Source organism: Phaeoacremonium minimum (genome assembly GCF_000392275.1).
Source record: "Phaeoacremonium minimum UCRPA7 unplaced genomic scaffold PA7_03_scaffold_534, whole genome shotgun sequence".
In the NCBI taxonomy this organism is placed as follows: Eukaryota; Fungi; Ascomycota; class Sordariomycetes; order Togniniales; family Togniniaceae; genus Phaeoacremonium; species Phaeoacremonium minimum.
In genome coordinates this window covers 55,604-121,135 of record NW_006921436.1, presented here as the reverse complement: position 1 = coordinate 121,135, position 65,532 = coordinate 55,604, and the positions used below count along the sequence as shown (strand labels likewise).

Sequence of the window (65,532 nt, the reverse complement as noted above, 5' to 3'; positions counted from 1 at the left end):
AAAAAGATTATATATAAAATCGTCTTAATAAAGTAAAAGATCTAAAACCTTTAGATAGTAAATAAAGTATTAAATAAATATTAGAAAGTTAAAAAAATTTATTTTTAATAAAAAAAATCATTATTATAACAAAAGATAGAGTAGATATAAAAAGAAAAAGACTTTATAACTAAAGATAATATAAATATAAATATAGAAGAAGGTTATATAAAAGGAGACTAACAATATATTCGATACTATAATAATTATGGAAAGTCTAGCTATAATATATAAACATATCAATTAGATATAAAGATATTTAAAGATAAAGATTCTAAATAGTTTTAATTGATTTAAAGTATTATGGTTGAAATAACTTATATAAAGGTAATATAATATATAAATAGTATACTGCTTGCTATATAAGTATATTATAAATTATTTATATTATTTTTATCTAAGTTAGATAGATACTAAATAATCTAATTAAAGTAACTTTTTAAACAACTTTAATTAAAAATAGAATCTTCTATTATTAGAATAGTTTTTTAATATATATTTATAATAAGATTAATATTTTTATAAAAGATATAAAGAAGATTATATATAAAATAACCTTAATAAAGTAAGAGATCTAAGACCTTTAGATGATAAATAAAGTATTAAATAAACGTTAAAAAGCTAAAAAAATATATCTTTAATAAAGAAAATCGTTATTATAATAAAAAATAAAGTAAATATAGAAAGAAAAAAGCTTTATAACTAAAGATAATATAAATATAAATATAAAAAAAGTTATATAAAGAGAAACTAATATTATATTTGATATTATAATAATTATAGAAAGTCTAACTATAATATATAAATATATTAATTAGATATAAAGATATTTAAAGATAAAGATTCTAAATAGTTTTAATTAATTTAAGTTATTATAATAAAAATAACTTATATAAAGATAGTAAAATTTCTATATCACTCCATTCGTTAGAATATTAACCTACGCTTTACTCTAAAGACTTACCCTCCTCCCTTTAACTCTTAGAAATTTTCCCTATGATAGGCTTAATACCTTAGGTTATAAATAATTCATTTGATAGCTAGAAAGCAAAGTAATAGAATATTAGTATCTATCTGTTAGCTAATATTCAATAGTTAAATATATTCTTAGCTTTTAAACGGCTAAAGATTCTTATATTATATGAAAATTAGCATAAAAATCTTATATTAAATATACTAATTATTATATAATATCTTTATATTTTAATAAAAGGTTAATTTAGATAGAATTCTTTATAAATTATTAGCTTTATATAATTATAGTTTTATATTTATATAATTAAATTACTTTACTAACTTAATATTAATAAATCTATTAACTTAATAATTATCTTTTCTTTTATTTTACTAATATTATTAAATATATATAATAACTATTATAACTATCTTTTTATCTACTTTTTATAATCTATTATTTTTATTTATATTATCTTAATAAAAAAATTATAATAAATATAATTTTATTTAAAAAATAAGTTAAATATTAATCTCTTTAGCTTTAATATTTAAAAGATAATTATATATAATAATTTTATTATAAACTTTTATTTTAATATATTATAGACAATTTTAAAGAATATAACTTTTTATAATTTATAGATAATAATTATATAATATTATTAAAAGAAACTATATATAATTATATATCTTACTTTTAATAATAAAGTTTTATTATATTTATAAGATAAATACTATCATTTAATCTATCTTATTTTATAATTTATATTCTTTCTTTATCCTATCTGAAGGACAATATTATAGCCAAACTCGAGAAAATTATAGTATATAATCGTACGCTTTAAACTAGTAAAAGCTTTAAAAATCATTCTCTACTATAACTGGCTCGCTTCCCCTCATTATTATAACCACTTTAAAAATATATCATATTTCTATAACCTATTCTATTATCATATAAACAATAACCTTATTATCTATATTATAATCAGTCAACTATTTACTTTCCTATCTTTTCTTTTTTACCTTCTTATAGTCTTATTATCTTTATTCTACCGTCTTTACTATCTTCCTTTTATATTATTATCTATCATTATCTATCGTTATAATATTATAGAAGTATATAGATTATAGTATCAAACAATCGATAGACTAGTTTGTTAACTTATATAATATAATAAAATCTATTATATAATATCTTACTTATAGAAAGAGATAGAAGAATTAGGTAAGAAGAAGGCCTTTCTAAATCATTTATCGCTTTTTCTTATACTTTAAATAAACATTTTATTCTATTATAAATATTGTAAGAATATATACTATCATAAGGATAGAAAGTATAATATTGTTAGAAAATGCTAACACTATCCTTCTATAATAAAATCTTACCTATAGTATCTTTAGCGACTAATATTATATTAATGATAGAGTTGATAATAACCTTCTAGCCCTTATAATAGCCTGACTATAGTAAGCTAAAATATAAAGAGACTATTGTTATTAACATTATAAAGGTTAGAATCCTTTATAAACATCTAAGTTAAATTCTTTAGTTGATTGTTAGATTATATAAGATGATAGAATCGATAAGAATCATACTATTAAGCTAGAATATATTGATAATCTGATGATAGCTTTAGAAAAGATAAAAACTTTATATCAAAAGTATAGCTAACCTTAGATATATCCTTTCCTAAAGCTAATAGACGAAAATATACTATTATCTAAGAAAGGTAGACTATATATATACTCTCTCTTTAATCTAAATATTCTTTCATACTTATAAGGATACTCTTACAAAAAGCTAGCTTCTTCTTACTTTTATAATAGATTACTTAAGCTAAGATATACTATTAAATATCTATAAAAAGATTAGCTAGTTTAAGATTTTAATAAGCTATCGTCTACCTTTGATGATAATCTTTAAGTATCTTTCCTAACATCAGATAATATAACTATCAAATATAAGTTTGATTTAGAATTAGCAAAGGAGTAGATATAATAGTATCTACACTATAATCGACGATAGTTTAATATTAAGCTTTTGGCTGATAGAATTTATAAACATTATTATTATAAAGATAATAAAAAATAATCTAATAAGCCTTTCTTTTATTCTACTATTAACTATCTTAACTTTGATAATATATCTAACTTCTTACCTACTCTTAAGCTTATAAAGAAGATAGTTATTATAAAAGTTTATATCTTTATAAATATATTTATAATAAGCTTATTTTATTATCATTTTCCTTATTATTTATATATTTAGCTAACCTAATCTATCTTCTTTTAGATTTATAGCCAACAGTATAAATACTATAGTTATATTATTTACTTTCTTTATAATATAGATAAGATATATGAAAAGCTCTTCTTACTATCAAAAGACTTAGATATTATCATCCTTTATCTTAAGAACTTTATTTAAAATTTAACTATAAACTGCCAGTTTTATAAACAGTTTTATATCAGACGGTAGATAATCTCTATATAGCTTATATTCTTAGCTAATAACTATCTAGATTATAAAGACTTTATATTAGTTAAAGATAATCTAAACTAGCTACCAAAAGATAGTAGTATCTTTGATAAGCTAACTATCTATAAAGTTAAAAGCCTTAATAAACTATAAGTTGACTAAGAACTTATAAAAGAAGATATATTAAATAAAGATAATTAAATATATGATAAGATAATAGTCTTAAATATTCTTATAAAGGACTTAAAGGTTATTATATTATAAGGTAGGCTTGATAATAAGGATATAGAAAATAACAAATAGTTATTACTAAAGCTTTAATATCTAGAGAATATCTACCATCTTCTAATATCAAGCATATATTATATATTAGTATAAAATCTAACATTTAAGAAGATTGATTAAGGTAAAGATAATGATAACCTTCTAAATATTATTCTAAATAATATAAAAATCATCTAAAAATAACTATCCTAAATCATCAACTATTGCTAACGTTACTATTACTTAACAACCTACTATCTATAAATAAATAAAAAGACTATCGACTAAGCCAAACAAATAGATAAAGAATTACCATAGCTAACATATTGTTTCCTATTCTTTCATCCCTATTATAAGAAGATAAAGATAATTAAATATTCTAGAAAGATATAATAATCTTTTAAAGCTATATAAAATAACATCTACTTAAACCAGTTTAACCTACTGATAGCCTTTTACTAGCTTATAAACATTGACTTCTTCCTATATATTAAAAAGAAAGCTATTATCAATTATACTATCAAATATTATAGTAAGATTAAGATATAAACCAATATATATATATATAGATTGTTAGATTTATCCTCCTTTATATTTTAGATAGAAACCTAATACTATCTTTTATATTAAAGATAATAAACAAACTTATTAATAAAAAAGACTATTTAATATAAAAGATATATTATATCCTTCTAAAGCTTTCATTATATAAGGATAGTTATATAGTCTTAAGTATAGACTATCAGCTATTAGATAGATATAATCATATGCTAGAGTTTTCTAAGGTAGATAAGGTTATATAAGAGAAGAAGATATTATATAAAAAATATCTAAACTAACCTAAAGATATAAAGGATATTATTTACTTTTAGTTTCTTAAGTAATAGAATTATAAGTTTCCTTATAAAAGCAACTAAAAAGAGTAGTAGGCTTTAATAAGGCTAAAGATACTATACTACTTCTTATAATATAAGCTGATTTCAAACTATATATAGTTTTTAAACTTTTATTATATTAAGCTTTTTCTTAATCATCTTTACTATAATAATGATAGATTTCTTAATATCGATAATATATAATTTAATAACTATATTATCATCTATAATCACTATAAGGAAAATCATAGCTATAAGAACGATTATTATAGTAAAGTTAAGGTATCTAACTTAGAGGCTAACAAGGATAAGTTCTATTTAAAGTTATTTAAAAAAGATATTAGCTTAGAAGATTAACAAAAGATTGTCAAAATAGTTTCTAAACTTTAGCTAAAGAAGAAGATAATAAACCTACTTAATCGCTAGAATATAGATATTAATTATGACTAAATACTATATATAGTAAAATATTAATATAAGGAATTTGACAATAGAAAGTATTAAAACTATCTTAAAGAAAACTAGCTAAAGACAAACAATATTAAGGATATACTATTAAAAGCTTAAGATATATTAAATATAAAGTAGTAGCTAATATATAATATCTTTATAAGTTATCGATAGTAGCCAAAAGCTAATTTAATCTTTCTTTAAGTCGATAATAATAATAGTATAAGTAAATCATATATAATCAGTATACTCTCTTTCTATCTTTAATAAGCTTACCTAGACAAAAAGTCTCTAATCTTCTATATAGCTTCTACTAATATAGCTAACAACTAAATCAATAGCTAGACTTTATACTCTTTATTCTATCTTCCTATCGATAGAAATTATCATTCTTTAATAAAAAGACCTAATATATTAGACTTACTATAATATATATTTATAAAAATTAAATATCTTATTATCGATAAAAAGAGTATATTAAGTCTAAAGACCTTAAGATAAATCAACTAATAATTAAGAAAGATTTTTTTAGAATATAATAATAAATTCTTTGATAATATTAGCATACTTTTAATAAACTACTTCTTTTAACTTTCTTTAGTTTTAAACAAACCAATTTATATAAAGTATAATATATTTATAAAAGATAATAAGATTGTTAGATATAATATATACTATACTTTCGACTAGTCTATCTTCCTAAAGATAATCTAACGCTAATAAGGTAAAGATTAGACAATATTCTATTAGACTCTCCTTAAACTATAATAAGTATAATTATCTATTATATTATAAAAGCTACTATCGTCTAAATATATAGTTAACCTAACTATTAAAAAATAAAAGACTTTCAAAAATATAATCTATATCTATTTTATAAAAAAGAAAGTTAATATCTATAACTATAACTATATAATCTTACTTAATAACTTAACTATCTATATTTAAGCTATCAACTAAGGCGAAAATATAGATAAGATAGACTTAAAAAATGCTAAAAACCTTTCTAAAAGCTTTCTAATATATATTAAAGTATAGATAATACTTATTTATAATCTTTAGAATATAGTTAGTCTAGTAAATAGAGTATAAAATATAGTCTATAATATTAACTAGACTATAAATATAAACTCTCTAAAAAATCTACTATAAATATTTATAATTATCTTCGATAAATATACTAAATTATTATATATTATAGAAAAAGAGTATAAGTTATAAAATAAAATAGATTAAATGATAATATCTATCTTATAAATATAATAAGACTTTATCATTAAAAGTAAGATATATAGTTATATATAGTTTCCTTTGATAGTATTATATATAATTATTATCTATAAGTTATAGAGAATTATATTCTTTAAAGTTGTTTATAATATATTAAAATAAGAGTTTATAATAAGATTATTATATATAACTATCTTCTAAATATTAAAGCTAAAAAGACTAATATTTAACCTATCCTTCAAATAAGGTTATATTTACTATAATCTTCCTACTAAGATAATATAAGCAAAAATAATAGATTATAAAAAGTAGATAAAGAAGAGGCTATAGTAGCCACTATATATATCTAATGATATTAATAAGGTAGAAGAAAGAACGATTATCAAATTAATAAATCTATTAACATTAAGTTAGTAAAGTAATTTAATCATATAAATATAAAGCTATAATTATATAAAGCTAATAATTTATAAAGAATCTTATCTAAATCAACCTTTTATTAAGATATAAAAATATTATATAATAATTAGTATATCTAATATAAGATTCTTACGTTGATTCCCATATAATATAAGAATCCCCAGCTATATAAAAGCCAAAGATATAGTTAGCTACTAAATATTAGCCGACAGATAGATATTAACACTTTATTCCTTTGCTCTCTAACTATCGAATGAATTACTTACAACCTAGGGTACCAAGCCTACCGTAGGGAAAATTTCCAGGAGTCGAAGGGAGGAGGGTAAGTCCCTAGAGTGAAGCATAGGTCAATATCCCAACGAACGAAGCGACACAGAAATTTTAATAAAAAGTTGATTTAAATAAGATTCTTTATAAATCATTAGCTTTATATAATTATAACTTTATATTTATATAATTAAATTATTTTATTAACTTAATATTAATAAATCTATTAACTTAATAGTCGTTTTTTCTCTTACTTTATTAATATTATCAAATATATATAATAGCTATTATAGTTACTTTCTTATCTACTTTTTATAATCTATTATCTTTACTTATATAATCTTAATAAAAAGATTATAATATATATAATCTTACTTAAAAAGTAAGTTAAATATTAATTTTTTTAGTTTTAATATTTAAAAGATAGTTATATATAATAATTTTATTATAAACTTTTATTTTAATATATTATAGACAATTTTAAAGAGTATAATTTTTTATAACTTATAAACGATGATTATATATAATATAATTAATAAAAACTATATATAATTATATATTTTACTTTTGATAGTAAAGTCTTATTATATTTATAAAATAAATATTATTATTTGATTTATCTTATTTTATAATTTTTTTTTTATAATATATAATAATTTAATATATTTATTAAAAATAATTATAAATACTTATAATATATCTTTTAAAAAGTTTATATTTATAATCTAGCTAATATTATAGACTATACTTTATACTCTATTTACTAAACTAACTATATTTTAAAAATTATAAATAAGTATTATCTATACTCTAATATATATTAAAAAGCTTTTAAAAAAGTTTTTAATATTCTTTAAGTTTACTTTATCTATACTTTTACTTTAGTTGATAGCTTAAATATAGATAGTTAGATTATTAAATAAGATTATATAATTATAATTATAAATATTAACCTTTTTTTTTATAAGATAGATATAAATTATATTTATAAAAATCTTCTACTTTTTAATAGTTAGATTAACTATATATTAGATAATAATAACTTTTATAATATAATAAATACTTATACTTACTATAGCTTAAAGAAAGTCTAATAAAATATTATTTAGTTTTTATTTTATTAATATTAAATTATCTTTAAGAAGATAAACTAATCGAAAGTATAGTATATATTATATTTGACAATCTTACTATCTTTTATAAATATATTATATTTTATATAAATTAGCTTATTTAAAACTAAAAGAAGTTAAAAAAAGTTATTTATTAAAAGTATACTAATATTATTAAAGAACTTATTATTATATTTTAAAAAGATCTTTTTTAGTTATTAATTAATCTACTTTAAGGTTTTTAAGTTTAGTATATTCTTTTTATTAATAATAAAATATTTAATTTCTATAAATATATATTATAGTAAGTTTAATATATTAAACCTTTTTATTAAAGAATAATAGTTTTTATTAATAAAAAGATAAAGTAGAAAGTATAAGGTTTAGCTATTAATTTGATTATTAACTATATTAATAAAAGCTATATAAAGAATTAAAGACTTTTTACTTAAGTAAGCTTACTAAAGGTAAGAAAAGAATATACTGATTATATATAATTTATCTATATTATTATTATTATCAATTTAAAGAAAGATTAAATTAGCTTTTAATTATTATCGATAGCTTATAAAAATATTATATACTAGCTACTACTTTTTATTTAATATATTTTAAACTTTAAAAAGTATATTCTTAATATTATTTATCTTTAGCTAATTATTTTTTAGCCTATCTTAATATTTACTAATACTAAATTCTTTATATAAATACTTTATAATATATAATATCTAATTATAGTTAATATTTATATTTTATTATTTTAATAAGTTTACTATTTTTTCTTTTAGTTAAAGTTTAAAGACTATTTTAATAATTTTTTATTAATTTTTTAAGCTAATATTTTTATTAAAAAGCTTTATATAAAACTTATCTTTATTAACCTTTAGATTAAATACTTTAATATCTTTATAATAATCATTTTTATAATTATATTACTTTTTATAGTATTTATAGATAATAATATAGTTATTAAAGTATATATTATCGATATTAAGGAATTTATTATAATTATAGTAAAGATAGTTAAGAAGGAATTTAACTTAATAAAAATCTAAAAACTATATATAATCTTAGATTATTTTATATTATAGAAAGTAATATAGTATCTTTAGTCTTACTAAAGTTTATTATTTTTTTTAATTATTTTTATTAGAAAACTTATAATTCTATTACTTAAAAGATTGAAAGTAGATAATGTTTTTTATATCTTTAGATTGATTTAAATACTTTTTATATAATATCTTCTTTTCTTATATAACCTTATCTATCTTAAAGAACTTTAATATATAGTTATTTTTATTTAATAGATGATAGTCTATACTTAAGATTATATAGCTATCTTTATAAAATGATAACTTTAAAAGAATATAATATATCTTTTATATTAAATAGTCTCTTTTACTAATAAGCTTATTCATTATCTTTAATATAAAAAATAATATTAAATTTCTATCTAAAATATAGAAAAAAATAAATCTAATAATTTATATATATATATTAATTTATATTTTAATCTTACTATAGTATTTAATAGTATAATTGATAATAACTTTCTTTCTAATATATAGAAAGAAGTTAGTATTTATAAGCTAATAGAAGACTATCAATAAGTTAAACTAGTTTAAATAGATATTATTTTATATAGTTTTAAAAGATTATTATATCTTTTTAAGATACTTAATTATCTTTACCTTTTTATAGTAAAGATAAAAGAATAGAAAATAATATATTAGCTTTAATGATTCTTTATCTATCTATTTAATTTAGGCGATAGCTTTTTTATTTATTTATAGATAATAAGTCGATAAATAATAATAATATTGATAATAATTGATAATCTAAAATAACTACTTTTAAATAATCTTTATATTATTTAAGATAATATTTAAAAGATTATTACTATCTTTATTTTAACTAATCTTTTTAAATGTTAGATTTTATACTGATATATAATAACTTTAAATATATATAAACTCTTTCTATTATTTGATAGTCTCTATATTAATTATTAAGCTAGCCTTAAATTAATAAAGATTATAATTATAACTATTATTTTATCTTTATTATTTATATTAATACTGATAATTTGAAAAATTAAACTTTTAGATTAAAACTATCTTTTAAAATATATAAAACTAAATATAAAAATATTATAATATAATATATAAATTTTTTTTAAATAATTATCGAAAGAAAGTTATATATACTAACTTATTTATAGTCTACTATTATTCGAACTTTAGTATATACTAATATAAGCTTTATTAATATAAGTTAATTATATTTAATATAATAAAAATATTAAAAACGTTAAGATAGTATATAAAAGACTTATATTCTTACTATCAATAATACTAATAAAGCTAGATTCTCTTGATTATATTAACAAAGTAGAAGATTTAGTTTAAGATAGTCTATATCTTAAGATATTTAAGATCTTTTAATATTTTCTATAGATTTGTTTTAGTTAATATAGTCTATTATTACTTATTGATAAAATATCTATTATAACTATATACTTACTAATATATTAATATATTTAATATAATATAATAGAATATATAATAATATATAAAGCAACTATCTTTCTACTTTATTATATACTTTAGATAATCTTAATATAATATATCTTATTATCTTAATTAAATAAAGTTAGTTAAACTTTTGGAAAATAAGCTAGAATAAGCGAAAGATAAAAGAGTTTATAATTGGTTAAATTTATTTAAAGGTATATATTATATACTTAATATCGAAAGATAATAAGCGTTTTATAGATATTAAAGCTTTAATAATAACTACTTATCACTCTTTATATTTTTATTATCAAGCTTATCTTATAATATAATGATTTTTAAGTCTTTTATAAAAATGTTTAAGACTATAGCTTTATTATATACTTGATTATCTTTATTTAATATATCTTTCTTTATAAATTCTTAATTTATCTATAGTTTATCAAAGCTTTTAACTTTATAAATAGTTAGCTTATTAAAGATATTATCATCTTTTAATAGTTAGCTTAGATTATCTTTAACTAATATAAAGTTTTTATAATTTAGATAGTTATTAGTTAAGAATATAAGCTATATAAAGACTATCTACTATTTAATATAAAAATAAAAATAAAATTGACAGTTTATAGCTAGATTATTAGTAAAGTCTTTAAGATAGAAGATGATAATATTTAAGTCTTTTGATAATAAAAGAAACTTTTTATAAACTTTGCTAATATTATAAAGAAAGTAGACTATATAGCTATAATATTTATACTATTGATTATAAACCTAAAAATAGAAAAATAAAATAGTTAGTTAAATATATGTAGATAAAAAAATAAAAAAATAAAAAAATAAAAATTAGAAAGATATTATTATAAATATGTTTATAAAGATATAGACTCTTATAATAACTATCTTCTTAGCAAATTTAAAGATAAATAAAAAGTTAAATATATTATTAAAGTTAAAATAGTTAACAATAAAGTAATAAAATAGCTTATTAAATTATTTTTTATTATTTTTAAAATAATAATACTTATATATACTATCTATCAAAAGCTTAATATTAAATTATTATTAATTATAATATAAATACTATTATATTTATTCTTTTGCTAACTTTAAATCAAACTTATATTTAATAATTATATTATCTAACGTTAGAGAGAATACTTAAAGACTATCATTAAAGATAGACGATAGCTTATTAAAGTTCTATATAAGCTAATCTTTTCATAGGTAGCTGATAGTATATCTTAGCTTAAATAGTCTATTATAAAGGCGAAAGAATGATTATAAAGGTAGAGAAACGTTAGAGTCTTTATAAGGATATTCTTATAGATATAAAGAAACATTTAGGTTAGAAAGAAAGTATATATAAAGCTTACCTTTCTTTTAAGATAGTGTTTTTACTATTGCTAACGTTATTATTATATTCTTAAGATAACGTACTTATATAGCGAGTGGGCCAGTAGACCGGAATAGGCTACTTTCGTATACTATACCACTTTTGTATAAGTTATTTCTATTATAATAACTTAAATCAATTAAAACTATTTAGAATCTTTATTTTTAGATATTTTTATATTTAATTGATACGTTTGTATATTATAGCTAGGCTTTCTATAATTGCTATAGTATCAAATGTATCGTTGGTCCTCCTTTATATAACCTTCTCTTTTACTTATTTTTATATTATTTTCAATTATAAAGCTTCTTTCTTTCTATATTTGCTTTATCTTTTATTATAATAGTGATTCTTTTTATTAGAGATATATTTTTTTAGCTTTTTAACGTTTATTTAGTATTTTATTTACTATCTAAAGGTTTTAAATCTTCTACTTTATTAAGGCGATTTTATATATAATCTTCTTTATATCTTATATAAGAGTATTAATCTTATTATAAATATATTCTAGAAAGTTATTTTGATGATAGAAGATCTTATTTTTAATTAAAGTTGTCTAAAAAGTTGTTTTATTTAGATTATTTAATATTTATCTAATCTAAGTAAAAGTAATATTAGATTATAAAATCTAAAGTATAATTAGATAAGATAGACTTTCTAGCTAAAATATTATTTTGTCTAGATTAAATAAAATAAATTTAATTATATAGAATCTAGCTTTAACGTTTGTTAAGATTATAATAGTATTATATATATCTTAAAATATAAAAAAAAAATTGTTTTTTATAATATAGATAATTTATATTTATATTATCTACTTAATTGTTTGATTATATAAGTTTTTTAATATACTAAAGTATCTAACGTTAAGTAGCTAAAGTTTATAAGAAGAATAAGAAAGTATATAAAGTATAATAATATTATTCTTTTTATAATATAGTTGTATAACAAGCGGCGCATCATAGCAAGCGACATACCATTCGTACATTATATCACCTTTATATAAGTTATTTTAACCATAATACCTTAAATCAATTAAAACTATTTAGAATCCTTATCTTTAGACATCTCTATATCTAATTGACACATTTATATATTATAGCCAGACTTTCTATAATTATTATAGTATCGAATATATTGTTAGTTCCCCTTTATATAATCCTCTTTTATACTTATATTTATATCATCTTTAGCTATAAGGCCTCTTTCTTCCTATATTTACTCTACCTTTTGTTATGATAATGATCCTTTTTGTCGAAAATATATTTTTTTAGCTCTTTAACGTTTACTTAGTACTTTATTTACCGTCTAAAGGTCTTAGATCTTCTACTTTATTAAGGCGATTTTATATATAATCTTCTTTATATCTTATATAAAAGTATCAATCTTACTATAAATATATATTAAAGAGTTATTCTGATGATAGAAGATTCTATTTTTAATTAAAGTTGTTTAAAAAGTTGCTTTAATTAGGTTATTTAGTATCTATCTAATCTAAGTAAAGATAATACTAGACTATAAACCCTAAGATATAACTAGTTAAGATAGACTTTCTAGCTAAGATAATATCTTATCTAGATTAAATAGAATAAGGCTAGTTACTTAAAAGCTAGCTTTAACGTTTGTTAAGGTTATAGTATTATTATATATGTCTTAAAATATAGAAAAAAAGTCATTCTTAATAATATAGATAATCTATAGCTATATTATCTGCTTAATTATTTGATTATATAAGTTTTTTAATATACTAAAGTATTTAATATTAAATAACTAAAGCTTATAAAAGAAATAAAAAGATATATAAAGTATAATAATATTATTTTCCTTATAATATTCTTTAAAATCTATCGAATGATAGCTTTTATAATCATTAAGGATAAGGAGACAATATCTACCTTTTATATATATTTTAATATACTTATTAAAGTATTATAGTTATTTTAGACTAATTTTATCTATTATCTAGCTATTATTATTTATATAAACTTTTTAATCTTTTAGAAAGTTATTATTAATATATCAATTAAGAAGATAATATTAACTCTTTATAATCAAGAATAATAGTATTATTTAGCTAGTTATATTAACTATAATAATTATAAAAATATATTCTTAATTATTAGATTATTTATATAAAATTATTTATATTTTTCTAAGATTATAATAACTTTAATATATAAAAATATGTTTATTAAAAATCTAATCTTATTAAAGTTATAGATATTATTATTAAAGATTTTATATTTATTTTTTATATTTTATATAAATATAAACTATCCTTTAATTATATTTAAATCTTTATATAATATTCTTTGATAATTGATTTGATATTGAAAATATATAGTTATTTTAGAATATCATTATATAAAGTTTTTTGCTTATTAAGGTTTGATATATTATATATTATATAACTTAAGGATATAGTCGGCTATATCTTATATATTATAAAATTATAGATAAAATCTTTGTAAATCTAGGTTAAGAATATGTTTAATTAGTATATTCTCTTCTATTTCTATCAATAACTTTAAATTGATAAAGATATTATATCATAGTTATATACTTATACGTTGGTAGGCTAATATCGTATAAGGTATATTATAGATTTTCGTTATAGTTTATTTAGTAAGTTTTGGGTCTTTTTCGAGAGTTTGGAAGGTAAGAATGATCTTAGCTTCTTTTAAAGAAGAAGTTATGCTTGATGGTGGAGAAAAAGTGTAGAAAAGGTGGAAGGTGGTATGGTATACAAAAGTAGCCTATTTCAGTCTATTGGCCTACTTGCTATATAAGTATGTTAGTTAAACTTGATAATATCAACTTAATTAACTTTATTATTCTATATATTTTATTGATTGACTAAAGTATTTAATCTAGATATTTATAAAAGATTTTAACCTTTATAATATTAATAATAATACTTTCTTTAGATAATATCTTACTACTATCAAACTATTATAGTAGTAAAAGTATCATTAGCTATAACTTTATTAATATAATATTGTTTACTTATAATATTATAAGTAAGGTTTTATTATTTTATAGTAGATACTTAATTCTAATCCTTATCTAAAGTAAGATTGTCAATTATAATATACTTTCTATATATAATTTTGCTTATTCTAGCTATTTATATATTTATAAGAATATTTTAACTTATTAATAAAAGATAATTTTAAATAATAAGCTAAAATTAGAGTATTTATCTTTAAATTTGATTTTTTTTGATAAAAGAGATAGTTTATAATAGTTTTTAAAGTATTATATAAATAAACAAACTAGTTAATAAACTATTTAATTTTATATTATAAATAAGTTTATGATTTTATATTTATTATTTTTATAATTAAGCTAAAATAATAATAAAAAGAAAAGAAAATAATAAGAAAGTTTGATAGGTTAAAATAAAAGAATAAAAGTTAAAACTATCAAATAAACAAACAATAGAAAGATAAAGGTTAAAGCTATTAAGTAAACAAACAGTAGGATAATAGATGAGTCATAATATATAATATGATTATACTTAAGTGATTGTAGATAAAGTAGGGAATAGTAGACTCTTGTCTAATGGGTTGTCAATACGATTTTATTAGCTTTCTTTTGTGTTATTATATATTATAATTTTCTTAAGTTTGGCTATAATATTGTCCTTTGGATAGGATAAGTAAAAAGCTAATTAGTTAACTAAGTTAATAACTATTTTAATTTAAATAGTATTATTAGAAAAGTATTTCCTTAAAAGGCTAGATTTAGATGGCTTTTACCTTTATAAAGCCTATATTATAAGCTTAATTTTGAATCTATACTTTAAATTACATTACTTTAAGAAAGAAGGCTTTCTGTTCTATTATATTGGAATTTATTAAGATATAGCTAAGTTATTTAAAGATGAATATAATTTATAAGTAAATTAATAATTAACTAAATTAAATTACTTACTAATTTAATTATATAGTCTTTTAAGTAAAAGTGAATCAAATCATTCAAATAAGAAAGATAAAGAAAATAAGGTAAATAATCCTATTTATTTAATAAACTTAAAAAGAAAGTTATTTATCTTAAATTCTTAACTTAAAAACAAATTTATCATTTACTTAAAAGAGTATTATAAGCTTAAATAAGTAAGTAAGTGATTTATATTATTATATATTTACTAATTAATATATTATTAGATAGATTTACTTAGGTATTAAAAGAATAGTAGTTATAAGTATCCTTATTTAAGTATTTTAACTAGATAATATTTAGTAATTCTAGCTACTTTAGTTATTATTAAAAGTATTTTCTTAGTTAGTAATAATATAATTATTAAGCTTAGAAATAAGCTTTATCTAGAAACAGTTAGAATGCTTTTATTACTAAAAAGCTAGAAAGTGAAGAATTTAAATAAGTTAGAAAAATAATTAAGGTTTAAAGATATTAAGAAAGAGGATTAGTTACTTAGTGAGTTAGTTAGTTAGTTGGTTTTCTTATATAATGGTATTTACTAGTAAAAAGTATTTAAATTTATTATAAAATTTCGAATATAAGTAATATACTAATAAATAGATATAATACTAATAGTAGTATAAGAATATTATTCTTATTTATAATTAGTGTTTAAAAAGGTTAAAAATTGGATTTTTAGTAGTAATTTTGAGAAAGTATTGTTTTAAAAGTTATAATTAACACTTTTAAAATAGCTAATTTCAAAATTATTACTAAAAATCGAATATAAGTGGTAGTTAATTAAGTAAAGAGTCAAATAAATAGTACTACTAATTACCAACCCTGATAATCAGTAATAATATCAATAATATTATAATAATACTATTGATATTTTAAAAAAGTGTTTAAAAGGGGTGAAAATTGATTGTTTTATAGTGATTTTGAAATAGTATTAAAATCATTATTAAAAATCGAATATAAGTGATATAAAAGTGAAAAGAGTTTTATAATTTAGATTATTATATTATCAATAGTATATTAAATTAAAAGATAGTATAACTTTAATATTCAAAACGTTATTAATATTTTAAGAGATTCTAGTATTATATATCTTATATAATTTGTAGTACTACTAAATTTAGTACTACTAATTACCAACCCTGGTTTTCATAAAGCCACTAACCAACTGTGCACTCACGGGCAGTAGTTCCTATTGCGTCAGTCCTGCCAGAAAGGCTATTGCAGTCGGCTCTATTAAGGCGGAACCCTTTTTGTCTTAAAGGCTATTTTCTTATGCAAATAAATATACAATCGATACAAGCGTCTAAATTTCTGTTTACATTTTAAGGCAACACTCACGAAGAGAAGTCTTCCAGGCGTCCTCTGCCAAGGTCAATTGCGCAAGCTTTGACAGTACTAGACCTGGAAATCACCTTGTGGCCGACCAGGAGGACAACAAATACAATCACGCTGATGTACGCGGTGAAGAAATCGGAGGTGTTCCAATCGATGAAAACAGTGAAACCCTGCGTCAGAGTCACGAGAATGTTCATGAATAGGCCATAGTATGCAAGAAATGGCTGCAAGGGGGCAACATAGGGCAAAGTTGACCGTGGGATATTTTGCATCGAGAGCGCGCGCATGAAGCGGAGGTGAGAGATGTTGATGCTAGCCCAGGTGATGAGCCCTGCCACACCAATGATGTTTCTAGAGAACCTGGAGTCAGTAAATGCCCTACAACGTCAACCACCGAGTCAAGGCGGCAATGTATCCGATATCCGTCGGGATGAAAGTTTTCACACCAGCGTGGGATCGAGACTCCACTTCCAATGGTCGGACTGGATTGGGGAAATACACTTACAGGAACCAGTTGAAAACATTACCACCATTTGCTGACAAGTTGAGGAATGCTAGGAGACCAAAAGCAGAGGTGATTGCAACGGCAATATAGGGGATGCCCTGCTTGTTCGTTCGAGTGACGAAAGCTGGCGCCTGGCCTTCTTCTGCGAGGGCAATGAGAATGCGGCTGCCCGAATATACGTTGGAGTTGGCCGCAGACAGCACTGCGGTCAGCAGAACGGCATTGATTATGTCGGGCAAAGCGGGAACACCAGCCAAGTTTGCAGCAATGACCAATGGAGATGCCGAAGCATCGGAGGCACCCGTTTGAAGCCGGTCGTCGGTGGACGGGACCAAGAGACCGATAAAGAAGATGGTGAAGACAAAGAGGAACAGGATGCCCCAGAATGTGTTTCGGATCGCTCGAGGAACGGTCTTGCGCGGGTTACGGGCTTCTCCAGCGCATACACCGACGAGCTCAGCGCCCTGATAAGAGAAGGATGCTTGGATTAATACTGCCCAGAATCCGACAAACTTTCCGGATGAGCCGGAGACCATGTACTCTGAAAACGGCCCGGGTGACGTCCACTATATAATGGCCAATTAGTGCTCAGCATTGTTCGAAGCGGGAAAGGCAGGTCATCGACAATCAAATGCTGATAGATGCTGCTAGTAGAATGGCACCTAAATGTCTTCCCTGCGCTACCCTTGGCGATATTCATCCAGAGTTCACTTACATTGTGGAAACCGAGATACCCTTGCTTGCCGACGCCAGCATCGATACATATACCGAAGATGAGAAAGCCTAGGATCGTGACGACTTTGATACTGGAGAACCACATCTCCAGTTCACCAAACCATCGTACTGGTAAGAAGTTCATGGCAGTGAAGAAGACCCAGAATACAGCGATGAAAATGCCGATGCTAAGATCAGCGTTCCAATACTGGATGATGAGGCCAGCCGCAGTAAGCTCCAATGCGTATGTGATAGCCCCTATCTCAAAGTGTCAGAGGCAGAATCGCACCATCGAGCGAAAAGGGGTGAACGCGGGGATTGACGCACAACTGAGCCAGTACAACCAACCCATTGCGAAGCCGAGCGATGGATCGACAAAACGTGTGTTGTACGACGTGAAGGAGCCAGCAACCGGTATGTATGTGGCCATCTCGCCCAGGCTCGTCATGACAGAATACAAAATGCTGCCGACGAATACATAGGCGATCAAACAGCCCACAGGACCGGCCTTCGCCAGGGCATCCCCGCTACCGAGAAACAAACCTGACCAGGTCAGCAGGACAACTCTTGATGATTCTCAACTGCACCATTCTCTGACTCGCTTACCAGTACCAACCGTGCCCCCTATAGCAATGAATTGAAGATGGCGGCTCTTGAGCCCGCGTTCAAGTTGCTCAGTGGCACCGGCCTGGATAGGCTGCTTCTCGGCATCGAGGGCCGACAGCTTCGCGTCCTTGTCCATGACAGGGCGAAGTTCGAGCGATGATCGTGCCCTATCCGCGCTGATATGGGTAAGGTCTCTCTGGCACGGTGTAGGGCAAGTTTGCGGTGAGCCCGGCGGTGCTGGGGTCGGAGACGGGGTAGTGAGCGAGGGAATATGGCTCGAGATGTTATCCTGAGATACAGAGTAGCCGGGGCCGTGGTAAGGCGTCAACTGCTCCGGAGTGTAGTCAAACGAGGATGTATGTGCAGGAGAGGTATGGAACTGGAAACACAGCTCATATATAGCGAATGTTTGGGAAGAAGCAACCTGCTACAGCACCTGTGAACGCGAGCACCTCGCGTAGCAAGGAGGAATAAGCCCGAAGACGAGAGGCAACGGCGGCAATACCAGAATGATCTACATTGGTAGCCACACAACCCGGTAGGGCCTAAGGGACGAGAGAGGAGGAGAGAATTTTGCGATGTTGGGCCCAATGGACGGCCCACCCGTGAAAAAGTCACGATACAGCCTCGGGTGCTCCCTGGGGAGGGCGGCTCATGGCGAGACTCGCCGGCGGCCGGCCTGCCCTAGCGGTGACTACAAAGGCAGCAGTACCCAGAAGAGGCTTATGTCGACGAGACTAACCCTCAAAGACCCATGATTTCAGTAAGCAGGTGGCTGTCTTCATGCGCCCATGTTTCCCCCGATGGTTTCCTCTGGACCTCTGGCCCCCGGAATCTGCGATACTTGCAAGGGTTTCAGCAGCAGACAACAGAGGCTCTCGGCACTGAAGCATGGATGCGTCTACCTACATACCCAGGGAACCTGCAAGGTGTACTGTACAGGCGGGGGGCCGAGAGAGCTAGAATGCAGCTAGATCCCTGCGGGGCCGTCTCGTGCATATGCAAATACCTACGGTATCGCAGTACCTACCCACCTGCCCATCTACCAGGTTTTCAAAGTCACTACTGACGAGAAGAAAGAGAGGATGTTTTTTTTATTAAAAAAATAATAATAATAAAAAAATAAATAAATAAAAGGAATGCAGCGAGGAGATGGAGCGTGGTAGAGCCGGGGGACGAGGCAGCGTGATGCGGCGGCGTGATGCGATGTGATGGGACGGGATGGGATGACGCAAAGACGCTATCCTACCTTTTACGTACGGTACGTTACAGTGCTGTACTGTATGTACTGCACACCTAGCTACACCGCAGACTAGACCCTGCCTTAGTGCCGCCTACCCGAGTCACGCTATCCGGCCAGCTGGACCCTTCAGGGGTTTTAGCCTCATGCAAAGAATTTTCCAAGAACAAATTTTCACCTTTTTTTTTTTTGGGTTACCAGGATGCATCGCCGCTGCGAGCCGGAACTTCTTCTCTTGAATGCCGACAGCGGTATTTGCGGTGTACACTACCTACATACATAGTGATAAATCATAAATGCATTACCTAATTGCCTAATTTATATGGACATGTATCGTACATGTACTATACTGTAGGTACGTATACATAGTATCCGTCATAAACCTAGGTAGTGTACCTACCTAGATAGGTAGTCTGTCCTTGGCTGGCCACCCCCCTTGCCAGGTGGCGTGCTCATCAGAGTTTTGTTTCTTCCATCACTTTGCAACCCACCCTGATGTGATGGCTGGCCGCCCTCGCTGTGGAGAGAATTTTCTGTCTCACCAGCACCACAACGACAACAACAGCCGCATTACCGTCTCCGAACCCTCTTTCTACCCTCTGCCCCGTCACCCTGCCGAGGGAACGACCGAATGCCGTCTCAAGCCGTAGCGCGGCTGGGCTTGCAATGAACTCTCTCATGGCACGCATGCAATTGTCACATAACGAATGAATGTCACGCTTTCATTCATCGGTCAATTGATTGACTCATCTGTCTGTCCAACTGGGGAGAACGAGCATCTATCCACGTGGGAAATATGCCTGGGATCCATCGTGCGGCTTGGGCGGTATTTCGTCCTCTGGCAGGGCTTCAGAGAATCATCTTCCATGTCACCTTCCTCCCCTTCATCATATTCAACACCCCAACGGGCAGAAACTGCTTGTCTACCAGGCTGAGGCCGCCGCATGACTCCATCAGCTCATCTGCGTATAGTTGCAGGATCCATCTCTTTTCCTCATCGAGTTGGCCGGCACTCGCGTCCTCCTCTAGTTTTGATATGCCCTGCTCGACCCCCTTGCTCAGCGCAAGACCCTCTCGTTCCGGTACTGACATGAGGTGGGCGTAGGTGCCTTGAAGTTCCCCGCTGCTCACCTCTCGATATCTGCCAAACTCCTCCAGTGGCATGAACTCACCGAGCGCACCCAGCCCCAGTCGTGACTCTCGTGACGCCCCATCGTCCGGGTAGAGATTATGGAGCCGTCTCCTTAGCATTGCCTCGCTCGTTTCCTCGAATGCCTTCTTCTGCTTTAGGTAGTCTTCCCTCTCTCGTTCGATGAAGCCATTCACCAGTTCCTCCGGTGACTTGTCTATCTTACCTCTCACAAGAAAGAGCCCCACGAACGGATTACGTAGCCCAAGTCCCCCTAGGTGCTCAGGCAAGAAAATAAAGGCGTCCGGAATGTCTGCAATTTTGAAGCGGTCGTGTATCATCTTCTTTACTGCATACTCTGTTAGTTTTGCGCTCCCCTTGCACGTCATTATCTCGACAGATGGGACGTGTACGCTAGACTTGTGCCCGGGATGGTTCTGTACAATACAACACAAAGGGGCAGGGCTTGAAACGCCAGAGACATGAGACCTGTGTTTGATGAGAGTGTGCTGTCACTCATAGTACTTACGGTGCTCGACCACGCTTTCCCCTGAGCCACCAGTTCTAGGAAAAAGCCGACGCTGCAGCCGATCGTACGTCTGGAGGATGCTATCAACGTGCTCCGGGCCGAAGCAATGGGCTGGCTCTCCGAACGTGTGGCTGAAAAACCGGCCGATACACGAGTTCCATGTCTGTACCCAACCGAGTATGCTGTCACAGTCCGCCAGTTGCCGCCGCAGTTGCCTCAAGTGTGCGTCGACCTGTGACTGGTCGATGACCCACTTACCTGTCCTGGGATGAAGCTTAAGGAACCCAACCGTCACAGAACCTTTAGGGAGGCTCGCTGCCACCCGATTATCTCTGCGAGCATCGTTGACCAGGTAGACCGACCCTGTCTTCTCGCGGTTGTATTCGAGCCCGAACACCTTGGCGAATTCCTGCATATGTTTCCAGGCTTGTGAGCTCGCATCTGGCTCTCCGCACAGCCAGATGTCATCGTGAAGACGGTATAGGAGCATTCCAGCTTGGCGATTGACAGTCAGGTCCAGGAAGAAGAGGACCAGTTCGCCTGTCAGCTTCTCGGACGCGTGGGCCATCGGCACACCACGCTTTCGAACACGCGCCCCCTTGGGCGTACGGTAATCCGCCGATTGATCTAGGTTTAATGGTGCCTCTAGGTACTTCCTGAAGAAGCGTATCCAGTCTTCCGAGAACCCAACATATCGCATGACGGCATAGATGGTGCTGTGAGGCAGTCCAGTGGCGAACCACTGCAGGTCAGTCTGCAGCATAACTGCTGCGCCCTCTTCGCGTTGCCCACTGCCGTGGTGCCTGCCCCTTAACCTATGCATGAGGAGGTCACATGTCAGTTGACGGAGGAGCTTCTGCTTGATGCTTGACGTTTTCTGTGGTTCCGCGTCCTTGTTTGTACCACTGTCAGGGTTATTTGCTTGCGTTACACCGACACTACTGTCGTCTTCATCTCCATCGTACCCACCATTCCCTTCATATAGCGAGGCTTCGTCCGCGGGAAGCTGTGACAAGAAGAAGGTGCTGAGGAAGCTGGATTTACGGTCGGCTTGGACGCTTTTCCAGTACACCACGCTTGAGGAACCAAGGAAATATTGCCTTCGGTCTAGATCGCGCCGTTGGGGTGTACAATGGGCGCCTTGGCCCCACGACCAAATGGCAGGGTCGGACACAAAGTCTGTCAGGCTGGCTTTGAGGATATTGCAGAGACGGATACCAATGTACTGGACGAACAGCATCTCTAGGATATCATCGTCCGTCCAGATACGATACTTCCCATTGAGCTGCTGTCGTGGCAGGACGCGTAAACCGTCCTTGCCCGCATTCCAGTCCCAATTCCGCAGGTCTGCGAACCTCATGTTGAGGACATCGGCAATTTCAGTCAATGCGACAGGATTATCTAAAAAGTCCCTCAGGATGGCTTGTTTCTCGTCGGTAAGGAGATCCTCGGTGAGAAGACCCTTGAGGCAGTGGGTAAGAGATTCATGTGTAAACGGGGCGATTTCAGCCATGAAGGCGTTGGTCGTGTTGGCCACCGTCTGGCGAAGCGTTTGCAGAGCCTTCACCGCTTCCTCGCTAGGAAATAGACGGTCAAGAAAAGAAGTGATCTCGGTCTCGCTGGTGTTTAGAGGTTCAAAGACAACTTGCTCGAATTTGTCGACTAATTCCTCGAGTCGCTGTCTCTGGCGCTCAACAACCTCAAAGCTCTCCTTGGGAGACTCCTCCGAAAAGAGACCAGCGGGGTCGCTCATGGACGCATCGGCTGGGGATCGGCTCATCCATTCGGTCAGAAGACGAGAGTACAGATCTGCTAGAGCAAGTCTTCGGCTACGTACATCGAGCTTCTTGCGCAATTGACCCTCAAAGGACTGCAGCATGGACTGGGAGATGGAGCAATCGTATCGAGACTGCTCGAGCCATCGTCCCATGTTGACAAGCGAAGGCTCCTTCATTGCCGCAGGGTAGAGCTCTTGAACGCCATCGAGCAGACAAGAGAGCCTATCGTGTGGTGTTCTGCACGCCGAGGCTTTGGCCAAGACGGAGGACTTCCGTGCTTCGTAGGAGCTACGCTGCTTCTCGAGCTCCTTGATTTTGGTCACAGTGATTGACTGCAATGTCTTGGACAAGACAGATGTCGGCGAGGCCATTGCGTACAGTGGCTGTCGAGACGCAGAGCTTTGAGACGGGACAAGGGCGGTGTAATAAGCCGGGAGCCAGAGCGGCACTTGTATGCTTAAAAATGTGTTGAGAAACCCCGATCTGAAGAGTGCCCACATGCATGCGTGCGCGCGCACATATATATAGATATAGATAGCTTCATTATGGCCGTTGTTTCTCTGCCAAGACCCGTCAATGCCAGAAGCACCATAGCAAGTGTGCCAAGCGACGCCTGGGTTGAGTCACGCCCAGCGCGGCCGTCGATAGTAAGATGAAGTGGCTGTAGAGATGTGGGAGGAGCTGAGCAGCAGCAGTCACAAAGGCGGTTAGCCTGCCCCTTGGAGCGTAGGCTGCAGCACCAGGTAATAAGGCAGACGCCCCACCAAATCATATCATCATGGGAGAGCTTCGTGCGAGTTCACGCGGGCAGGAAGCAGCATTGGTTGATTCCCCTGGCGGAACTCCCGAGGTCTTTCAACCTCATCCATCCCCTTTGCCCCCTAGCAGGCCATACAACTAGATTGCTCAACGGCTCAAAAGTCTCTCCAGAGAGACATATCCCGAGCAGATCTACTATTCCCCGTTAAAACGACACTATATGATTTAGAAGGTCAGTACCTAATTTAGATGAGTAGTTGTAGAGAGCAAAGGTTGAAATACTGTTATCATCCCTGGTCTGCATGTACACAGTTGAGTACCATGAGAGCATACATACCCTGGTGGCTACATCTGAACCACCCGCAAAGGAGCTACCTACCTATATATATCAGAAACAGTGCCAACCAGATTGTCTATATTGTCTTACTCACGTATTCGGAGAGTTGATCCACCTGCAACCTACCTTAGGTATCTAGGGACTTGCCTTGATGGGTTGGCTGTTGGCTGTAGGCTGTAGGCTGTAGTCCGTCTCCAAAGAACCCGCCCCGCCTCTTCCTATCTCAACCCTAACCCTCTCTCCGTTGTCAGCAGTGGCCCCCGCACTTAAGCCGCCGGGCTCGGAAGTTAACTCTGACCACTGCGCGTGCGCGTGCTCGTGCTTGCTTCATTACATCCCAACATCTGAGATTGTCCCTATCACCTGCTTGCCCGCCGGCGTCGCCTTCAGCCTCCCTAGGTATCTTAGTTGCCGTTCGAGGACGTACCGTGCCTGGCCTATCGAAAAACGCCATCGACTAAGCGAGCAAGGCTTGTCGATAGAAAGGGCGAGGTTACCGGTCCACACATCTCACTCTTTGATTCGTGCGTGGTCGAGATGCTCTCAGTCAAGGAATAACCATTCCCGGCCTCATCTCCCCGTCTCTGCAGCCGCCCTTCCTCCACCGTCTGTCCTTGGCCTGAGCTCTAATCTGGTCTGCTATCTGCATATGGGTGACCGGTGACCTTGCGTCGCAACCTCCTCCACCACCCTTCCCGGATTACTGTATATGGCCTCTGCTGCCCGAGTCTCCAACATGTCTCCGGACAGAGGGTTTTCACCGCCGCCAGCATCTGTTACCTCCTCCTCTGATGATGCAGGTTATCTTCCTTCGGGCGGCCCTGAGTGTGCACCTAGTGCATCCGTTCTTGACCGAAGTCCACCTGTCCCTGGCCGAAGCTTCACCGTCCGCGGTGTCGCTGTGGGCCTTCTTGTTGGCCTTGTCATCTGCTTTTCCAATATGTATTTCGGCCTGCAGACCGGTTGGGTTAGTACCATGACGATGCCTGCCAGCCTCATGGGTTTCGGCATCTTCAAAACCCTCTCTCGCCGTCTGAAATTCCCGTTCTCCCCCGTCGAAAACGTGCTCGTGCAGACCGTTGCAGGAAGCATGGCAATCATGCCCCTAGGATGCGGTTTCGTTGGAGTGGTGAGCATCCGTGCCAGACCAGTTGTCCGGTCTCTAACATTGCTAATCCATGTATATGTAGATCCCTGCAATGAACTATTTGCTTTTGCCGGAAGAGCAAGGACCTCTACAGCTCAGCCTCTGGAAGCTAATCGTGTGGTCGCTCGGGCTTTGCTATTTTGGCGTTGTATTCGCCGTTCCATTGTATGCCTACCCCTGCTGACCTTCTCATGCTTGATTTGATAGGGACCATGACAGCGTCTTGATCCCGGATACATGTTAACTAGCATGTATGTACAGGCGCCGCCAAGTAATTATACGAGAGCAGTTGAGATTTCCTAGTGGCTTCAGTACTGCCGTATTGATCGGCGTCCTTCACGGGAAAAGCCGCTTGCGAAGTGACCCAGATGGCACGGGTTCCATTGCTGCTGGCTTCGCAAGTCTCGCTGTAACGGATGATGACGTGGCCCCCATCAGGGACCTTCGAGACGGTCCTTCTCGCATTAGCGAAGACAACGACCAGCCGAATGATCCTCGCGGTCTCGAGTGGAAGGCTAATGTCAGGCTATTGCTTGTTTGCTTCTTTGTGTCTGGTCTGTTCACGTTCGCTACTTTCTTCTTCCCGGTGTTGCGAAACATACCAATCTTTGGTGGCACTGCCGCGAGTATGTGGTTATGGACTTTAAATCCAAGCCTTGCGTATGTTGGCCAAGGTATCATCATGGGACCTGCCACAACCCTTCACATGTACGTTGATTTGACTCACTTCGTGGGCCTCCACTTATCTACTGTGTTCGAATGATGCTTCGAATATCCTAGGTTGATCTTTCTTCTTCGCAAGCTATACGGCTTAGCTACCCCCCAAAACAAATTATGCTGACTTGGATTCTAAGGCTTCTTGGCGCTGTCGTAGGGTGGGCTATTCTGTCACCCCTTGCCAAGTTCAAGGGATGGGCACCAGGATCCATTGACGACTGGGAGACGGGGAGCAAAGGATGGATCGTATGGACATCGTTGGCCATTATGCTTGCCGATGCAATCATCAGCCTAGGCCACCTTGCTTTCCGCCCATTAATGGGGCGACTCTCTAAGCTTGGGAAAGGCGTTCAATTTCGAGAAAGCAAATTGGCGAAACTCCTCCAGCCCCGCCATCAGGGGTATAGTGCTGTGAATGTCAGCGAACACGAAAGCGATCCCTCGTCATTGCCGGTCCCAGCAAGCCCCCTGTCTGAACTTGCACCTGACGGCTCTTACGCTGGTGACCTCGGTGAAGACTTCAAACTTACACCTGAGGACGATGCTCCTGTCGATCAACTTATCAGTGACAAGGTTGTGTGGGTCGGATTTCTCTTATCTGTCGTGTTCGCCGTCATCTGCATACAGGTCGTGTTCGGTCATCTGGTTCCACTATACGCAATCGTGGTAGCTGTATTCATGGCACTCCTATTGAGTATCATGGGAGTAAGAGCTCTTGGGGAGACGGATCTAAACCCTGTCTCGGGGATTAGCAAATTGGCTCAGCTTTTTTTTGCTCTTATCATCCCACAGTCGAATAAGTCAAGCGTGCTCATCAACCTCGTTGCGGGTGCGGTGGTACGTCTATCACTTCTATTGATGCAACAGTCAACAAACTAACATAATTTTCCCGGCACTACAGTCTGAAGCTGTAAGTTGTCTCTGTTATGGAAGATTTCTGGACCTTCTATCTAAATAGTGGCTCTATAGGGCGCACTTCAGGCTGGAGACCTTATGCAGGACTTGAAAACGGGTCACCTATTAGGAGCTGCACCGAAGGCACAATTCTGGGGCCAAATCATTGGCGCAACGGTCGGTGCTGTTGTCAGCGCCTTCATTTATCGGTTATACACAGCGTGAGTTTATCAGGATACCTGACGCTGCTGGACGTTGCGTTGCTAACAAGCAACAATATGTTATCTTACTCTCGTCATGCTAACACACTTTGCAGTGTGTACCAGATTCCCGGTGACCTTTTCCAAGTCCCAACGGGATATGTGTAAGTTAGGCATCTGCGATCCGCCATACCTTCTGGTGCAGCCCTTTTGCCGGGCAGTATTTATACGGAAAGTACTAATTGAGATCATATTCAAGGTGGATTTTCACAGCACGACTTGTCACCGGCCAGGGCTTGCCATACATGGCGCAGGAGTGGGCTACTGCCTTTGCCGTTCTCTTCGCTGTCACGACTGCGGTCAGGATTTACGCTGCTGGCAAGACATGGCAGTCCTATGTTCCAGGAGGAATCGCAGTCGCCGTTGGTGGGTACAATTGAGTCGTACTTAGAATTCCTTAACTAATCCGAGACGGTAGGGATGTACAACGTCCCATCATTCACCCTAGCAAGGACGATAGGCGGTGTAATTGCTTGGTATTGGAAGGCGAGATCTGGAGGGGACGACACCCCATTGATCGTTCTGGCTTCGGTGAGCAGTCTCCTCATAATGCACTCAGCGCGATATTTCGGAGACACAAGACTAGACAGATGCTCGAGTCCCAGCTTCGCGTATCTGTGCACTGTGCTGACCGTTTTATACAGGGATTCATACTTGGAGAGGGCTTCTTGAGCATTGTGAATCTCCTAATGCAGAGTGCAGGAGTGCCACATCTTTAAGACACATGACATATTCACGAGTCAAAGAAAACTTTGTCTACGGGATGGGGCTAATTACCCGTGAGGGACATACAACATGTAAAAGAGCGAGCCATGTCTACATGTTTCCCTAGACCTTAGATTGCATCGATATTATGCGGGGTGGGACGTGTTAGCCTTTTAGCGGAGGACACGACAAACGAGTCATTAAAGAGCACATTTAGAAGCGTAGAAGAATCAGGTTAGAGTAAAGATGAACCAGTAAACCCACACTGGTATGATTTAACGGCAATTCCACGACTGGCTGCGCCTATTGCCTGGTGATGTTTCCCAGTCTACTTGGATAGAAAGGCCGCGGGCGTGGTCCTCCAGAACGGAAAATGATAATGTTCCCTGGATTTCCTCGCCGGTTCTAAACTTGGGAGAGCTGTCATCGTGTTCATACAAAAGCAATCCCTGCTTCCAATGTGTCTCGATACCCATCGGTCCGGTAGTGAATGCAATGCTATCATTCCTCTTCGCAGCCCATTCCTTAGCCGGCGCAACAATGAGCTCATCTGGATCATGGCGATCAGGCGCAAAATACATGTCGAACCAGATGAGAAACCCGTCGACTTCGTCGACGTCTGAGGAGATGGTGGATCGCCAATCTATTTTGAATGTGAGGTCAGCCACAGTCGTCTTATAGAGGTTGAATGCGACTGTGCTGGGGCTTCCGCAGACAATGCTCTCTGGAACATGTTCCACGCGGACATCTGAGCAGAGTCCGGATTTCATTGCCGTCATATCGAACCCATACACATCTTGCCAGAAATCAACGTGGTCTGAGACATATTCGGAGTCGGACACTGGAGCTATAAAAATCGTGGCGTGGCTAGGAATCAGGAGACCGTCCGGTTTGAGGTATCTATCACGAGCCCAGATAACGCTTGGCAGCATGGCCTCGTATAGGAGACAGTAACCCATCCACTCGCTGACGATAATGTCTACCTTGTCGACTGGCATAGTGACATCCTCGACTCGTCCCCTAAGACACGTAATTTTATCATCAAGTCCGTTGCGGAATATGTTCTCTCGTGCCTTGTCAATGATGGCCGAATTATCCACGGCAATGACCTGCCTCGCTCCGGCTTTAGCGCAGAACATGCTCAAAATTCCTGAATACATGTGAGTCAAGATGGTCGTCGCCTTTTACACATTCTGTGATACTTACCTGTGCCGCAACCAATGTCGAGTACTACCTTGCCCGCAATAAGATGCTTGTTGTTGTAGATGAAGTCTCGGTACGCATCGGTTCGTACTGCATCCTTGAGCATAGTCTCGTGAATGTCTAGCACCTCCGTCAGTAACTAAACCCCAAGGTTGGTGACTCGGAGCGCCATTACCGTGGTATGCATAAGACTCCCAGTAGTATTCCGAGTCATCTTGACGGGGCTTTGATGTGCTAGCTTGAGTTGTCACCAACGATTCGCCAGAATCATCGTCGCCATCAACCCCCCAGCGCTTGTCCAGTGTCTGCTGAACTGCTAGGCGATAGTTGGCAAATTGCTGGCTTAAGCTATCAAGTTGAGCTTGCAAATCGGCGTTCGCCTTGCGCAGATTGCCATCTTCTCGACTGCTGCCGGTGATAGAGTCCTCGGAGCGCCCGCCATCAACAATCTGTTGATTTTCTTGCGGTAGGTCGTCCAAGGATATGATGAGAGCATCGTCTTCCAGGACAGGACGGAGGTAGACATCATCCTGGATCTGTTCCATTGTTATCTCGCTTGGTAGAGATTGGCCGTCCCGAACGCTCGAGCGAACTGGAATGCAATTAGCGACAAGCAAATGCGATGGGTGGCTAGGAGCGGATATGTACTGAAGTTGATAAGCTTGATTGAGCCATAGAAATCAAGTGACAAACGGTCTCTTGTTGCGAGAAAATCGAAGTTGTACGACTCCTTGCAGTACGAGATCATGGACATGGCATCTGTGAACACACGCTCGTCAAAGAGCGAGACAATGAGGGCCTCACTTTCGCCTTCGTCATTGTCATCGATGTCGCCCCAGCTACTCGCATCTGATGCCTCAGACTGGGCATCAAGAATATTGTCTGCAGGCATGGTCCTCTCCTTGCTTGGCAATTGGCGATATGAGAAATAATAATATGTCAATGGATGAACCTGAGTGTAATTATAGTTCGGGAAGCTGATTAACTTTTGGTAGATTGTTGTCTAGTACATACCTAGCTTGTGCAGTTTACGGCGAGAGTGAGATTTTCACAAGCGTGTGCCAGGATAAGTCCAGTCGATAGAGGACAAGTACAAAGTGCTTTTTGTCGTGGTGGGGTCAAGAAAATTGTGGATTATGTACTTAGATAAATCAGGCGTCACACCTTGCCCCTCGATGGCAAATGCCAACATCCGTGCAGTGTTATGCACGAGATGCCTCTATTGTACCAAACTCAGGAACTCCAGGACCCCGAATAGGCATTTGATTATCTACGCAATTGGGTACCCAGCTAGCAACTGTCCTAAAGTTCTACACTCTAGGTACCAAGGTTTTTCATTTGGGGAGGAAGCTCCCTTCGCTCAGATAAGGCCTGGGACCTATCTATGTACAGATGATGGCATCGACGCTCATTTTCAATATCTTTGGCTTGAAGACGTGCGAACTTGAAATATTAGCCAGATGCTTTCGGATACAGGCATAAAGTCTTCGAACTTGCCATATTGTCTGACGATAAGAAATTTAGTTCCGTTGCCATGGCCGGCCAGGAGATGCTCTAGTCAAACAGACACCGAAATACCCCAAGCAAAATTGGCATGATGGGCGTGCCATAACTGGAGGCAGGTATTGGACTGTTCATGCTGCTCTTGGTAAGCGTCGAGCAGTATAGCGGCCACCAAACCTTGATGAGCAGATGTGCCATTGTAAATTTCTTGCCCAGCTGGAGCCATTCTCTCAAAGAATATGCTTACGCGACTCTGGTGATATCAACTACAGTGCTCGACCTCTAAGTCCAGACTTTCCGTTTGTTCTCTAAGATGTAAGGCGAAAAACGTGCGCGATGTCGCCATTGCCTACTACAGGATGATCCAGTTGATGTTGGCACAGACTTAGCTACAACGGGAAGCTTGGTCTCAGGGGCATCTGAAGCCTCGCTCAGTCGACATCATCATTCGTGGCATCTGTCGCCTCGTCGTCATCATCTCCATCTTCTTCGCCGTCACCATCATCCTCTCCTTCGGAAACTTCTTCTCCCAAAGCTTTGAGTTGACGCTGTTTGGCCTGATTAGTATCAGCTTCAACAGAGTGACTTGATAGACCAACCTTGTACTTCGATACTTTTTCCTCCAAGTCGCCAAATACCATCAAGAGATCATCGAGTTCCCCTTGCGCTATCTTCCTCTCTTCTTCCTTCTCGCTCACTTGCAACTCCAGCTGATAGCACGAAATTGCTCAGTATGAAGGGCACCACTTTGAGGGGGACAAGCGTCCAGCACTCACCTTCTGATTTCGGACCTCAACAGTCGCTAGGCTCGTTCGAAGACTGCGAGCCTCGTTGACTGCCTCTTGAAGGGCCTTGGCCTGCTCTGTGGCCTGCTCTTTAGCCAAGTCTCGTGCGGCTTGTAGCTCCTGTGCTTTGGTCTTATTTGCCTATCATTAGACGTTAACATTATCTTCTCTTGATGAATTAATTCGCCATTTCTTTTCAGAGACTCCTCACCTTGATAAGATCAACTTCCAATCTACTAATCGTGGCTCGCAAATCTGCCATTTCCGCCTCTGCTCGCCGTTGAAAGCGGTCGGCTTCAGACTGCAGCCTTTTCCGTACATCTTCGGACTGACGCCGCAATTCTTCTTCCTTCGAGCGCTGGTCGGCATCTGCCCGGCGCTTGAATTGCTCCAATTCTGATTCCGCAGCTCGCCGTGTAGTATCGATGCGCCTGTGCATCTCTTCCTCTTGTTGACGCTGCACGGTGCGCAATTCGCTGCAATTCGCGGTTAGCTCTCCGGAACAAAGGTTCGGGAAGAATTCTGCAGACATACCTGATCTCTGCCTCAAGTTGTTTGCGGGCAGAATCATGGTTCGATTTGGCTCTTGAGAGATCTACGGCTGCGACTTCCTTCGTGCGACGATGATCCGCCCGTTCCTGACCCAATTGCTGCTCGAGTGAGGCAACCTTGACCTGGACCTCTTGTAGAGCCCTGTCTTTATCTTCCAACTGACTTCTCAATGCATCAACAAGCTCTCTCGAAATACCCTTCTGAACGCCATTGGTCATCACAGAAATCTCCATACCAGGGTCTCTGTCAATTGCTCGAAGAATACGACTATAGTTGTCTTTGAAAAAATCAACAAATGTAGCGTCGAAGTATACGTCAGGGAATTTTTGTCCTGGAGCAGTCTCCATCTTTTGCTGCAGAACCTCAAAATCTCGGATGAGATGATGAGATCTCAGCTTGCCAAGCTTATCGATGTAAGTATCGCGACCCATACGCGACAGAAGAATTGGCTGAATCGTTGCCCGTGGAATTGGAGAATCCTTGGTTGAGAATTCATAAGCTACACCCAGCAACATGGCACAGAGGCCTTGTACCAAGGGTCCCGCAGAGGGCGTGACAACTGCTTGTATCAGTCCCTGGACGTTGCTACCCTCATTCAAGAAATCATTTACGCCATCTAGGTCCTCGAACAGCCAGCACAGAAGTAACATTAAGTACCCAACAATGATTCGATCATCCTCGCCCCTCGCGAGACTGCTGAGCAGATGAGCTGTGATAGTTTGAATGCTTGTGACCACTTCTTCGCCATTCGCCTCGTCACCCTCAGTTACTCCCATTGCTAGTGCTTTGGCATCGGGATCTTCAAAGATAAGGTGGAGCAAGATCACGGCCGCAAACCACGATCTATAGGGATCGCTAGACGAGGCATCTGTGGGTGGGCGCAGCAGTGTGGTTAACACGTTGCCGGTCTCATCCGCTCCTGAGGTGTGACCTTCGATAGCCCGGCGAAGGAAATGCATGCGTACTTCGGCGTGGTTAAAAAAATATGCCTTGAGACACTGGCATGCTGCAATGCGAATATCAAATGCTTGAATGGCATACACTACAAGGGTCATGTCTAGCAAAGCGTCAATGACATAAACTTTCCGGACACCATTCACAACCTCTGCTTGCCCATGTACCGCCCAATCCAGCGGTGACGGGACTTGTAATTGCGCAAAGTTCTCCTGGAGGCCGGAATTGCCTCGGATAATATCAGCACAGGTAGAGAGAGCCTAGCGAGAGATATCGTGATCAGCAGTGTTGAAGTGCAAGAGTGACGGAAGCGAGCGAGCAGGACTCTCACCTCAGCCTTAATGGGAATCTCAACCGCGTAGTTGAAGGCAAGCTGTAGTGCGTGATCAAGCAAACGATGACGGTAAAACGCATTCTGATTCTGAGCGGTGCCCACGGTACCAACGACAAGGAATAGCCTGAGCACAGCCAGAAGTGCATAAATATTCCTGTTACGTTGAGCCTGAGCCCAAGGCGCCACTTCTTCTTGGTCGTCCCCCTTTGAACTATATGCGCCTTCGAGCAGGGTTGCCAGCTGCGGAATGCAACCCGTCTCCCGGAAGAGGGATTGGTTCGAGGGATTCAATCTGAGGAGATTCGCCAGGAATATAAGGCAGTCTTCGACTACTCGCCCTCCCTCAGCGAGGGAGCCTTCAAACGTGATAATCTTAAATATTCGGTCGAAGGCGTTCTCAAAGGCAACAAGCTTCTGTATGTCGGTGGAGGTCGGTGTCAGGTAGATCAGGAGCGATATAGCCTCGTTACGAATCGCTTCTCGGCGATCGTCAAGAATGGCAACAAGCCTCGAGATGCCGAGGGGAGCTGTGAAGACACACTCTTCGGTCCGTTCGGTACGGGCAGCGAGGATGGCCGAGAGCAGCTGAAGGGAATAGAGTCGAGAGTAAAAGTCATTACTTTCAAGGAAGTCGAGCAGTAGAGTAATGTTCTCCTGGCGCTGCGTAAACTCATCGGCGAGCCACAAAGCAATCTCTTCAGAGGCTTCGGGGCTATCCTCGTTTGGATTGAACAACATGAGCAAGGTCTCGAGAACGACCTTGACGGTGTCAACATCCTCGCCGTCCTTGCTGAGGCTCCCGATCAAGCTTCGCAGAGCGCCAGAAGCTACAGAGGCAGGGTATTCTTTGGCGAAACTGCGGAGGCCGAGTATGGCGGCGCGACGATCCTCGAGAAGGGTGGCGGAGCTGAGACGGCCGCTCAGCACAGATATGGTTTCGCTGACCGACTGCTTGGCCGGTGCAGTTGCAATGGAAAACATGGTGGTGGAGGGTGATTGTTCGATTTCGACTCCGCGGCCATTGAGCTCATGCTTCACCGGTGCCGGAGGAAAGTGAGGTGCTGGTTTGAATGTGCATGAGTGGTGGACTGACAGCTGCGGCGAGACAGCCAACGACTTTCTGGCGTGCGGAGGATGTCTCTAGTACCTAGGCGGCTTGCTGAGGAGGGACTCGACCGTACGTCAAGGCGATGTTTCTCGGACGTTTGCTCCTGAGGTACCTCAAACGAGAGCAATTGCTTTTGGAAGCTCTGAAGCGCGTAGCTTCCTAGTGGTGAGAGCTGTCAGAGAATTGGGACAGATTGCATCAAATAGCAATAACCTCGATACTTCTGTAATTTGGGAGTATTGTAATTTATAGTCGGTTTTGAGGAGCTAGTTACCCTTCTAAACAGTATAATGCTGTTACCGGTACTGAGTGTCCTTCGCCTAGGTACCTCCTTGAGGGAGTAAGCCCAGGCGTGTAGCTTTTGTCAGTGCTTCTGCTTAGTGCCTAGGTAGTGGAGCTTGGTCGACTTGGGGCGCCACTCAGGCTGCCAAGGCTGCCCCTGCCTCGTCCACCATGGTAGCCGTCCAGTGCATCAGCCCCATATGTCCCTACTTAGATACCTAGGAGGTACCTTGATAGTGGCGCCCTCCTTAGCTCACCTAGGGTATCTCGCCCACGTTAGATGGGTGGACTAGATACCAACCTGGGGGTAGTTCGCAGGTCGCCTTACCTCCATGGCAAGAACAAAAAAAAGAAGCACATCCCGTCTGCCCGGCAAGGCTAGGTATCAACTTTAGTTTTCCTTGTCCTCGACAACCTTCACCATCCCATGCCCAGCCCACTTTCAGTGTGTCGCAAAGCAACATTCTACGTTTCGCGTAGCATAGGGAAACACCGTATCATACATCTTGCATCTCGCAAGCGCAGAGACGAAGACGGAAAGCAAACAACACACCCACCGTACCTGCCTCACTTGTCAATCCCACGCTGCGAATAGAAGCAAGATCAACAAACCCCCATGAGCCCGACTGTCGCGATCCGTGTCACAAGCCTCCATCTTCCATCTTCATCTATACATCCCATATCCGTGGTGTCGCTGTGTCAGTTGCGATCTCATCTTGCCTAGGCAGCGCATAGGGTGAAGAACCTTTGCAGCCACTTGTTCGGCGCCCCGCGGGCTCGTCACAATGGGTATTCCAGCTGCGTTCAGATGGCTATCCACCAAATACCCTAAGATCATATCCCCGGTCATCGAAGATCAACCTCTGACGATGGACGACGGCTCCGTCATCCCTGTCGATGCAACCCGTCCCAATCCGAATGGTGAAGAGTTCGACAATCTCTACCTGGACATGAACGGCATCGTCCATCCGTGCTCCCATCCCGAGGACCGACCGCCTCCCAAAGATGAGGAAGAGATGATGGTCGAGATTTTCAAGTACACCGATCGCGTTGTCAATATGGTCCGACCTCGCAAGCTGCTCATGATAGCCGTTGGTAAGTCCTTGCTCCCCCCTGACCCACTAGCAAACTGTAGTCATCGACTGACCACCATCTCCTTAGACGGTGTTGCCCCTCGAGCGAAAATGAATCAGCAACGTTCTAGACGTTTCCGTTCCGCCCAGGATGCTAAAGAGAAGGAAGAGGACAAACAGGAGCTTTTGAAGCTTCTGAAGCAGCAGAATGGCGGTGCCGTGACAGAGGAGACGGTCGAAACTGTGGCCAAGAAGGCCTTTGATTCCAACAGTATCACGCCCGGCACGCCCTTCATGGATATTCTGGCAGCTAGTCTACGATATTGGTGCGCGTACAAGCTGAATACTGATCCGGCTTGGGCGAAAATGAAGATCATCATCTCTGACGCCTCGGTTCCCGGCGAGGGTGAGCATAAGATCATGAATTTCGTCCGTTCTCAGAGGTCATCTCCCGAACATGACCCGAACACGCGGCATGTCATCTACGGCCTCGATGCCGATCTTATCATGTTGGGGCTTGCTACCCATGAGCCTCACTTCCGCGTGCTTCGAGAAGACGTTTTCTTCCAGGAGGGAAAAGCCAGGATGTGCAAACTTTGTGGGCAGAAGGGTCATGATGCACAAGCGTGTAGAGGTGCCGCCAAGGAAAAAGACGGAGAGTCAGACGAAAAGGACAAGGCCCACCCTCTTAAACCCTTTATCTGGCTTCACGTCTCTGTCCTTCGGGAATATCTCGCTATTGAATTGGATGTCCCGGGCCTCCCTTTTAGATTTGATCTCGAGAGAGCCATCGATGATTGGGTTTTCATGTGCTTCTTTGTGGGAAATGACTTCCTGCCTCACCTGCCCGCACTCGAGATTCGAGAAAACGGGATTGATACGCTCATGGCTATTTGGAAGGACAACCTCCCACATATGGGGGGCTATGTCACGAAGGACGGGCATGTGGACTTGGAACGTGCCCAGTACATCTTGGCTGGACTCGCAAAACAAGAAGACGCCATCTTCCGCCGCAGGAAAGAAACCGAGGATCGCCGCGAAGCCAACGCAAAGCGGCGCAGACTTCAAGATCAAGCAAACGGAAGAAATGGTCACAACGGCTCACCTTCGAACAAGAGACCACGAAATCGTAATGCTCCCGAGTATCCGCCGTCTAACGTCCCTCTCATACCTCTGTCGAGCCTAGCAAAACCCGCTCCGATGGCTATAACCCACGATATGGTGGTAAACCGTGGAGCTCTACGGGATGCAAATGTTGCCAATAAGAGTGCAGCCAGTGTCTTGAAAAGTCAGATTCAAGGTCTCATGTCTCAAGCTCAGCCAGCAAACTCGGTGGCTGAGCCAGCTGATGGTGCAGCTAAAGGAAACTCAGACGCTGCGGTACCAGACGAACAGTCACCGGCATCCGCGCTGGGGAAACGAAAGGCATCACTAATGGAAGATGATGTCAGCACCCCTGGAACAAGCACAGCAGAGACTGGAACCCCGTCTGTTGGGCAGGAAGAAGAAGGTCCAGTCGACAGTGTACGACTCTGGGAAGAGGGATATGCCGACCGGTATTACGAGCAGAAATTCCATGTTGATCCCAAAGACATAGAATTCCGGCACAAGGTGGCCAGGGCATATGTAGAGGGTCTTGCCTGGGTTCTGATGTACTATTTTCAAGGATGTCCGTCCTGGGAATGGTACTACCCCTATCACTATGCGCCATTTGCGGCCGACTTTGTGGACCTCAAGGACATGCGCCTGAGTTTCGAGAAAGGTCGGATTTCTAAGCCTTTCGAACAGCTCATGAGTGTGCTCCCTGCCGCGTCTCGTCATTCGATTCCCGAAATTTTTCATGATCTCATGACGGAGCCGGACAGCGAGATCATTGATTTCTACCCCGAGGATTTCGAAGTGGACTTGAACGGGAAAAAAATGGCCTGGCAAGGCGTTGCCTTACTGCCCTTTATTGACATGCCTCGTTTGCTGAACGCGGTAGAAAAACGTTACCCGCTTCTAAGCGTCGAAGATCAAGCTCGGAATGAGATGGGGGCGGATGTACTCCTCATATCGGATGCCCACCCCCATCTATATGATGATATCACAGCTCACTTCTACTCGAAGAAGCAGGGTGCGCCGAAGTACAAGCTCGATCCTCGGGTCAGTGACGGATTGGCAGGCAAGATAGAGAAGATCAAGGAATATCTCCCACATGGTGCCCTGGTCTATCCACTTTCGAGGAATGCCATGCCGGATATTGATTATGATCGATCCCTTCGGTACGTTGCCACGCATGCACTTGTTCCCCAATTTTCAGCCAGCTAACCTACCTTCCCAATAGGGTCAACTATGAGATGCCTGTCACTGCTCATGTTCACAAATCGATGCTACTGCGCGGGTTGAAAATGCCCACTGCGGCTCTTGATCGTAGTGACATAGAAGTTCTGAGGAGCAAATCGCAAAGGTCAGGGAGAAGCTATGGAGGTGTTCCGCTTGGGCGCCCCAATTACAACAATAACAATAACAATAACAACTACAATGGTGATAGGAGGGGCCCAATCAATTACGGACCGGGCCGCCCTCAGCAGCGACAAGACCAGCCAGATCGACCGCCAAATTTTAGATCAAATGGATACCAGCAGCGGGATGCCTATCCTCCCCCGGGAACGCTTTCGTCATATCCACAGCCGCCACCGCCTCCGGGATACCCTGGATTTGGTGTGGGATTACCTCCGCCGCCACCGCCGGCGCATCTGTACGGAAATGGCGGGTATGGGCAGAATTACGGAAGAAACCAGGGTTATGGAGAGCGATTTCCCCCTCCACCCCCGGGTAACTACTCCGGAGGACAGCAAGGTTACCAAAGCCACCAGAGCCAAGGGTATGATGATCGTCGTCATCGATCGTACGGGAATGATCGTGGTCGCGGTCGTGACTCGCGAGGCTACTGAATGCTGGTGGGAATAACTACGATGAATGGTCGGAGCCAAGGAATGTAAGACGGATGGGCTAACAGGAGGAAGTCAGGGCCGTGAGGCTGGCTCGCTCAAATCATATCGTACTATAGCTCGATCCATGTGATATATACCGCTTTCTTTGCTGTGCCGGAGACACCTCGAAGAGAGTTGAATGAACTGCTTCAAAAGTTGATAGACGGATGACGAGTCCAGTTCGGCGATGTTCTTCTTGATACCTTAGGTACCCTCTAGGGTAATGTCCTAATGCCGAGTGATAGGTAATGCAATGACACAACAGCCTCTCGATGCCATCAAATCAACATGCCCGACCGAGCCAAATATCCACTGACCTACGGTACCTACACTGGGCGCTTATTACGTGCAGGACTTGTAGTCGGTTGGGTGGGTATCTCCCGGGTACCTACAAGGCTCCTTAAGTGCCTAGGCACATGTCTACTTTACTTGAGTAGGTAGGCAAAATGTAAAGTCAGGTACTCAGGCAAGACGTAGGTACCAGGGAGGTGGGTGAGCGGGTAAGCTTTCCAAGATTGGTAGAGGTAGTTGGTACCAACGGTCCCTAAACTACCTACCTACCAAGTAGTACCAACCAATAAATGGTGTGGAGAGAACCTTGGGAGCGCAAGCGCAAGGGGCTTCCCGACTCCCGAGTGACCAGCACGGGAGGAGGGGGGCTAGGTGCCCCACCAAACAAGACCATGTGTCTCACTCCCCGCACCGCACCACAACGCACACACCAATTCGACTTGCGACTTCGATGCTTAGAGCTCCTCTCAGTCTCCAACACCTTTACCTTACTCACCTTGGACATAACCTACCTACCCAGTGTTATCCTTCCTCACCACAACGCCCTACCTACCTACCCACCCATCTACACGAGCAGTCGAAGCCTCAGCCCCGTGCCTGAAACACTTACTCCCAACGCTTGCCACGATCGCGACATTTCAGCCGACAAAACTGAGACCACGCCCGATTGTCAGGTAGCCCGGCTAGTCCGATTGAGCGCTCCTCCCGTCTGCAGCAGCATCGCCGTTAACCTGCTCGATTCAAGCCGTTCCTTAGCCACTGCAACGGCTGTTGTACGTGCCTCGGCTGTTCTGACAGAATCCCACTTCCACACTCTCCTGAGGCGTCTAACCAGCTCGAAAGCGATTGCACATCATCCTGCATCCCGACACTGCCTCATCTATCAGCTATCTCAACGGCAAACTCTGGTTGATTGGACTCGCGCCCACTTACGCCTCGGCTATACATTGGAGCAGTTCGCAGTTCTGATACCCTCGCAGAGACGAAGCAGGGATCACAAAAAAGACGGCATTGAAAACGAATATGGGTCAATGACCATGATATACATTGAAGCTCCTCCTCATGTCTACCAGTACAATGAGCGGGGACGCCAGCTTGGTGGGCTGCTTGGTGGAGAGGCTCACAACTAGGGTAACATGCACTGCCCATCGCCTGCCTCTTTCCCCCCAAGCGTTTTCGTAATATAACATGCATGTGCCGTATGGATGCTGACTCTGTCCTTGCCAGCTTCCCCATCGAACTGGTACCCATGGGCAAGATCTCCACCAAGACGACATAGTCCTCATCACTCGCGCCACTCTTGTCAAGGTCAGCGCCAATTCCGTGGTTATCGTCCTCGACGCCCTTCTATCGCTGCTAGAAGACCTCGCTCGGCCGTACCAGGCCGTCGTCAACCATCCTCCCCATGTCCTCTTTTCCGAACTCTACGTCCTAGCATTACTTGCTGATTGCTGTTCGAGTCACTGGAGTGCCGTCGGGCGAGCATCCTCTGCTGAAAACGTCGAGGATGCCGCGCGCGGATGGCAGAAGGCCATTCATCCCCTGCCAGATCCTCTGGATGATGCACTCGCAGTCCGGATCTTAGACATACTCAAGCTCTATTTTTCGCCATTTCCAGACGGGTACATCCTCCCTGCCAAGACTATCCTGGATTCGCCACCAGCGGATCAGCTTGGCAGTTTTACTTCGGATACCTTATCGCAGCCATCAATTTTCGCTGCACCAGACGGGCCAGTCGAAAGTAGCCGCCTCCTCGAAGCTCATGCTAGCGAGATAGAGGTCCAGGTCAAGGCGATAGTAGAGTACGTGACGGCATCGAGCTGGTCTGCTGCCTTTGATTATCTCAGGAACATGATTTATAGCACTCGCGCAGCGGCGCCTTCCCAAGGCGGGCCTGTGCAGATCGGCCTGGGGGTCGAGGAAGAACGTGCTGCTCTAGTCACTCTTCGTCTTGTAGGTAGCTTCTGGGTAGATGCTTATAAGCTTGGCCTCCTTATTCAGGAGTTTTGCTCGAGTTATTTGCACTTCCGGAAGTCATTCCAGAATGTTGTAGCCATTGTGACCCCGTTGCTAATCACCAGATGGCTTGACCGTTACCCGGAAGAGTTCGTGCAGCTCCACGCTCTGCATAAGAGGCTGGATGGTGGCGCGGATACACTCTTTGACATGACCCAGACAGTGGTGGAGACGGGCAGGAGGAGAATCGTGCTCTATCCGTTGCAGACCACCCTTCTGTTCCTGCTGCCAGATGTTTTCGAGGTCGCCAGCAATATGAGGGAAGCCAAGAGCGGGAGCATGGCCAAAAAGGTGGGCTTCCTTGATGGTTTAAGAAAGGCTTTGAGGAATCGGAACGAACAAGCCGCCTACTGTCTCGTGTGTCTCTTACGAGCTGCTCGTCACTTCGATGCCGAGAGCGATTCGGCTCTCGTTAGTTATGCCATGGATGTCCAAGATGAGGTTCGAGACGCGGTTTTCCGCCGCTCCTCCGCTGGACTAGATGGAGCGCCGTTTGACCAGGATGTCATGACAGCAGCCTTTGTGAGCCTGACACATCTTAATTTTGACAGCTGTGTGGACACCCTCGCAACGGTTTGCCTGTCCCCCACTGCGCCTCATGCCTTCAAGACAGCTGTTATACAGGCGTGTTCGTATTTCGCAAGACTAGATGGCCCAGAGAAATACCAGTTGCTCTTCACCGCCACGTCTGCTTTTATTCAAGGTCATTTGAAGGTGAGCTTTGTTGAACAACCCTTCGTAGGGTTTGGCTAACATATGAGAAAGACAACTTCGGCACTACTTACGGACGTTTATTTCGGAGACCAAGCACTGCAGCGTAAAAACGCCGAGGCCGGAGCTGCTATAAACATGATTTGCAACATTTTAGATTTCTTAGACGCATCTCCGTTGACATTGTTTGAGGGCCCCCCAGAAAAGGATAGAGAGCGGGACCAGTTTTTCGAGGACAACTTAGTTGCCTTCATATCATGTCTCGTCTCATCCAACGAACGCGTGCGCAAATTAGCCATGCGTGTTGCCAAGCGTCTCTTCGCAGATGAGAGCGTACTACAACCACTAAGGGCATCTAAGAGGATAGACTCACAGGAATTCAAGAGCAACTTCTGGAAACTCACGTAAGTTGTAAAAAATAGCGTACTACGTGCATACTAATGAAGAACAGTTCGATAATATTAATGGCTATGTGTGACAACCTCGGATCTAGCCAATTTCACACCGAACTACATTCAATTCATGGCTACCTCGAGTCCCGGTTGCTCCTCCTAACTTCGATACGTGTAAGTTTTAACGTACGTCTCTTTCGCCGGACTCTAACGAAAAGGTTGATTACAGGAATTATCTGAGCTATCTGAAGACATTCCAGAAAGAACAGCCACCTCCATCAAGCTGGAGACACTCTTTTTGGTGTCGTTATGTTCTGCGGATGTCGATACCTGTCAGCTTGTCACATCATGCACTGGACTATTCTTAGAGGAATGTCGTATCATCGATACTGCCTCTGGGTCGGCCAAGTCCTCTTCAAGTCTGCTTCGGAATGGTGACATTTTTCGAGAAATAGCATCCCGCGACTTCCGTTTCACTGGCGTTGTTGCTTTCCAAAAGAGAATTCGGGGCTTGCTTCGACGCATGCAGTACCCGAGCGGCGGCATCCTTGGTGCTTGGGAATTGGCGTTCGATAGGTGGCTCAATCTTTCGAGAGATGTCTCGACCATGCTCCCAGAAGCCGTCACTGAACGGACGGTTTCTGAATGGCGTAATTACTCTGGCTTCCTGGCGTCCCTCGGAGGAATTTGCACTGCAGATCAGGCCGCAATCTTAGAAGAGCCTGCCCTGAGCGGACTAAAGTGGATAGACAGACTGTCCTCGGAAAATCACGAAGAGCCCTTGTTAGGGAGATATCTCAGGCTCAGCATCCAGCTTCTGGCATGTAGCAATGTGAGGATCCGCGAGACTATGAGGGAAGTTCTGTCGACAGAGATCTCGTCAACCCTTTTCCAGCCATTATTTAAGGCGTTAGTATCTGAGCTTGACGTCTTGTTTACTGGAGCACTGGAGCCCTCCGTCAAGGGCCAGGATAGTGAGATCGTTTTCGCAGAGCAGTCCGCCTCGCTGCTCAGGGCTCTCGTAGAACGACTAAACAGTCCGTCAGACCTCGGAGCTGTCTCGTCGATACACCTTGGTGCCCTGACGCTCAACTTCGCCAAGTTTCTGGACGGTGTTCCGGACAGCGGGAGCAGTCTCAAAGTAAAGATCAAGGTTTGTCAGCTGTGTGAAGCTGTGACGAAGAGGAAAGAGCATCTCAACCTTAGAGATGACGTTCGTATTCGAAATCAGCTCTTGGAGTATATATTCGGTTGGATTGCGAGACCTCGCTCGCCGAGAACGGACACCTCGGGCTTCGGAACCGTGAGGCAAGATGAAACTACTAGGGTTCAGAGGGACCTGGACAAAGCGTGTTTAAGATCACTGGCAGAGTTGACTTACCGTCTGCCGCTCCAACCTGGTGATGGGCAGACAGACGCCGGGACAAGCGAGCTGAAGTCGCAGATGTTTCATACCTACTTCAATCGATTCCTTTCCCTGCTCAATTTGGAGTCCTCTGAAACGACACGGATTGAGTATCTCCCTGGCTCCACAACGAGAGACGAGAGTGCAACAGCCTCGGAACTTGCCATTACCATATTATCGAACCTTCTCAGCGCAAATATCGATGTTGGCTTGAAGCATTCCTTGAGCATCGGCTATCACGAGAATGTCGAGATACGGACTGCATTCGTCAAGGTTTTATTCAACATCCTGATGCAGGGCACCGAGTTCAACAATCTCTCTGATACCGCAGTCAGCGAGAAATACGACGAGCTTATAGAGCTGCTCACAAATGATACCAGCCTAGCTGCTGCCATGAGCGCGGTGTGCCCAAGCGGGGAGGTTGACGAGTTGACGATTTCCCTCCTCAATATATTTGAGACTAGGGGACTCAGTTTCGTTCTTCTTGAGGCTCTGATCAAACAAGAGATAGAAGACACTGAAAATGAATCCGAGCTCCTGCGACGCACTTGTGTTGCTACGAAGATGCTCTCCGTCTACGCCAAATGGAAAGGTACCGCCTACCTAAAATCGACTCTCCAGAAAGTTGTAGAGCGCTTGATGCTCACCTCCAAAGACCTTGATCTTGAACTCGATCCAGCAAGGGTGACATCTACAGAAGAACTCGAAAAAAATGCCCTCCAACTACGCATCGTGGCCAAAGTCTTCATCGACGACATCTGTACATCTTCTGCAGAGATACCAACCTCCTTCCGTAAAATCTGCAGTATTATATCTGCAGCGGTGATGCCGCGATTTCAAGAGGCAAAATACACTGCAGTCGGCGCCTTCATCTTCTTGCGTTTCTTTTGTCCCGCGATCGTGGCTCCTGAGGTAGAGGGGCTTGTGAGCACTGCGCCGTCCAAGGAGATGAGGCGAGGACTGCTCCTGATTGCCAAAGTCGTACAGAATCTTGCAAATAATGTACTTTTCGGAGCCAAGGAACCGTACATGTTTCCTCTCAATGACTTCCTTACACAAAATATCTACCGGGTGACGACATTCCTACGGGAGATATCTGTACCCCCGGAAGCTCTTGACCCACCAAGTACCAATGAATCTTTCGACTTCGGCTCCTGCGTGGCCCTCCATCGATTTCTCTACGATCATTGGGATCAGGTACGGCAACGACTAATATCCCGCGAGAGGAGAGACTTTGTCCGATCCCCAGCAGATGTTTCTCGTGGCAGGTCACCAGTTTTGGAACCTCTGAGAAACCTCATCACAAATCTTGGGCCACCACCCTTAGCTGTGACGTGGAATCGGCCTCAAATATCGGCAAATAGCCCTCCTGCATACTCAAGATTCCAGAACTTCATGCTCCGTAATGCCTTCCGAAGCACCGAGTCATTCGTGACAGCTCGAGCAGTATACGATGGTGGCGAGAGCAAGGATGGCCTAAGCATAATATGCGTAATACTTCGCAATATTGACGCAGAATCTATCGACTATGATACCCTGATATACTGCTATTTGAAGATTGCGAGTCGTCTCTGGCACAGACCCTTCGGACTACTCATTGATGCCACTTGCTACAATGGGCAGAATGAGCCACAGGATGAGCTGTTTCAAAGGCTGGAGCTCTTGACTCCCACTGAACTGTCAAGGCAGCTGTCTCGAATTTACGTGTATAACATGAACAGTGCTTTCCGGAAATGCTTTCGGCGTATTCTGCGAGTTTCTGCGAAGAATGATGTCAGCGTTTTCAATCCCAAGAATGTCGAGTATCACCTCATAGGCAGTCTTCAAGATCTACAAACACATTTTCATCTAAGTCAGCTTCATCTTCCAAAGGAGACAATCAGTGTTGTCACAGACACTCGATACGTCTTTCAGCCGATTACCCGACTATCTAAGACAAAGGGTAAGATCGAAGTTGTCGTCAAAGTTGGCAGCCAATTTGTGCAGGTCACGACGACAAAGAAGCAAGAGGTTCACCCAGGTTTTCGTCTGAATACTACTGTCAATGATATTTTCAGGCTCGGGGAGGTTGATGAGGCACCGACATCTATTCAAACAGAGGACGACTCGGCCTTCGGTCTCAGGGCTGACAATGGGAAGATTGTGATGTACTTCACGAGTCCGAAGAAGAATGATGTGTTGCAAGCTATTCGTGGTGCAAAGGCCAAGTATGGCAAGGACACCAGGGCTATGAAGTCTTTCGAGAGACTCATTAGGCCGCAAGATGTTCCAGGAACACTGCTCAACTTGGCCTTGACCAACCTTGCGAGTCCAGATCAAGTGCTCAGGCTTGCATCCTATAACCTCCTCGGCGCATTGTGTAGGGCATTCAAATTTAGTGCAGCATCCCAATTACTTTGCACAAAAGGTATGTATACGGGTACTGCGACGACCGTGAACTTCATTCTCCTCGCTTACCCCCAGACTTGGTGAAATACTACTGACAATGCCTTTCACTTAGATATGGCTGTTCCCTTGGAGCCCTCGCGATTTATTATTAGCATCAGCAAGAAGCTGGCCCACGCAGAGCCTCAGCTGACGTCTGATTTTTTGAATGAGTTCTTCGTTGGCTGGGATAGCTTCTCCGAAGAGCAGAAGCCCCTGAGCCTCGCGTATATGGCGCCATGGCTGCCCGGGTTGCGGACGTCGCTTCTTGCAACGGAGACCGAGAGCGAAAAAGGACGCGATAAAATAGCCACGCTGTTTCGCAAGTTGATAGACGTCACTCTCTCGGATCCTTCCCTCAGCTTTACTCTTGAGCAAACCGTGTGGCCTGCTATTCATCAGGACGAGGTTCTCCTTGATATACTGCTTGAAGAGATTTTGAAGACGGCTCTGAGTATAGGTCTCCACGATGAGCAGACCGAAACCTTGACATCTATTGTCACATCTATCGGGACGATCACTTTGCGAGGTAAAATCATCTCTCGCCTTCGGAAGGCGCTGAATAGATCGTCGCTGCGTCCGACAAAATACCTGCCAGATAACGCAGTTTGGCCCGAGATTTGTATCCTTCTTCAGTTCTGCTTGTCACTGTCATTTGACTGTGGTGTGCAGTCACAGCTCTACCTGCCCGAGATATTTCATGTGGTCACCATGCTCGCAAACACCGGATCGCCAGACGTGCGGCTTCTTGTTCACCGATTGCTCGTGAACTCCATCCACGCCGCTTGCACGTCCTTTGCTTTAGACGAGACAAGGCTCAATAAGCTTCGAGGAACACTCGAATCACTGGCGGAGTGGAGAAGTGACATGTTTGCCAACATGTCGGCTATGTCTTCGAGGGACGGAGCGTCGGTGTCAACAAACCAAGATGCCGGTCCAACGGTGTCGGCAACCGAAAACCTAGCGGCTCTCCTTTTTGAGATCTGTTCTGTTGCGGCGCCGTCCGTAGACATGGCCAACGCGTGGCGTTCGCGATGGATGAGTCTCGTTGCAAGCACTGCCTTCCAGAACAACCCTGCCATTCAACCTCGAGCATTCAGTGTAATGGGATGCCTTGCCCGAGAGGAGGTAGACGATGATCTCTTATACCAGGTGCTCGTTGCCTTGCGCAATAGTATCGGTCGGTTTAGTGAGGATAGTAATAGCGATATGCTTGTGGCTATTGTTACCTCCATATCGAAGATGATAGCTAAACTCCCTTCGGCATCCCGCTATGGGCTTCAGCTCTTCTGGCTCGCCATCTCTCTCTTGCGTCTAGTTCCACCGAACCTGTTCAACTGCGCTGCAATGTTTTTGGAAGCGGTGCTGACAAACATCAGCACATCGGGAGACATGAGGGGGGAAAAGATGGTATCATTACTCCTGCAAGGACGTGGACAACTGGAGGAAGCCGCATTGCCTCTGGATGATGTCTATGGCATCCACTTCAACAACGACAATTTCCATTTCGCGGCATGCGCGTGCCTGGTGAGAGGGCTTACAGACACAGTGACTAAAGCGACGGCGCTGCGGGTATTGTCTACATTTCTGGAAATGACAGCGGAGGCCAATGGTAGCCATACACCCCGAGATCTGTCGACATCTCCTTACATGGCATTGATACTTGGCCGCGCTGTCACCCATGACGAGCTCAAGGATAGTCTCTGGCTAGCTGGGGTGAATCCCTCCGAACTCGGCAACATTGACAAGATACGCTCCATGCAGGATCTCGGAGCCATGAAAGACAAGGACCTCCTGCTCAACACGGCAATAGAGCTGGTCGACTTCCAATACCTCGAGGATGCGGTGCAGAATAGGACGCTGCAGTGGCTGAACGAGCTTGCTGTTGGGCGACCTGCGGTTATCATGCATTTGTGAGCGAACTTCTTAGAGTGGATGGCTGGCAGAGCATACGGAACTAATATGAAATCTCTAGATGCGGACCGATCATATCCATTCTGGATAACATTCTCATGCACTGCCAGAACTCGTCGACGTTGGAGTCGGCTCATATGCTACTCCAGACACTAACATCTAACCCTAAATTCGCTGCCGCCCTCGAAAACACGGGTATCCTGAACGACATACTGGAAGACATGGGCTTCGGAGGTCTCTGGCGGTCGTGTTCCCTCAACCCAGCACATGATCAAGATAAGCAATGCTTTGGCTTGACAGAGAAGCTCATTGAGGTATGTTTGTCCGAGCACATTAGAACGTAGACAAGAGGGCTGACAGATGATGTGCAACCGCGCTCAGCTCATAATTATCTAAGCATAGACCTTTAGACAATCCCCGGGAGGTTTGCCTACTTCCGCTTATCTAACAAGTCGCGATCGAGACGAAACTACCTGCACAGTGATACTTTACCGCGAACTTGCCTGCCACCAACGAAACGATTAGACATGGCGGCGGAGGACCGACAGACATTGTCATGATGTGTCCAGCTCACCCACCAGAGATTGATGTGTCCCATGGATCATGCAAATTTCTTTAATGCCTTTCCTAGCGAGGAGAAAAAGTACTATTATCATTCTCATGGATATACGAAAATATGACCATTGTGACTCATGCCCCAAGGACGAGTCGTAGCATAGACTTGTTTCCCTCGCAGTGCTCAATTACGTGTGGTCATTTCATTGCTCTCAGTAGTCGTCATCTATGCTTAGAAAAGGCTTTCTCCTTAATTTCGGTCGACCTAATATCTTCTTGTCCATGCAGAGATATTACATGGAGGACTCGAGGTTGGGAAGGAACTCGGCATTATCGCTGAGAGCCTTTCACGTACGAGGGACTGCTTCGGCGTTGAAAAAAACAAGGACGGGCCGGGATCGGTGCGAAAGAGATAATAGCAAGTGATGAAAGAACAACTGTGACAGGCCTGATAGGCGTCTCTGTTCCAAGTTGTGGAAAAGGCAGTATTCGCCACCAGCCTACAAGTAAGTCCAAGTTGTGCTGATCGATCTCGCTATAATTAGTAGTCATGCACGTGGCTTCCAGGATAACATTTGCCCCGCGTCCTTCAAGCTTCACATATTCACCCTACATGACTTGAAAGAGTTCGACACTAGGTGACATTCTAACCGGAACCGGGGGCGAGAAGATGAATAAACGGCGTTGTCAAAAGAATCTTCCCTTGCAATTGGATCGGGCTATCTACTAGAACTGTGTGGGAGGTAGGGCGAGCGGCTCCGGAAGCCCGCCGGCAGGAGTCCTGAGGTCGCATTGCCCGGCACGCATGCACAGAGACGCGATCGATGTTTCTTTTTTTGGGCTTGACCCGAGACAGGGAATTGATCATGTGTGCGGAACAGACGGACATTTTTTCTCCTCAAGGAGTGTCTACAGGACGTACTGTGGGTAGTTGCTCTTGTCAGGCTCGTCAGGATAATTGGAGGAACCAGGTGTCAGTCCGACAGTTCCTGCATATCAGCGACCGACTGGGCAACCGGGTGGCGAGAAGTCGGGGTAAGGACAGGCGGGTGACAGGACGGTGGTAAGTAAGGTACCTAGGTAGAGCCGCCCGCGGCCCAAGAGCCTCCAGAGTGTCATCGCTACACTAGGGCAGTGCCTCTCTGCAGAGAAGTGCCGGTGGCTGCCCTCCGCCGCGCGGGATGCCGTCACACGGGGGGGCCGCGCCACAGAGGGGGGAAACCGTTTGCTGGTGTTCAGTCTCTGCCACCGGCGAATCTCCGAGAATCTCTCTGCTCAAGTGCTCCGAATAGTTACCTGTAGGGGAACAACATGCCATGCTACCGGCTTGTCAATATTCGCCACGTGCGATGCAGCTGGTTAGTTACCTCATGCGTGGGTGTATGACTCCGCACTGCAGCGTATGCTCGCTCGACCGTGTGGTCCCGAACGCCGACGGAATTCACGGCGAGCAAACATGCATGCACGATTCATTCATCCATCCAGAAATCCGAGTCCGGCGAATGCTCGGTACGGAAATAGGAGACCTGTAAGGATGTGCAACGTACGTGCACGAGGCTTGGAGGGCTGACCAAACCCCGACCATGGCTGCCAACATTTGTCAATTGCGCGGGCCGGGAATAGAAATGATAATTCTCATCACAATATTGATGCCTCATGGAACAGCTACCCCGATACGCCCCCGGGTACATGTGCGATATATTGACTACGTTATTCTTTTGTGATGTGCAGTTGCCGCACATCCAGTGGCCATGGGATTACATGGAAGGAAAGGAAGGATAGATGGGTCCCAGGCGATGTTCGGGAGCGCTGGGAGCGTACGTATCTACATACAATAGTAACACACGCAAACCTAGACACACGCATTCGCATACATATGTGTTTATCGTACTGTATGGTCCGGCAGCACGATTGTCCGGATTACTTATTTGCTTGATTGATTGATTGTTTGGATCCTCGGATGCTTGGATGCTTGCTTGATTACCCATCCATCAGCCTGGCAGATGTGATGAGTGATGACAGAGGAAGCGAGAGCCGATAGAATGGAATGGATGCACCGGTCAACGGAGGGCGGAGAGCGGGCGGTTGGTGCGGATGTAGCCGGGCGGCGTCTCCCGGGACCAAGCGCAGAGAATTTAGCGAGGACAAAAAACAAAAAAAAGGACTTTGCTTGAGCGCTGATGGTAGAGTACATGGACAGCATAGACATTACCAATTTCACTGTCGGGGGTGCCATCCAAACCTCACAGTTTTCTAAACTAGACTGAACTCTCCAAGGATGAAGAAGAAAAGAATTGGATAGAGTACATAGTAGGGTAGGTGAACCCATGCGTGTGGAACCGAAGCGATGGTGGAAGACTTCATCGTGATTGATGTTAGTGTAGTGTCGTCCGCTCAGACTTACCCGCACTCTAGGGAACTTAGCGGCCGAGGAGTTCTCATTATCGCGCGTGTTCGGGGCCACCGATAGGTAGGTAGGTAGGTAGGTGGGCTCGACTGGCTGGTGCGTGTACACCTGAGGTGTATTACCTAGCTGCGCTGCTTGCGCATGCATGTACATGTACATGTGCTAGTCTGCACTGAAAAGAGGATTTGAGTTTTCCCCAGAGTCAACCTGTCGCTACAGACCAATCCCGTCGCGGGCGCATCCCGAAAGAAAAGCTCAACGGCGGAGAGGGTCGGAGAGAGAGAAAGGGAAAGAAGAAGAAGGGGAAAAGCAAGCAACGGGAAAAGAGTGAGACAGAGCGACCTCGGCCTCGACCAACTAACTGTCCATCCATCTCACATCCCACCTCCCTTGGAAGTCGTCCAATTCGCTCAACGGATGACGGACACCATGCCCGAATTCTGATTGCGGTTGCAGGGATGGGTGATTCCGGTCTGGGAGACGGACGAACAAGAAGGGCGTGGGACAGGCCAAACGAAGACAGATAGACAGCGGTGAATTGAACGAGACAATTAAACGTCGTGCTATCGGAAGAGGCCTGGGGTCGCATGGCAATCAGCAGGTTACATGATGGGGATGCCGATGGGCACCATTTTGGTAGATCGTCACATTTAGACGCCGTTTCTCTCGGCTGGCACCTGGTGTCCAAGTAGGTAGGAAGGTAGGTAGGCAGGCAGGAAGAAGCATCTCTTCCGATATAGTTGCGTACCTAGGCAATGCTGGTACCGTACCGAGATACTCTACACAAGAGAAGAGACGGAAGACGGTGGGTGACTGACGGACCAGAGTAAACCAAAGGAGACCAGACTCTAATATCCGCCTACCTGCGTGCCTAGGCAATGCGAAACGACACGATACAATACCATTCCATACCAAAACGAGTCATCCACACAACAGGCACGCACGTGAATGAGGGGAGGGCAATGGGTTGCTGGCTTGCTCGATTGCTGTGTTGTGTTGTGTTGTGTAGGCAGTGTAGGGAAACGTGGTGTGATGTGATGTGATACCCTCAGCATCGAGATCATGGCTCGGTATGCCCTCTTGGACGATACCCGGAGTTGGGGATGGTAATGCAGGTATGGCGTGGTGTTTTGTGTGCGGTGGGCTCAGTTTGACAACCAGCCAACCTACCTCCTCACCTCCGAAAGTAGGTATCCATGCCTAAGGTACATTTTCGACCACCCGGCCGATTAGCCCGTCAACTCTGTATTCCCATGAAACCTTGACCGATGGATTATCCGTCCTGGCCTCCATGATTCGATGAACTACCTATGGTCCCAGTTCTAAGAGAACATGCAGTTCAATCCACAGCACAGGGCGCTCTACGAACGGTAGCGTACCTAGTGTAGCGCCGTTGACCCACCTCAGGCCTAGGGATAGCGGGGGGTCTACCTATAGGTACATACTGTAGGTAGGGTATCACTTAACCTCAGATCTAGACTAGTCTTCAATGCACAGAAATGTTCCAGATCTCCGATCGATCTGTAGGTTCCTGCTGAGCACGCACACAAGTTGTCGTTGGTGGATCCCCAGGCTGCCAGGGCTGGACCTGCTGGTCTGGTGGTGTACTATCATGCCTACTCACAAACTCATCAACATCCAAAGCAATGGCATCGATGGCGAAGTAGAAACACAACCGATGGCAGTTCGCACTCGCTCTCGCGCATCCTTCCCGTGTCGTCTGGCGTTGCGCTGCGTTGCGCCGCCTTGCCTCAGCCTCAGCCTCCATTGTCTACGTCGCTTCGAACAATCCGCGGCATCCGGAACGTCGTTGGCATCTGCCTGCACGTACTTCCATTTCAGATTCCTGGACAACAAGCGGTATCGGCGAAGCGCGGCTCTGACGCCTGCTTTGTTAAGCTATGTTTTATGACTATCGCGCACAAGGAAGGCTCGCTGTCGTCGTCGTCGTCATCATCATCGCCGACAGAAATTAGTCATGCGTGATGCATTGTGCTCTCTTAACGCTGCGCTGCGCGTCGCGAGCCATCACCGTCCATCCCGGAGCTCGCTTGGGCGCCGTCTCGAGGGACATTATCGTGTTTTCAGGCCACGTATTCTATCGATTGTCTGTCTTCGAGATGGCGGCCGTCACTCTCACCTCCGCAACTTCCAGGCGGGAGCATGTCGGGACGCCCGGGTGGCCTCGAGTGCGCGCGAGGCGGCAACTACGGAGCAGACAGGCGCCGAATCGTCACACGAACTTGACTCAGTGTCACTCGAGCGCCCGCACCGTGTCGGTGACCATTCAAGTCCATAGCATCGTACAAAGAAGGAGGCAAACTTCCCAGCATGTGTGTTTACCCGCTTGCCTGTGTATTTGGAATGCTTCCCAGTCGTCCCAAGGAATCTTTTCGTCTCCATGGCCTATCCGGGGTTGTGGGTTCGGCCTTGCATGCGTAAGCCGACGAGAACTGAGCCGCAGTCTACACACGCGCCTTGCCGGATAGGCGGCGTATACACTACTGACTGACAGGAGGTATATGTAGACATGGGAGTCATACGCGGCACATGACCTTAAAATTAAAGCGAAGTAGACCTTATACGGCGGGCGCGTGATCAAGCTAGGTAGGCAATACAGTAAGGGAGGACTGAGCACAGCAATGCCTAATGCCCGGTCTGACCAGGTTCCGAGGAGGCTCGTGGTCCAGGCATCATGGACGGTGTAGTCTCCCTCTAACGGTGCGTATGTCCAGTGTAGGTGAAAAGCAAACCGTGCGTTTACGTATGTCTGGGATTCGGGGGCGAAATCCCGTAGTCACTCTCCTGCGTTAGCTCGAGAAGCACGGGCTGGCGGTTCCCCGCATTGATCAGCTAGCAATGCCGTGACAGGCGTGTCGCGGAAACGTTCGCATCCAAATATTCTTGACAGCTTTGGATCCTCGCCTCGCTCGCGTTGAGAAGAGAGATCTGGCTTCGCACAGCCACAGGTGGTGGGAGTCCTCTTTTGCAGATCCCCTCCAGATCGCGGCTAGATCGGCAAGGATCGACTTGTGCTTGTGGCTGCCAGAGCGGAGACTGGATGTTGTTGATTGGGCACGATTGTGCCAGAATCTTGTCTCGGCACGCAACCGAGGGACAACAGCCAGCGAACGAACAAACAGCTGTGGAGGTGTGGCTAGTGTCGGGCAGCCAGAGCGAGCGAAGGGGTTTCGACAGGAGATCTCAGAAGGCTGTGCAGAACCTGACCCTGAACTTGAATCTGGATCCAGCTGGGGATTGACAGCCGCCACATCGTTTTCCTTGGTGTCGGCAGTGTGCACCGGCATCCATTGGTGTGCCTTGCATGCGAGGGTTGGGATTGCAAGGAAGGAAAACTTGGTAGGGACACACATAGTCGCAGAGTAGCTCGAGAGTAGGTATGGCTTGATGGCAGAAACCCCGGCGAGAACGAGGAGATGCACGCGCCACGAGTGTGGCTGTGTCCGTGAACCTGCATTTGAGTTTCCCATCTCCGGTACGCTACTGCAACAAACCCTTTCCCACCTGGATCCCGAACCCAAGCCAGTGACTCCGACTCTCCGAGAAGATGGGATTTACAAAAATAAAATCGATGTTGACTGATTTATCGATTATCTGTCTGTCCGTCCAGCAGGGAAAAACTAAGACACGACGCCAGGCTCCCTCTAAGGTACTTACACCGGTACATCCATTACCTTCTAGAGATTGCTAAGGTAAGCTGGCTTCTCTTAGCATCCATCCATTAGGGGTACTTCCACAATACCTCGCACCCATCATACGCTGCCCAGGTAGTTTAATCCGCGTAAAATGATTCACACATCCCACAAAAACTTGGGTAGGCGGGAATAGCATGGCCTGCAAAATAAGGTTGGCTTATGAATTTGATAGACTAACCACGAAACCTGGCGACCTTGGGGTGATTATGCAGCTACCATTTCGTCTAGCCAAATACCAAGGGTAAAGGCGCGGCAGGATGAATAGATAGTCCTGGATTACTGGTTGCCAATTTCCTTCCCTTTTCTTCTACACAGTCCATCCGTCACTGATTTGATCACTTCAGTAATCAAGCAAGTAAGATAGATCGAGGGAATATAGAAAGTAAGTGAGGATAATCGGCATGAGGAGTGCGAGACAAGGGTCCCAACCGGGCGTAGCGGACGACGTCACTTGCAGATCCACCCCTCTCGATTCCCGAGCGCTCGTTGGGTTGCTTGCATCATCTGTTATCAACTCCCCCCAAAAGAGAGAGCCATTGTCCAACAGGAATGAGGCCGAAATAGCAAGAGACCAATGCACCAGCCAGAGCAGACGGACCAAGGCCAGGTACAACAGATCGACGTCAAAGAGCACCAGCCGGCCTATGCAATCTCGATGAGATCGACTACAATAGAGTAGTTGATCAAATAAAATGGAATGATATGTTATGGATGATGGGATGTATGGACGAAACGATGCAAGCGTAATACAGATGCATATACATATACATACACATACGCACACAAGGATTGCACAACTTACGCACACGAGAACAGACCAGAGACCGAGTTGGTGTCAGCAGCGTGAAAGGAACTACATATGGTAAGCATCTGGTTGTGGTGGGTGCAGTGTATTCCAGGATCGCGAGAGAGTGATGGGGTTGGGAAGAGACCAGAGAGAAGGGGTGGAAGGGAGATGACACCGCAAGAAAGAAAAAAAAAATTCCAAACCCAAAAACGTAACGTTAATGCAGTGCTCAGCCAGCCAGGCCAGACAGCCCGTATCCGACCGAGCCTGTGGCTTGTCAAGCGCTCTAGGCCCGACCGGCTGGCCCAGGCCAGCCCAGAGGGAGCTTTATTAGGGCAGAACACGGGCAGTTTCCAGGTACCTTGGCAGGATACGCAACACGAAAAGGTGCATGACTGCGTATTGAATTAGGTGCAAGACACCGGCGCTGCGTGCGCTGTGCGAATGCTAGACACGCCTACATTGGCTCTACTGTATTTCCTAACTCCGAAACTCGTACCTTCAAGGTTGTCCTCGGCAGTCATCGGTAAATATGTCAAGTCCATCCGGCAACAATTGGACAGAGATGGATCCTCTGTAGCGCAAGCACATGCCTACCTAGATACTTACTGTAGGCTCCTTGGAGAATCTACATACCTAGCTCACCTAGGTATACCAAGGTGCCTACCTGAACAGGACAGTTAGATCGGTGTGACAAGACGGAAAGGGGAGGGCGAAAGAAACCCAAAAAAAAAAAAAGGAAAGACAGAGTGCAAGGGAAAGAGCGACCCTGGTGGTTGCTTCGGGCTGCCTCGGAGGTTGTACTGTAGAATAGGTAGGTAGGCACAGTACCTGTGGTAGGGTCGGTAGGTGTCTTAGTATTGAGAGTCAGTCTGATGACAGAGGGCACATGACTCGAATGGACCACCATCCCCCCAAAGCTAAGCGTGGCTTTCCTAACGGAATGACGGTGATGAAAGTGAGGTAGTGTAGTGGTCACCCCGCATGCATGCGTTTGCAGTTTGCGTTTGCATTGACTGCAATGCCCGCTCTGTTCCACGCTGCCCTAGCACAACTAGGCCTAGGCCCTCGGCTGAGAAAAGAGAAAAGAGAAAATTTACGGGCTTTGTCACCACTATTGTCCCTCCCAGCTCGGCCGGCTTAACACCTACCAAGGTACCTACCACACTCTTCCCAACAATTCCACAAGGGCTCGGCCGGCTCTCCTCGGCCATACTCTCCTCTCCTGCCGCTTGTGACTGAGTGGATGGATGAGTGAGTAATGGCAGGTCATGGTGCCTCATGGAATCCCTTATGCTTGCATCAGGGAAGGCATTGTTCTATCTAAGGTAGGTACATCTGCGGTCCATACCTGGTAGGGCGCTATAACGGCAAGGCGGGCAGGTATCCATCTGGTACCTTCTATGAGGATGTAAGTTTTGGTCAGGCTTGGTAAGAGAGAGTGCGAATTTGATTTTTTGGGCATGGGCAACCTCATGCAGCACAAGGTATGTACCAAGGTATGTACCTGCTGTAAGCACCGCCCATGATGCGACGCACCACGGGTTTTCTAGTCGCTTCAGGTAATGCTAACCTCAGTCACTGAGAGACTGACTGAGTGACTGAGCGACTGAGTGAACACAGGTGGACAAGGGACAGGGTGTCGCGCCTTCCGTCATCCAGATACCCCCCGTATCCCAGAACGGCAAGGGCGCATACAGCCATGCCGCCAAAATAGCAGGAGGTACGTACCTGCACTACACCAGAGTCCGTCCAGTACGTACTATGTACCCACCCTCTCGAGGGAACCCAGCAGCCCTGCCCGGGTGGACTGGAGCAGGCCCAGCAGGTCCAGCAGGTCCCGACAGCAAAGCCCGTGGTACCGCCCCACTGCCCCAAGGTGGTTAGTGACCTACCTTACCTTACCTTACCTTAGATAGGGCCTGGCCATACCTTAATCCCCAGCGACCCCGGCACCCCTGTCATCTTGGGTCCATCAGTTACGACATCCGACATCAGCGAAAAGGCACCCCACCATCAGCCACTTTTTGGTATATATTCGTCTGCCGTCTGTCCACAGTGCTTCCCGAACTCCCCAGATTTGCCACCCTTCTACTCGACCCTTCCATCAAATCTTAGCTCATCCTGAACAACAAAAGAAGATCCAATCTGCGATAATGTTGTTGGCCCAGAACTACCAACAGCATCAACATCTTCCTCTTCATCAACAACAAATCCAACAGCACCAGCAACAACCAAACACTTCTCCTTTCCAACACTTACAACAAACATCTTCGTCGTCGTCGTCGTCGCCGTCGCCGTCTAATCCTCGCCAACATCAAACACACTCACAGCAGCAGCTTCTCCGTCGACTCCCTCACAACCTCTCGACGTCCTCGACAGCGGCAGCAAACTTCTATCCCCAGAGTCTCGAAGGCGATAGCTTGCTCGACATAGAACTCGAAGGCGACCACAGCAGATCCTCGTCGCCGAACTCGAGCCAGTCTCTGCTCCCGCAGTACTCTCTATCTTCGTTTGACAGCACCCCAAGCATCGCCGTTCCCAGGCAGACACCGCAACACGCCAGCGCGCTGTTCAACCTGCCTCAGTCTTCTTCGCAGACCACTTCTGCATTCGACGACTCGTCGCTCCTGAGCGCCGCCGACCTGATGCAGTCCGAGGCGTGGCTTCACAATGGCCAGCTGACGCCAAAGTCAGTCAGCAGGGTGTCCCATCAGCGAGAGTCTTCCCTCTCCTCGCTCGGCTCTGCCGGACCGGCGTCGCCGTACTCACACAACACGTCAAACCCGCACATCGCCGTGACTGATTCGATGAGCGACAACTACCACGGCATGCCGACACATGATGACTCTTACTATCAGTTGTCTAAGACGCTCAACCCAAGCGGCCATGATAACTTCTACTCCCACTACCCCAACTACAGTGCAGATTCCGCCTCCGCTGCGGCTTACGGCAACTTGATGGCATCTCACAGGCAAAAGGCCGACCGAGGTCTATTACCGCCAGCAGACTATCCCATTGGGCCTAACCGATCCCGACCCGTGTCGGTGGCGAGCTCGATTGCCAGTGACTCACCTGCCACGCCATCCATGGGGGAGCCTGAAGATGACAGGAGGCGAAAGACTGGTGAGGACCCCGAGATAATAGACTGTCCTGCGGACACTTACTCACTATTTTTCGATGATGCAGCTTTCAGTGCCGTTCCCAAACTGGACCGCACAATGACGGACATCTACAGTGACGAACTGTTCAATCCGAACTTCACAATCACCTCTGCCTCTCCATCCCAGCAGGCACATATTTCCGTCTCGCCAAGTAACGAGGTGTTCGCTCAGAGACTTCATGCTGCAAACAATCAGCATTTGAGCGCGCACTCCCCCGTGTCATCCACTCCCCGAGATAGATCCCCGTTTCGTCAGGGCTCACCATTAGCGCCAGCCCCAAGCCACGACTTTGGGGGTGCCGGACGTATGGGATTCGCGTCAGCCCAGCAGATGCGCGAGCAGAGGAAGGCAGAACATGACGCTGAGGTTCTACGGCAACAGATCGGCCATGCCACCGATGCCGGAACACCTCAGACCATATCTCCGAAGGACGCCATTCTCGAGTTTCACGAGCAGGACGGTGAGAACAACTTCCCACTATTCCCGGCGCAGGATTCGACTGGATTCGACAGCGACCACCTCGCCAAGGCAGCAGCAGCCACTGCGGTACAGGCAAACTCCCAGTTCAACGACATGTCTCTTGGAGGTGCACCTTTCAACAATTATCTGCAGTCCCAGTTGCCTACAGGTCTCCAAATCCCTCAGCATTATCCATTTGTCGCCCAGCCGAGACAGCAGAGCAGCAGTGCCTCGATGGGCAGCACCTCCATGGGTGTCCCATCGCGTGTGAGCTCGGCGGACTCCGCAACACCGGACTCAATGCTTTCTGCCAGTCCGCAACGGCCGGCTGGGACGAGTGCTGATGGTGGCACCTACACTTGCACATACCATGGTTGTACTCTCCGCTTCGAGACACCGGCACTACTTCAGAAGCACAAGCGTGAGGGACATCGTCAAACGCATGGTCTCAATCCAGTACGGAGGGTTGATACTGGCATGACATCTAGCCTACTCAACAGCCAGGCGGGACCGCACCGCTGTGATCGTATCAACCCTAGTACCGGCAAGCCTTGCAACACGGTATTTTCACGACCGTACGATCTTACTCGTCACGAGGATACGATTCACAATGCACGCAAGCAAAAGGTTCGATGCGATCTATGCACTGAAGAGAAGACATTCAGCCGTGCCGATGCTCTCACGCGGCATTACCGCGTTTGCCACCCAGACGTTGAGTTCCCTGGCAAGCACCGGAGACGGGGGCCTTCTAGCGGGTAAAACTCACGCAACAGAAACTGGCTTGATGTCCGGTCATGGTGATCGGAGCGGTCGCCTCGGAATCAAGACTAGGAGACGAGAGGCCCACCTAAGCGTGCTAAGCAAATTGTGCTATACGAGCGCGGCATCATGATATCTTGGAGGCACGGGCAGCGAATTGGATCCTGACAGGATTTCGGGGCAGATTGCCTTGCAAGGCGTGGATTGGAACCGGTAGCGGTGCCCATGTCATGGTGGGGCATCTATGCAGCCAGATTCAGATTCAGGGTCCTCGTCATGGCGTCAGAGAAAATCGACAAGAAAAACTCAGGGTCCGACAGCCCGTCCCCGCTTTTCCTTCCCTCCTTGCATGCAGGGTCCTTGGGCGACCTCACTGTGCGTCTGAGCTTTTCCTCTTTTGGGAGAGTCGCCTCCATTTCAGCCTTTTTGATTGGAGGATGTGAGGAGAGACCCACTCAAAAAGCACACCCCCCCTACCACTCCGGGGTGAACTTCTCCACTCGGCTGCTGGCATGTTTGGGCTTCAATGATGGGCCATCGTCGAAGGTTCCCGATCTGCCAAGCCAAGCCAAGTGACGTCACTCGACCCAGCCATGACGGCGTGCTCTGATTTCATCCTGACAAAGCAGCAGTTACACCGACGACATCGCAACCACCCCCTTGTGTCATATTCCCAATCCATGGCGCGCATCGATGCGTCGGCGTGCATCGGATTGTATTCGAGTGCTCCCGCTGTTGATGTTGAGGAATTCGACTTCGGACCATCCTAGCCGGCACTTGCTTCATTCCTCTATGCCCCTACGATTCCTGCGCATGGCTTTGCAGGTTTTCTCTCCTCCCTTTCGGGAACCTCCTCCGACCTCCATTGTTTCTGATGGGTGTGCGCTGCGCGGGCCCCGCGGATTGGGTGATGACACCAGCTTTCTTGCTCTCTCATTTCCTCATTTCTTCTGTAAAGGCACCCTGACCAAGATGGCAGTCTAGTATTAGCCGAATTGCCCTAGTCTTCTGTGTCTCCTGTATACCCCTTTTCATTGTATTTCTAATAATGGTTCGGTTTGGGCATCTTCAATAGACAGTCAAAACTCTGCAGTCAGGTAGCACTGCGTGGGTTTCAATTGCGGGCGAGCGTTTGCTATTCATATCTATCTCGATATTTCGGCTTTTCGGGAATCTTTACTTCTCCTGGTCATCGCAAGCCTTTGTTTTCTGTGTACACTATGTCTGCAGACGTTCTTCTGATGTTGTCTGGCGAGGCTGTGTCTATACATACTATCGAGCAATACCTGTATCACGACCATTTCACTATTTCGGACTACTGGGCTAGACAAAAACACACAAAATATCGGGCAAAACAGTAATTAGAGCGAGCAAGCGATGCGCATCAGGAGGATTGCGACAGATCTATGATGATTATGATATGGCGGATAGACGGGATGACCTAATGACGAGCAGTGGTCTGCATATATAGTGTACGAGCGATGAAAATTAAATATCTGACTACCTACAACAATAAGTGCTAGCATATTTGTGAAATTGACCCCGCTGCCAAACTAACTCAATGACGGATGAACTTGCCTTTTAAGTCGTACGTATCTTCTACGAATGCTACTACTCTGGCGTGCTGCGCCCAAATTGCCGTTGCGGTATGAAAGAATGCCACAGATGCCGCGATGGGTTCCGGTTTCGTCTAGTATTGATGCCCACCTCCGCACTTGAAGTGCGGACTGTCCCACTAGCCAAGAAGAAATAATGCTCAGCTTCACGACAGACTGGATACCATTGCCCACAAGAGACACGGCAGTTCGACCCAAGCTAAGAGAGATAGGGAGAGGGTGCATTTCACATGCACGTTGGTTATTCTACAAACTCCCCAGTTGGGAGCAATCTGTTTTCACAAGACAAGGCACGAGGCCGGATATTATGCTCATGTCGACGGCAAATTGCCAGCCGCTGATGGCTGCGAGGTTGTAGATATACATAACTCCAAGGACAAACAATGCATGAGCATATCAGATGCGCACACGGTCTTGGAGGGACGAATGCTATATGGAACTTCTGGGTTTCATCCTTACCCCCTTTTCGGTGACCTTTTCACACTTCATTCCCTTCTAGATTCCACCGAACCCTTACGGCCCTGAGGCGGGAATTGATTCACCCATGACTGCGGCTCGTGCATCAGCGTAGACCGGCGTGATGCCCGTCCACAACTGGTACTGTTTGACAAATTGGTCAGGCTTCCGTACAGATAAATGTGGCTGCTGCATGAGTGAGGAGAACGTACCTGATACCACCCTTGAGCAGAGAGAATCTCCAATCCCGGAATGGTTGTCCATCCAGCGTCTTCAGCCAGCTGCATGAGAGGGGTGTGACGTGGCATATAGGCCATCTCGAGCAAGGCTCGAGTGGATTCAGACACTGATGGATGGTGAAGAACTGACACGAGAACCTCACGCATTGTCGGGTCGATTGGCTTGTCGGCTGGGATCGTACTGATGACAACCGTTGGGGGCAGACTTGAGATGGCGGACACCTCCTCAACACTGCTCAGGTGTTGGATATCGTAGTCTGAGGGGAAGGAGTCTGCTAGTGCCTTGACATTGGTAGCGGACCTGGCAACTATGTAGATGGGTGCATAGCCGAGAGAATGCAAGGTATAAATCGCAGCTCGACTGGTGCCGCCAGATCCAATCACAAGGCCAGCCCCCGGAGAAGCTCGTGTGCGCTGTACTAGCCCTGCGGAGCGTAGGGAGAAAACCATGCCCATCCAGTCGGTATTATCACCGAGAAGGCGGGCCTTCTCGCCGTTCCCACTAGCCACGGGGATAATGGTATTTACAGCGCCAATGTGCTTAGCCGCATCCGAGACATCATCGAGTAAGTCCATGATATCAAGCTTGAGTGGGATAGTCACTGAAGCACCGCCAAAGTGCGGCGATCGGATGATGTCCAGAACGTCTGGTGCATGATCCGTCTCGAAAAGAGAGTATGTGTGCGGCAGTCCCGTCTGCTCGAAAAGTGAATTATGCAGGGCAGGCGACCGTGATTTGGCAATTGGCTTTCCGAAGAGATAGAAAGATCGCGGTTCGAGCTCCCCAATAAGGGACAATGCCTGCCGAATCTCCGCTGCTGAAAGCTGACCTGGAGCAGCCTTGAATGGCAGGTCAGGATGCGACACTGGCGTTAGGAAGCCGTTCAGCACTCGGCTCAATTTACCAACTGGGCCCATATTAATAGCAATCATGGGCGTTTTGTGCGATGCAAGCATCCGAGCCTTGAAGTTTGCGAGAGCGAAATTATCCTCGAGGTCGCGAGCAACGCCGACAAGCTTGATGACGTCTCCATACTGCAGAGCCTTATTGTAGAAGACCATCCAGGAACCATTCTGCCAAGACAATGTACCCTGGGGGTCGTGGTGGGAGGCAATGATCTTGCTGAAACCCTTGGCTTCGGCCACAGTCTGGATAACGGAGTCCGGCATGGTCATCTCAAGATCAATATACTCAACTCCCATTCTGAGCGCAAGACGATACAAGGCAGCTGCAGCATCGTAATCCGTATCTGGGAAACGGCCGCCCTGACTAACGGTTCGAAGTGTGTAAACAATGGGAATGTTGGTCACAGATCGAAGCAGCGAAACTTGTACGGCGACGAATTCGGGGGAGTAGTCCTCGAGCAAGTCGACACGAAGTTCAACAGCATCTGAACCGACAACAACGCGGGGAAGTAATTTGATGGCAGATGCCACATTGGGTAGGGTTAGCGACACGAAGAATGAATGTCTCTTGGACTTTACTTCCTCAAAGTGACGAGATCGACCACACATGACCGAGACAAATCGGGTGAAGTCAACGGGCGCTCCACGCAGTGCCTCTGATGCCTCGGAGTGCGGGCTATGATACTGGAAGTTGCTGCATTCGTCGAACCAAGGCTTCCGACGGTAGTAGACGCCACGAATGTCCTCGGAGTAGGCGGGCCTGCTCTTGTCTCGTAGGAGATACTCCACGACCTGGTCTGTGTCGCGATGAACAAGTAGCACATAGCCGCCGCTGCGATAGTACGAGACCAGAAGCTTTCTTGCCTCTGCGCTTTCCACGATTCCGCCGCCACAGGAGAAGACGTGGCAGTAAGACTGATTCTTCATGACATCTGCGAGCAGATCGAGTTCTGCTTTTCGGAAACCTTCCCATCCGTGTGACCCTCGGATCATTTCAGGGATAGTCATACCCTCCCTTCTTTCCAGTTCCATGTCAAGATCGATGAACGGCCTTTGCAGCGTTTCTGCTAAGAAAGCCCCTGCTGTTGTCTTTCCTGCACCTCTCATCCCGATGATGAAGATTGACCGATCACCAGGTGACATGCCGGACTTCTCCGCGTGCTTCTCCACATGTGGCTCTTCACCATCCAAGGTAACTTTAAAAGACTGGGACAGCACATCCCACCAGCCAGGCCAGGTTTTTCCAACGCACTCGCGTTCCAAAATAAGCACTGGATGAGGCGAAATGACAGACAAGACACTGAAGCTCATGGCTACGCGATGATCATCATAGCAAAAGATGCCTTCGCTAGGCTCTCTCAATTCGGTGTATGGTCGTCCGGTGACCTCAATGCCATCAGGAAGCTCAGTGCACGCGACACCAAATTTGGCCAGCTGATCTTTCATGGCAAGGATACGATTGCACTCCTTCACTCTCTGATTAGCGATACCAGTAATTCGAGTCGTACCTTTCGCGACAGCTGCGAGAACAGATGCTGTCAAGAAGGCATCGGTCATCGGCTCCATATCGACATGTTCCAAAGCTTTTAGGGTACCAGGCTTTGGCCCAGTGACCGTCGTAGAGTAATCAGTCTGCACGACGGTTGCGCCCATGGGTCGCAATACTTCAACAGCGAAGCGAGCATCGCCCTGGAGAGACTTGGACCCGATGTTTGGGACTGTGCATGTAGTGCCGGTGATGGCAGCAACGGCAAGCGGGTATGTGGCGGAGCTTGCATCGCTCTCTATCTCATATTCAGGGGGGTTTACGTAGACACCCGTAGGGATATGGTACGTATTTGCCTCCGTCTTAGAGGGCTGCACCTCGATACCGAAAGACTTCATCATGGCGATGGTCATATCAATGTAGGGCTGAGAGATAGGCTTCCCTCCGACAAGGCGCAGGGT

General features: G+C 43.0%; 7 protein-coding genes across 7 annotated transcripts in view; 2 read left to right on the top strand and 5 right to left on the bottom strand.

The window, feature by feature from the left end:
• Positions 1-17,780: 17,780 nt before the first annotated feature.
• Positions 17,781-19,240, bottom strand: UCRPA7_7495 (putative amino acid permease protein; the record flags this gene model as incomplete). The annotated part of the gene is made up of 3 exons (XM_007920025.1): positions 17,781-18,350; positions 18,500-18,756; positions 19,105-19,240. The coding sequence occupies 3 exons, from the start codon at positions 19,238-19,240 to the stop codon at positions 17,781-17,783; spliced, it is 963 nt and encodes a 320-aa protein (XP_007918216.1).
• A 1,953-nt stretch (positions 19,241-21,193) lies between these two features.
• Positions 21,194-24,151, bottom strand: UCRPA7_7494 (hypothetical protein; the record flags this gene model as incomplete). Its single annotated transcript, XM_007920024.1, has 2 exons — positions 21,194-21,822; positions 22,261-24,151. The coding sequence occupies 2 exons, from the start codon at positions 24,149-24,151 to the stop codon at positions 21,194-21,196; spliced, it is 2,520 nt and encodes an 839-aa protein (XP_007918215.1).
• A 4,723-nt stretch (positions 24,152-28,874) lies between these two features.
• UCRPA7_7493 (putative hnrnp arginine n-methyltransferase protein) lies at positions 28,875-30,694 on the bottom strand (the record flags this gene model as incomplete). Its single annotated transcript, XM_007920023.1, has 4 exons — positions 28,875-29,749; positions 29,806-29,922; positions 29,978-30,394; positions 30,451-30,694. 4 exons carry the CDS (start codon positions 30,692-30,694, stop codon positions 28,875-28,877), a joined length of 1,653 nt encoding a protein of 550 aa, XP_007918214.1.
• A 1,042-nt stretch (positions 30,695-31,736) lies between these two features.
• Positions 31,737-34,911, bottom strand: UCRPA7_7492 (putative intracellular protein transport protein; the record flags this gene model as incomplete). Its single annotated transcript, XM_007920022.1, has 6 exons — positions 31,737-31,853; positions 31,905-32,015; positions 32,082-32,231; positions 32,302-32,566; positions 32,625-33,856; positions 33,928-34,911. 6 exons carry the CDS (start codon positions 34,909-34,911, stop codon positions 31,737-31,739), a joined length of 2,859 nt encoding a protein of 952 aa, XP_007918213.1.
• A 1,194-nt stretch (positions 34,912-36,105) lies between these two features.
• On the top strand, positions 36,106-39,345 carry UCRPA7_7491 (putative 5 -3 exoribonuclease 2 protein; the record flags this gene model as incomplete). Its single annotated transcript, XM_007920021.1, has 3 exons — positions 36,106-36,415; positions 36,482-38,657; positions 39,231-39,345. 3 exons carry the CDS (start codon positions 36,106-36,108, stop codon positions 39,343-39,345), a joined length of 2,601 nt encoding a protein of 866 aa, XP_007918212.1.
• A 19,472-nt stretch (positions 39,346-58,817) lies between these two features.
• On the top strand, positions 58,818-60,368 carry UCRPA7_7490 (putative 26s proteasome regulatory subunit-like protein; the record flags this gene model as incomplete). The annotated part of the gene is made up of 1 exon (XM_007920020.1): positions 58,818-60,368. One exon carries the CDS (start codon positions 58,818-58,820, stop codon positions 60,366-60,368), a length of 1,551 nt encoding a protein of 516 aa, XP_007918211.1.
• A 2,129-nt stretch (positions 60,369-62,497) lies between these two features.
• UCRPA7_7489 (putative pentafunctional arom polypeptide protein) overlaps positions 62,498-65,532 on the bottom strand; it is a gene marked incomplete at both ends in the record, with an annotated part of 4,853 nt that continues 1,818 nt past the window's right edge. Inside the window, 2 exons of the mRNA XM_007920019.1 lie at positions 62,498-62,584; positions 62,653-65,532. The exon at positions 62,653-65,532 is cut by the window's right edge and continues 1,818 nt beyond it. Of these exons, the coding sequence (XP_007918210.1) occupies positions 62,498-62,584; positions 62,653-65,532 (2,967 nt within the window). The remainder of the gene's footprint in view (positions 62,585-62,652) is intronic.